Source organism: Bombina bombina, chromosome 1 (assembly GCF_027579735.1).
Source record: "Bombina bombina isolate aBomBom1 chromosome 1, aBomBom1.pri, whole genome shotgun sequence".
Classification (NCBI taxonomy): Eukaryota; Metazoa; Chordata; class Amphibia; order Anura; family Bombinatoridae; genus Bombina; species Bombina bombina.
The window spans coordinates 1,442,741,235-1,442,813,323 of NC_069499.1; the positions used below are offsets into that span (position 1 = coordinate 1,442,741,235).

The 72,089-nt window shown below is 38.9% G+C and overlaps 1 protein-coding gene across 1 annotated transcript; it reads right to left on the minus strand.

The window, feature by feature from the left end:
* Positions 1–7,049: 7,049 nt before the first annotated feature.
* LOC128666049 (vomeronasal type-2 receptor 116-like) lies at positions 7,050–44,303 on the minus strand. Its single transcript, XM_053720423.1, has 4 exons — positions 43,989–44,303; positions 35,965–36,189; positions 21,447–21,570; positions 7,050–7,969 (listed from the first exon to the last, which is right to left on the minus strand). The coding sequence occupies exons 1-4, from the start codon at positions 44,301–44,303 to the stop codon at positions 7,050–7,052; spliced, it is 1,584 nt and encodes a 527-aa protein (XP_053576398.1).
* Positions 44,304–72,089: the final 27,786 nt, after the last annotated feature.

Sequence of the window (72,089 nt, forward strand, 5' to 3'; positions counted from 1 at the left end):
TCTAAATTAAAAAAGTTCAAAGCTCTTTTACCTTACCAGCCCTGAAAAGGGCCCTTTGCGGGGCTTGCCCCAAAGAATTCAGCTCTTTTGCCTGTAAAAAAAACACATACAATACCCCCCCAACATTACAACCCACCACCCACATACCCCTAATCTAACCCAAACCCCCCTTAAATAAACCTAACACTAAGCCCCTGAAGATCTTCCTACCTTATCTTCACCATACCAGGTTCACCGATCGGTATCAAGTTCAGAATCAAGTTCAATCAAGTTCAATCCGATCGGAACAGGCAATAGAATGCGAGCTCAATCTGATTGGCTGATTGGATCAGCCAATCGGATTGAACTTGATTCTGATTGGCTGATTCCATCAGCCAATCAGAATATTCCTACCTTAATTCCGATTGGCTGATAGAATCCTATCAGCCAATCGGAATTCGAGGGACTCCATCTTGGATGACATTTCATTTAAAGGATCCGTCATTCGGCGAGTAGGCGTCGGTTGAAGAGGATGTTCTGCGTCAGCTTGGAAGATGGCTCCGCTCCGCTCCAGAAGAAAGAAGATTGAAGATGCGGCTTGATAGAAGACTTCATCCCAATGATGGACTTCCGACTTCAGCCCGATGATGGATTTCTTCAGCCGCCGCTTGGATCCAGACTTCAGCCCGAGGATGGACGTCACTCTTCAGCCCCCCGCTTGGGCTTGGATCAACACTTCCGAGGACCAATCGGTGAACCTGGTATGGTGAAGATAAGGTAGGAAGATCTTCAGGGGCTTAGTGTTAGGTTTATTTAAGGGGGGTTTGGGTTAGATTAGGGGTATGTGGGTGGTGGGTTGTAATGTTGGGGGGGTATTGTATGTGTTTTTTTTTACAGGCAAAAGAGCTGAATTCTTTGGGGCATGCCCCGCAAAGGGCCCTGTTCAGGGCTGGTAAGGTAAAAGAGCTTTGAACTTTTTAAATTTAGAATAGGGTAGGGCATTTTTTATTTTGGGGGGCTTTGTTATTTTATTAGGGGGCTTAGAGTAGGTGTAATTAGTTTAAAATTGTTGTAATATTTTTCTAATGTTTGTAAATATTTTTTTATTTTTTGTAACCTAGTTCTTTTTTATTTTTTGTACTTTAGTTAGTTTATTTAATTGTCGTTATTTGTAGGTATTGTATTTAATTAATTGATAGTGTAGTGTTAGCTTTAATTGTAGATAATTGTAGATATTGTATTTAAATAATTTATTGATAGTGTAGTGTTAGGTTTAATTGTAGATAATTGTAGATATTGTATTTAATTAATTTATTGATAGTGTAGTGTTAGGTTTATTTGTAACTTAGGTTAGGATTTATTTTACAGGTAATTTTGTAATTATTTTAACTATTTTAGCTATTAAATAGTTCTTAACTATTTAATAGCTATTGTACCTGGTTAAAATAAATACAAAGTTGCCTGTAAAATAAATATTAATCCTAAAATAGCTATAATATAATTATAATTTATATTGTAGCTATATGAGGGTTTATTATACAGGTAAGTATTTAGCTTTAAATAGGAATAATTTATTTAATAAGAGTTATTTTATTTCGTTAGAATAAAATTATATTTAACTTAGGGGGGTGTTAGGGTTAGGGTTAATATTAGCTTTAGGGGTTAAAAAAATTATTAGAGTAGCGGTGAGCTTCGATCGGCAGATTAGGGGTTAATACTTGAAGTTAGGTGTTGGCGATGTTAGGGAGGGCAGATTAGGGGTTAATACTATTTATTATAGGGTTATTGAGGCGGGAGTGAGGCGGATTAGGGGTTAATAACTTTATTATAATAGCGGTGCGGTCCGCTCGGCAGATTAGGGGTTAATAAGTGTAGGCAGGTGGAGGCGACGTTGTGGGGGGCAGATTAGGGGTTAATAAATATAATATAGGGGTCGGCGGTGTTAGGGGCAGCAGATTAGCGGTACATAGCTATAATGTAGGTGGCGGCGCTTTGCGGTCGGCAGATTAGGGGTTAATTATTGTAGGTAGCTGGCGGCGACGTTGTGGGGGGCAGGTTAGGGGTTAATAAATATAGGGGTCGGCGGTGTTAGGGGCAGCAGATTTGGGGTACATAAGTATAACGTAGGTGGCGGTCGGCAGATTAGGGGTTAAAAAAATTAATAGAGTGGCGGCGATGTGGGGGGACCTCGGTTTAGGCGTGCATAGGTAGTTTATGGGTGTTAGTGTACTTTAGAGCACAGTAGTTAAGAGCTTTATAAACCGGCGTTAGCCCAGAAAGCTCTTAACTACTGACTTTTTTCTGCGGCTGGAGTTTTGTCGTTAGATTTCTAACGCTCACTTCAGCCACGACTCTAAATACCGGAGTTAGAAAGATCCCATTGAAAAGATAGGATACGCAATTGACGTAAGGGGATCTGCGGTATGGAAAAGTCGCGGCTGGAAAGTGAGCGTTAGACCCTTTAATGACTGACTCCAAATACCAGAGGGCGGAAAAAACCAGCGTTAGGAGCCTCTAACGCTGGTTTTGACGGCTACCGCCCAACTCTAAATCTAGGCCTATATTTTCGAAGACATTGTCGTCTTGTTCTTTTAATTTTTGAAATACAATGCATTCTTCTCAGCATCTTGTATATAATTTTGTCACGGCATTCCTGTCTCACTGCCCTTACACCACCAATACGTTTAGGAAAATATTTATCCATGGCATAAACTAATATCACTAATTCACAAGCACCAAAAGGTTCAGGACGCGACATGCTTGACGATGACATCATTATTCGTTCAGTCAATCATTAGCGCATTGATCTAGATATGTAACCAAAAAAAAATTAAAAAAATATAATGTATATCTAGATTAATGTATTTAGTGAATGTTAGTAAATTTATTCCATGTTTATAGTTATTAAAAATTATATTTTGTTTATAAACTATTTAAGTGTTACATATGTGTAGATATATATTTGAATTTATTTTGTTTTACAGTATTTATTAAAAATAGATAATATATAATGTTTAAAGATTGATTGTCAGTTTGTAATAAAAGAATTAAGTTTACATTATTTGTTTTATAAAAAATATAGACATTATGTTATTCCTACAAATGTAACATTGTATTAATGTTACATATATTTATATGTACAATTACAATGTGTAATCTATATGAGCCACAATAACTTTACAAAATCTTGAATGTAAAGAGATATTATTAAAGATAAGATAATAAGTGATAAGAGTAAGCCCTGAAGGTTTTTGAAACGTTTGGTTATATACACATTAAACAGATTATATATTCCTGCTGTGCCTGCTGTGTGAAGTTTTTGCTGGATACGGAACCACTTACTGTTGTTTGTTTATTTAGCAGTGCACCAGGTGGTTGCTGTTGTGAGGAGTGCCGTTTCCACTACACTTTTTGTATATATATATATATATATATATATATATATATATATATATATATATATATATATATATATATATGGATAGCTATTTATAAATACATAGAAATACATAGAACATATTCTCCTATGTGCAGAACATTGGGATGTGAACAATTTATAGTAAATAGGTAAAATCTTTATTACATATGAATATTATATAAATATGATGTTTCAGTTTTCATCTATTTAACTGCAAAGGCCTCCAATGCGCTTATACAGTATATATATATATATATATATATATATATATGTGTGTGTACATATGCATTTATGTGTTTATATGTGTGTATATGTCTGTAATACATAAATACACATATAAATACATATCTACACACACACACACATATATTTATATATATATTATATTATATATATATATTTGCAATAAGATCTGCACTCACCAGCAACCACTCCGTGCACGGCCACTATGAATCCAGAGAATAAGCATGTAGACCAGGATCCGGTGTAAATCCCACAGTATCCACAGCAGCAAAAACAGCCAGCACCAGAGATAATGAATATCACCTTTTATTGTAGGAAAAAACATAACGTTTCGGCCCCAACTAGGAGGCCTTGGTCACATGAAACAAGTCTCCCAGCACTCACTGGATTTATAAATTCACCAAACTTTACTTCCTGACGTTTTGAGGTTTTCACCCCTTCCTCAGACAAATAAATAGCGAACAGTGAAACAATATAAAGACATACACAAGCCCCTCCCCACAGTGCTCCACCAATTACATGATCAGCTATTTGCATATCAATCAGCTTACCAATCAAAACAATCATATGCTAACAGAGTGTGCCATAACAACAATAACACCATTATAAATATTTCAATAGAAAATAACATTGTCATATTTAAATGTGTACAATAGAAACAAAAGTATACATGTATGTAAGTATATATGTATATACCTACCCTAATCATGTGCATCAGGTCATATACATAGTGTGTACCAGTGCATGTAAATAATTGTTTGCCTGCAGTGTGTTAACATAGAATTATATTGGGCTTGTATTTGAAAGGCCAAAATCAAGGATAGTCTAAAAGACTTATTACGTTATACATATATTATTTGGGAAACAGTAAGTAATAGTGCACTTTTATATACTGAGGGGTTAGCCCATATGCAATTTATTTTACTAACCGTATACTATCTATGGTAAACCCAGGACACTATCCATATCCTACACTATCCATATCCTATCCCTGGTGTAGCTCACTAACCAATTTTGAGGGGCTTAAGGGGGTGGGACGTCACCAACTCAGAGAACCAACTAAACAGAGCTGTACAGACACCTGTGCCCTGCTGAACAAATGGCAACTCTCCAAACCAGATCAAGGTAGGCAAATAGAGGTGTAACAGCCTATTTAGGTTAGCTATATAAAACACCAGGAGTGTCAGTATCTACAAAGAGCCACTTAGCTCCTATAGGAGGTGCTATAACTAATAAAAAAGTGTATAAATATATGAATATATATAAAAAATATTTGGGTGTATCGGGAGAGGAAGGATCTCATTGGTTGATTTATGTAAAGGAAGGGTTCATCTGAATATTTGGTTACTGAGCCCTATTTAAAGGGCATTCATGTGTATACAGACTATACAAGCCTGAGGAAATGGGAATTCCCCCGAGAAATGTGTCACTGTTATTCTCTGTATTTATGAGGAGTTTTTATTTACACACCCAGCTATAAATTTAGTTTTATCTTTGGTATTTTTATTCCTGGTAATAAAAAACTGATTTTAACTTTTATATTAGTCTGGTGGTTAGTGTAATAGACTCCCTATCAGTAACCTAAGGGCACATCAGCCCTCCTTCTCATATTTATCCCCCAATTCAAGTTACAGTTAGCTGGTGCCATTGGGATCGATGTTCCAGTGATTCAGCGCAATTGGACTCCAGTGCTATTGGGAAGTGGTGAGGACTTCACAGTACCAGCCAGCTGGTTTTCTGCAGAATACCAGCCTGCCTCTACCGGCACAACAGAGTGCCATCTCTTTTGTGAGTACCCTGTGTTTGTCCATATCCGGATTTTGGGGTTCTTATTGATCTACACATGTGGCGCCTTTGTTTTTGTCTGTTTAGGTTAGCGCCTTTTTGGAACTTTCTTTTATATAAAATCTCGTATTATAATATAAAGTAACTGGACATTTAATTGGATTTTTTTTAGAAATAAGTCAGCAAGAGTCTATTAAGACTATAAAAGTTCATAAAACCATTTGGACGCTTATTTGTGTACCATATCTCTAACAAGGAGAATCAGTGTTCCTACTTATCAGGGACTTTTGAATGACACCAAAAAGGCAAACAAGTCTGCTTTCATCTGTATATAGTAATTTGCATTTAACACAAAATATTGCCAACAAAGCGCTATAAAATTGCTATAATTGTGATATATAAGGTGGCAACCCACATCTATATCAATTTTAACATATAAGGTGGTTACTAGTTAAATATCAGTATGCATGTATGCCTATTTTAGATGACTGGTCATATGTAAGAATATATTTTCATTTATGTTTTATCTCATTTGTGTATTATCACAAACAATTTTATTAGTTTTTAAGTATTCAACATAGCAATAAATATTTACATATTTTGTAATATATATTCCTTGTTTTTGATTGCTTCAATATAAATGCTCTAACCAGTGAACGGTTTAAAACAAGCTGATTGTAGATACCTACTATTTTAACAAGACAATCAACATACCCCTTAGTTGTTTTAGCGCACATATACACCTTATATTTTTTGTATTTTTTGCACTCTGATTGTTAGCCATCCTCTTCCTGATGTCGTCATCAGTCTTACCCACATAGTATTTGCCACACACACAGCTTAATAGATAAATCACAAATTTAGTTGAGCATGTCATATAGTGCCGAATCTTATACTGTTTGTACTTATAAGGGTGCCTAACTATATATATATATATATATATATATATATATATATATATATGTATCTCAATGTTAAAGCCCTTTGCCTGCCTTTTTTCTAACACCTGAGACCTCATATCTTTGAGTCCTTATAATTTTTGTGTGCAATTTTTTTTTATATAATTTTTATTAGGTAGTGTTATTATGAGTGTAACTATACTTTGTAATGTGTGTTTGATGTGTTTTGAGAAACACATAACCAGAGCTCTGAAGTTGTGGCAATCATTCTAGCGTAACTCGCGATTGTGCTCTTGAGATCACGTTTACTTTTAACTCGTAATTCGAGCAATAATCTTGACAACTGCAAATGCCAACTAAACATCTGTGCTCCACTCATAATCTGGCCCTAAATACATTTCATACACTTTCCTTTAATTAGGGGTTCTTCCATTTTGAAACCTAGGTATCACTGCAGGTATCTGAAGGAGAGTTGTTGCACATGTGTGCAATGTTTGTTTGTATGTGTTTGTAATTAAAACAGTTAAGTAGACTTTTGTGAAATGCTTTGTTTCAGTTGCCCGGTTCCATAGTTATTTTTCCACTTGTAGATCATTAATGATGAGATCTTGTAGCATTTTAATGCTATATCAAAAAATGGGTTGACATAATATTAAATGAAATTACTGTTGCTTTTTTGCTTTGGATTTATGTGCTTATGCATGGGTGATCTAAGTGTAATTACCTCATGTTGTTCTTACATTTTTGTCTAAGCTCTTTGTTATAAAAGCCTTAGTGTTCTGTTCAGGTTTTAAAAGTAGAACATAACACTTGGGTATAAAAATACAGACCAGAAGTCCAGAACTTGAAGCAAGAATAGCAAAAATTTCCACTACCACACACTGCTTCCCATTAGTACTTTGATATGCTGGTATAAAGGAGATCCACACACTGCAGAACACCAGCATGCTGAATGTTATATGTCTGGCTTCATTGAAAAAGTCAGGTAAGTTCTTTGCTAAGAAAGCAATAACAAAACTGATAAATGCCAGAAATCCCAGGTATCCAAGCACAGAATAAAATCCAATTAGTGATCCTTCGTGGCATTCTTCCAATATTTTGCCAGTCATATATTTCATATTATGGTGTGGAAATGGGGGTGCAGTTCCTAACCAAATAGCACATATTATTATTTGAATAAGACAGCAAATTATGATTATAAACTTAGACACTTTGGGTCCAATCCAATGGCTTAACCTGCTTTCAGGCCTGGTGGCATTAAATGCAATGATTACTGTCAATGTCTTGGCCAGAATGGAAGAAACAGATATGGTGAAGGCAATTCCAAATACTGCTTGTCTAAGAATACATGTCACTTGCTTGGGATGCCCAATGAATATCAGGGTACAGAGGAAGCAAATCTTGAGAGAGAATAAAAGTATATAGCTGAGATGTTTGTTATTTGCTTTTACAATTGGTGTGTTTTGGTATTTAGTGAAAATCATAGTAACTAAACAGGTAACAATTAAAAATGCAAGTGATATTGACACCAAAGATTTGCCCAGAGGCTCTGTATATGATAGGTAAATAATGACTTTATAGATGCATTTGGTCTTCTTGGTGTTAGGCCATTGGTTTTCTGGACACTTCAAGCAAAATTCCATATCTAAAACAATACAAATAGGTACATATTATATATTTTCTCTAATAATATGATAAAAACTGACTATATTACATACCATATTGAGAATACTTGTAAAAAATTAATGAGATGTCCACAATTTTAGCTATAGATTTAAATTATGAAGACAAAAGAGCACTATTTAACTATTTAAAAAAATATTATAGTTCTAATGTTCTAATTAGTTAGAGCATAGAATTTTTACACTATACCCTCTGAAATACTATCTATTTAACCCTTTCAAAGTGGTTAAACACTTTATTTAAGTAAGCTTTGGGAACCACAGAGACTGACCCAAAAAGCAGCAACAGCCGCACAGTTTATTTAACAATCTACCCATGTAAGGAGTTATCCATTAATTTACCACCATTTATAACATATCTAGCCAAAAATGTTATATCAGAAATAAAAAATAGTTGCTCAAACAAATTTATATGCCAGTCAGTATCTATCAGAAAATCCCCAATCTCATTATGTCAGAGAAAATACCTGGAACCCCACTGACCTATCTGAAATTAAAAAGTTGTGAGCACTGACATTTTTAATTGACATTGTTAAAAAAAACAGCTTTCCTTTCTACTGGAACCAGAACCACATCCTAGCTACCCCTCTTTTCCCAGGGATTATGATGAGGAATAGATATGAACAGCTGCTTCATTTTAATGACAATTATTATTATTATACTTTATTTATGAAGCGCCATCATATTCCGCAGCACTGTCTATGGATACAGTTTATTTAAAAAAAATATATATAAAACTTGTAAGAGACAGGACAAAATTTACAAACACATACAGGAGGAATTGAGGGCCCTATTACTGTGGGAACTTACAATCTAGAAGGGTAGGAGGTTGAGAAACAGGAGGTGAGGACTGCAAGATTGAGAAAGATGTTAATGCAGAGTTAGATGAGGGAAATGTTCACCTAGATTACGAGTGTTGCATTAGGGTTAAAAAGCAGCTTTGAGAGGTCCCAACGCTGCTTTTTAATGCCCGCTGGTATTACGAGTCTTGCAGGTACAGGTGTACCGCTCACTTTTTTGGCCAGACTCGGAAATACCGCAAATCCACTTACGTCAATTGCTTATCCTATATTTTCAATGGGACTTGCATAGTGCCGGTATTATGAGTCTGCCGCATTTTAAAATCAGTAGTTAAGAGTTTTACACTACAACGCCGTAGCATAAAACTCTTAACTAAAGTGCTAAAAAGTACACTAACCCCCATAAACTACCTATTAACCCCTAAACCGAAACCCTCCCACATCGCAATCAGTAAAATAAAATTTTTAACCCCAATCTGCCGAACCGGACAGCGCCGCCACTATAATAAATATATTAACCCCTAAACCGCCGCACTCCCGCATCGCAAACACTAGTTAAAAATTATTAACCCCTAATCTGCCGCCCCCAACGTCGCGGCCACTATATTAAAGTTATTAACCCCTAAACCTAAGTCTAACCCTAACCCTAACACCCCCTAACTTAAATATAATTTAAATAAATATAAATAAAATTATTATCATTAATTAATTCCTATTTAAAACTAAATACTTACCTATAAAATAAACTCTAAAATAGCTACAATATAACTAATAGTTACATTGTAGCTAGCTTAGGGTTTATTTTTGTTTTATAGGCAAGTTTGTATTTATTTTAACTAGGTAAAATAGTTATTAACTATTTAATAACTACCTAGTTAAAATAAAGACAAATTTACCTGTAAAATAAAACCTAACCTAAGTTACAATTACACCTAACACTACACTACAATTAAATAAATTACCTACATTAAATACAATTAATTACAATTAAATAAAATTATCTAAACTACAAAAAAACAAAACACTAAATTACAGAAAATAATAAAGAAATTACAAGATTTTTAAACCAATTACACCTAATCCAATCCCCCTAACAAAATAAAAAAGCCCCCCCCCCCCCCCCAAAATAAAAAGCCCTACCCTACACTGAATTACAAATAGCCCTCAAAAGGGCTTTTTGTGGGGAATTGCCCCAAAGTAATCAGCTCTTTTACCTGAAAAAAAAATTACATTCCCCCCCAACTAAACCTAACACTAACCCCCTGAAGATCACCTTGCCGGGAGACGTCTTCACCCAACCGGGCCGAAGTCCTCAACGATGCCGGGAGAAGTCTTCATCCAAGCCGGGCGAAGTGGTCCTCCAGACGGGCAGAAGTCTTCATCCAGACGGCATCTTCTATCTTCATCCATCCGGCGCGGAGCAGGTCTATATTCAAGACATCCGACGCGGAGCATCCTCTTCTTCCGATGACTAAACACAGAATGAAGGTTCTTTTAAATTATGTCATCCAAGATGGCGTCCCTTCAATTCCGATTGGCTGATAGAATTCTATCAGCCAATCGGAATTAAGTTAGAAAAAATCCTATTGGCTGATGCAATCAGCCAATAGGATTGAAGTTCAATTCTATTGGCTGATCCAATCAGCCAATAGAATGCCAGTTCAATCCTATTGGCTGATTGCATCAGCCAATAGGATTTTTTCTACCTTAATACCGATTGGCTGATAGAATTCTATCAGCCAATCAGAATTGAAGGGACGCCATCATGGATGACGTCATTTAAAGGAGCCTTCATTCTGTGTTTAGCCGTCGGAAGAAGAGGATGCTCCGTGTCGGATGTCTTCAAGATGGACCTGCTCTGCGCCGGATGGATGAAAATAGAAGATGCCGTCTGGATGAAGACTTTTGCCTGTCTGGAGGACCACTTCGCCCGGCTTGGATGAAGACTTCTCCCGGCTTCGTTGAAGACTTCGGCCCGGTTGGGTTAAGACATCTCCCAGTAAGGTGATCTTCAGGGGGTTAGTGTTAGGTTTTTTTAAGGGGGGATTGGGTGGGTTTTAGAGTAGGGTTGGTTGTGTGGGTTTTATTGTTGGGGGGGCATTGTAAATTTTTTTCAGGTAAAAGAGCTAATTACTTTGGGGCAATGCCCCACAAAAGGCCCTTTTAAGGGCTATTTGTAATTCAGTGTAAGGTAGGGCTTTCTTTATTTTGGGGGGGGGGGGCTTTTTTTATTTTGTTAGGGGGATTAGATTAGGTGTAATTAGTTTAAAAATTTGTAATTTCTTTATTATTTTCTGTAATTTAGTATTTTTTTTTGTAGTTTAGATAATTTTATTTAATTGTAATTAATTGTATTTAATTTAGGTAATTTATTTAATTGTAGTGTAGTGTTAGGTGTAATTGTAACTTAGGTTAGGTTTTATTTTACAGGTAAATTGTTCTTTATTTTAACTAGGTAGTTATTAAATAGTTAATAACTATTGAATAACTATTGTACCTAGTTAAAATAAATACAAAGTTGCCTGTAAAATAAAAATAAACCCTAAGCTAGCTACAATGTAACTATTAGTTATATTGTAGCTAGCTTAGGGTTTATTTTATAGGTATTTAGTTTTAAATAGGAATAATTTAGTTAATTGTAGTAATTTTACTTAGATTTATTTTAATTATATTTAAGTTAGGGGGTGTTAGGGTTAGACTTAGGTTTAGGGGTAAATAACTTTAATATAGTGGCGGCTACATTGGGGGCGGTAGATTAGGGGTTAATAAGTGTAGGTAGTTGGCGGCGACATTGGGGGTGGCAAATTAGGGGTTAATAATATAATGTAGGTGTCAGTGATGTCGGGGGCGGCAGATTAGGGGTTAATAAGTGTAAGATTAGGGGTGTTTAGACTCGGGGTTCATGTTAGGGTGTTAGATGTAGACATAATTTTTATTTCCCCATAGGAATCAATGGGGCTGCGTTACAAGCTGAACGCTGCTTTTTTGCAGGTGTTAGGTTTTTTTTCAGCCGGCTCTCCCTCATTGATTCCTATGGGGAAATCGTGCATGAGCATGTTTAGCCAGCTCACAGCTAATGTAAGCAGCACTGGTATTAGAGTGAGATGTGGAGCTAAATTTTGCTCTTTGCTCACTTTTTTGCGGTTAACACCGGGTTTGTAAAAACCTGTAATACCAGCGCTGTCTGTTAGTGAGCGGTGAGCATAAACTGCTCGTTAGCACGGCATAGCCTCTAATGCAAAACTTGTAATCAAGGCGGTTTTTAGGTAAGATAAATATTATTGAGTTGGGTGGTAGGCTTCTCTGAACAGAAAAGTCTTCAGAGAGCATTTAAAGGAAGAAAGATTAGGGCAAAGCCTGACAGCACGAGGGAGAGTGTTCCAAAGGGCAGGTGCTGCACGACAGAAGTCCTGCAGTCTAGCATGAGAAGAGTTGATAGTCGCAGATGCAAGGAGCAGGTCATTGTTGGATCTTAGTGGGCGGGCTGCAGTATACTTGTTGATTAGAGAAGATAGGTAGAGGGGAGCTGTCTTGGTGAGCACTTTGTATGCAAGGGTGAGAATTTTGAATGTAATTCTGCTGTGAATGAGGAGCCAATGAAGGGACTTGCAGAGAGGTGCAGCAGATACAGAGTGACGGGAAAGGTGGATCAGCCTGGCAGAGGCATTTTAGATGGATTAAAGGGGGTAGATGCGGGAAAGAGGAAGACCAGTAAGTAGGTTATTGCAGTAGTCAAGTTGGGAAATAACAAGGGAGTGGATTATTTGCTTTGTGGTGTTAGGGCACAGAAAAGGTTGAATCTTGGAAATATTGCGTAGATTGTTGCAGCAGGATGTAGAAAGCGATTTGATATGGGGGATGAAGGATAGATCTGAGTCAAGAGTAACTCCAAGGCAGCAGACTTGGGGCAATGGGAAATGGTGATTCCGTCAACAGGGATAAAGAAGTCACAAGTCGGCTTAGAGCTTGAGGGGGGATAAGAAGGAGCTCAGTCTTGGACATGTTAAGGGGGGATAAGAAGGAGCTCAGACTTGGACAATAATGTCCAGTTCCCCCCTAAAAATGACCCATTGCATAACAGGCTATATAAAAGACGGCCCCTGAAAAAACGCCTGTCTGAAAATTTTTCAGAAAATTACATCTGTGGTCAAAATAAATGTGTAGGTGAATCCCTCATGACATTTAATTGAAGATTGCTTTTCAAGCAATATATTCCATTCAAGTGGTCACACTGTGGAATAAAATCTTATAAATTGTGCAGTACAGGTTATACCATGGCATTTCAAATTTTTTTGCTGAAAAGATAGCTACCTTGACCTACCTGGCTGCTAAATTCAAATGGCACAAACAGCATAATGTGTGGGATCTCCTCCTACCCTTGCTGAACAAAGGGTACCGTCTTTGGCTGGACTGCCACTATACCAGCATAGAGTTGTTACAAAATGTATTTTATTTTGAAACCCTGGCCTGTGGCACAATGCAAACAAATCATAGAGGTTTCCCGCAGAAGCTGACATATGGCAAACAATGGGGCACTAGACATACCCTTTTTGGAATAACCCTAGTTGTCTACTTTTGCAAATGGTATGCTATGATTGGGGTAATTTTTATTCCTTTGCAGCCATAATGTCTCAAATGCAACATAGGCCCAGAAAATAAATGTACCAAATATCCATGTAAATGGGCAGGCCCCATATTTAGCCCTGTAACTTTCCAAAGCTCCATAAAACCTGCACATGAGGGGTATTGTTATACTCCTATGACATTGCTGGGTATAAATATGGGTGTTTAGTAGCAGTAACACATGTAAAGATAATATAAACACTCATAGGGAAGTGTTAGTGTGATAAACTTAAAAAAAAATATGACCACTAAATTTAATCAGGTTTTGTAACTACGTGGCTACAAAAAAAGACTGGACATACCCTTTTGGAATACCCTGGGTTGTCTTCTTTTGCAAACGGTAAGCTATGTTGGGGGTAATTTTCATTCCTTGGCTACCAGAGTAGACAAAGAAAATCAATGTATCAAATTTCCATGTAAATGGCCGGACCCAATATTTTACACTGTAACTTCCCGAAACCTCATAAAACCTGTACATGAGGGGTAACATCATACTCATAGGACATTGCTGAATACAAATATGGGTGTTTTATAGAAGTGAAAAATATTAGGATGATGATAAAAAAAGCCAAAGGTCCGTGTTTGTGTGAAAAATGCAACTGGAAATAGCCCTTTTGGAACACGCTGGGCTGTCTACTTTTGCAAATGGTATGTCATGATGGGGTAATTTTAATAATTGGGCTTCCATACGGCTAGATTTAGAGTTTTGTCGGTAACAACAAGCGTAGCTAACGCTGGCTTTTTTCTGGCCGCACCTTTAAAATAACTCTGGTATTGAGAGTCCACAGAAAGGCTGCGTTAGGCTCCAAAAAAGGAGCGTAGAGCATATTTAACGCAACTTCAACTCTCGATACCAGAGTTGTTTACGGACGCGGCCAGCCTCAAAAACGTGCTCGTGCACGATTCCCCCATAGGAAACAATGGGGCTGTTTGAGCTGAAAAAACACCTAACACCTGCAAAAAAGCCGCGTTCAGCTCCTAACGCAGCCCCATTGTTTGCTATGGGGAAACACTTCCTACGTCTGCACCTAACACTCTAACATGTACCCCGAGTCTAAACACCCCTAACCTTACACTTATTAACCCCTAATCTGCCGCCCCCGCTATCGCTGACCCCTGCATATTATTATTAACCCCTAATCTGCCGCTCCGTAAACCGCCGCTACTTACATTATCCCTATGTACCCCTAATCTGCTGCCCCTAACACCGCCGACCCCTATATTATATTTATTAACCCCTAATCTGCCCCCCACAACGTCGCCTCCACCTGCCTACACTTATTAACCCCTAATCTGCCGAGCGGACCTGAGCGCTACTATAATAAAGTTATTAACCCCTAATCCGCCTCACTAACCCTATAATAAATAGTATTAACCCCTAATCTGCCCTCCCTAACATCGCCGACACCTAACTTCAATTATTAACCCCTAATCTGCCGACTGGAGCTCACCGCTATTCTAATAAATATATTAACCCCTAAAGCTAAGTCTAACCCTAACACTAACACCCCCCTAAATTAAATATAATTTTAATCTAACGAAATTAATTAACTCTTCTTAAATAAATTATTCCTATTTCAAGCTAAATACTTACCTGTAAAATAAATCCTAATATAGCTACAATATAAATTATAATGATATTATAGCTATTTTAAGATTTATATTTATTTTACAGGTAACTTTGTATTTATTTTAACCAGGTACAATAGCTATTAAATAGTTAAGAACTATTTAATAGCTAAAATAGTTAAAATAATTACAAATTTACCTGTAAAAGAAATCCTAACCTAAGTTACAATTAAACCTAACACTACACTATCAATAAATAAATTAAATAAAATACCTATAATTATCTACAATTAAACCTAACACTACACTATCAATAAATTAATTAAATACAATTCCTACAAATAAATACAATGAAATAAACTAACTAAAGTACAACAAATAAAAAAGAACCAAGTTACAAAAAATAAAAAAATATTTACAAACATTAGAAATATATTACAACAATTTTAAACTAATTACACCTACTCTAAGCCCCCTAATAAAATAACAAAGCCCCCCAAAATAAAAAAATGCCCTACCCTATTCTAAATTACTAAAGTTCAAAGCTCTTTTACCTTACCAGCCCTGAACAGGGCCCTTTGCGGGGCATGCCCCAAGAAGTTCAGCTCTTTTGCCTGTAAAAAAAAACATACAATACCCCCCCAACATTACAACCCACATACCCCTAATCTAACCCAAACCCCCCTTAAATAAACCTAACACTAAGCCCCTGAAGATCTCCCTACCTTGAGTCGTCTTCACCCAGCCGAGCCAAATTCTTCATCCAAGCGGAGCAATAAGAGGTCCTCCACCTGGTAGAAGTCTTCATCCAAGCGGGGCAGAAGAGGTCTTCTATCCGATTGAAGTCTTCATCCAAGCAGAATCTTCTATCGTCATCCATCCGGAGCGGAGCGGCAGCATCCTGAAGACCTCCAACGCGGAACATCCATCCTGGCCGACGACTGAACGACGAATGACGGTTCCTTTAAATGACGTCATCCAAGATGGGTTCCCTCGAATTCCGATTGGCTGATAGGATTCTATCAGCCAATCGGAATTAAGGTAGGAATATTCTGATTGGCTGATGGAATCAGCCAATCAGAATCAAGTTCAATCCGATTGGCTGTTCCGATCAGCCAATAGAATGCAAGCTCAATCTGATTGGCTGATTGGATCAGCCAATCGGATTGAACTTGATTCTGATTGGCTAACTCCATCAGCCAATCAGAATATTCCTACCTTAATTCCAATTGGCTGATAGAATCCTATCAGCCAATCGGAATTCGAGGGAACCCATCTTGGATGACGTCATTTAAAGGAACCGTCATTCGTCGTTCAGTTGTCGGCCAGGATGGATGTTCCGCGTCGGAGGTCTTCAGGATGCTGCCGCTCCGCTCCGGATGGATGACGATAGAAGATTCCGCTTGGATGAAGACTTCAATCGGATGGAAGACCTCTTCTGCCCCGCTTGGATGAAGACTTCTACCGGATGGAGGACCTCTTCTTGCTCAGCTTGAATGAAGAATTTGGCTCGGCTGGGTGAAGACAACTCAAGGTAGGGAGATCTTCAGGGGCTTAGTGTTAGGTTTATTTAAGGGGGGTTTGGGTTAGATTAGGGGTATGTGGGTGGTGGGTTGTAATGTTGGGGGGGGGGTATTGTATGTTTTTTTTTACAGGCAAAAGAGCTGAACTTCTTGGGGCATGCCCCGCAAAGGGCCCTGTTCAGGGCTGGTAAGGTAAAAGAGCTTTGAACTTTAGTAATTTAGAATAGGGTAGGGCATTTTTTTATTTTGGGGGGCTTTGTTATTTTATTAGGGGGCTTAGAGTAGGTGTAATTAGTTTAAAATTATTGTAATATATTTCTAATGTTTGTAAATATTTTTTTATTTTTTTTGTAGCTTAGTTCTTTTTTATTTTTTTGTACTTTAGTTAGTTTATTTCATTGTATTTATTTGTAGGAATTGTATTTAATTAATTTATTGATAGTGTAGTGTTAGGTTTAATTGTAGATAATTATAGGTATTTTATTTAATTTATTTATTGATAGTGTAGTGTTAGGTTTAATTGTAACTTAGGTTAGGATTTATTTTACAGGTAAATTTGTAATTATTTTAACTATTTTAGCTATTAAATAGTTCTTAACTATTTAATAGCTATTGTACCTGGTTAAAATAAATACAAAGTTACCTGTAAAATAAATATTAATCCTAAAATAGCTATAATATCATTATAATTTATATTGTAGCTATATTAGGATTTATTTTACAGGTAAGTATTTAGCTTTAAATAGGAATAATTTATTTAATAAGAGTTAATTAATTTCGTTAGATTAAAATTATATTTAATTTAGGGGGGTGTTAGTGTTAGGGTTAGACTTAGCTTTAGGGGTTAATACATTTATTAGAATAGCGGTGAGCTCCAGTTGGCAGATTAGGGGTTAATGTTTGAAGTTAGGTGTCGGCGATGTTAGGGAGGGCAGATTAGGGGTTAATACTATTTATTATAGGGTTAGTGAGGCGGATTAGGGGTTAATAACTTTATAATAATAGCGGTGCGGTCCGGTCGGCAGATTAGGGGTTAATAAGTGTAGGCAGGTGGAGGCGACGTTGTGGGGGGCAGATTAGGGGTTAATAAATATAATATAGGGGTCGGCGGTGTTAGGGGCAGCAGATTAGGGGTACATAGGGATAATGGAGGTGGCGGCTCTTTGCGGTCGGCAGATTAGGGGTTAATTATTGTAGGTAGCTGGCTGCGACGTTGTGGGGGGCAGGTTAGGGGTTAATAAATATAATATAGGGGTCGGCGGTGTTAGGGGCAGCAGATTCGGGGTACATAAGTATAACGTAGGTGGCGGTCGGCAGATTAGGGGTTAAAAAAATTTAATCGAGTGGCGGTGATGTGGGGGGGGCCTCGGTTTAGGGGTACATAGGTAGTTTATTGGTGTTAGTGTACTTTAGAGTACAGTAGTTAAGAGCTTTATGAACCGGCGTTATCCCAGAAAGCTCTTAACTACTGACTTTTTCTTTGGCTGGAGTTTTGTCGTTAGAATTCTAACGCTCACTTCAGACAGGACTCTAAATACCGGAGTTAGAAAGATCCCATTGAAAAGATAGGATACGCAATTGACGTAAGGGGATCTGCGGCATGGAAAAGTCGCAGCTGAAAAGTGAGCGTTAGACCCTTTTTTGAATGACTCCAAATACCGGCGGTAGACTAAAACCAGCGTTAGGAGCCTCTAACGCTGGTTTTCACGGCTACCGCCAAACTCCAAATCTAGGCCATAATGTCTCAAATACAGCATAGGCCCAGAAAATGAATGTGCCAAATTTCCATCTATGAAAACTGATATAGGGAGGCCCCATATATGGCCCTGAAAAAAATAAATAAAAGTATGATAGTAGAAACAGCCAGAATGCAGAGTTTGTGCAAAAGATAAAAATATGAACACTAAATTTAACCAGGTGTTGTGACTAAGTGGCTACAAAAACAAGATTATAAATAGCCCTTTTGGAATATCCTTGGTTTTCTACTTTTGCAAATTGTATGCCATGATGGGGTCATTTTCATTATTGTGCTGCCATAATGTCTCAAATGCAACATAGACCCAGAAAACCAAGGCACCAAATATGCATGTATGAAGAACAATATAGGCAGGCCCCATATTTGGCCCTGTAAGTACTGTTGTACTCATAGAACATAGCTCAATAGAAATATTGGTGTTTCATACTAGTAGAACATATAAGAATGATGATAGAAATAGCCAAAGTGCAGTGTTTGTGTGAAAAATGCACACACTAAAAATATGCCTACTAATATTGGCTAGGTGTTGTGGCTTAGTGGCTACAGAAAAAAGACTAGAAATAGACCTTTTGGAATACCCTGGGTTGTCTTATTTGCAAATGGTATGCTATGATGGGGTAATTTTCATTATGGTGCTAATAGGATGTGTCAGCCAATAGGAATGAAGAGGAGCTCCGTGTCGATGCTCTGAGGAGGAGGACCGATGTCACAGATGACATTGCCGGAGAACTTTGCCGTCGCCACCGGGAAGAAGATAGAAGATGGACCGCCGGATGGATGAAAATTGTAGAAGATATTCTGCCTATGGATGAAGATATTTCGTTGCCGGTATGAGGATTGAGCTTCGTCCTTCATCATTGGTGAGTACCAATTTGGGGATTAGTGTTATTTTTTTTTGGGGGGGGTTTAAAGGTTAGAGATTTTTTTTGGGGGGGGGCTGAAAAAGAGCTGAATGCCCTTTTAAGGGCAATGCCCTTTTCGGGACAATGGTTAGATTAGGTTTATTTTTATTTATTTATTTTTATATTGGGGGGTGGGGGTTGTAATTTTAGGGAGTAATTGGTGTTTTTGTTTAAGGTAAAAGAGCTGTTAGCTTTGGGGCAATGCCATGCAAAAGGCCCTTTTAAAGGCTATTGGTAGTTAAATTTTTGTTTAGGGGTTTTTTTTGTGGGGTATTAGAATAGTAATATTTTTTATTATTTTGGATAATTTTGTTTGTTATTTTTTGTAATGGTAGCTTTTTTTATTTATTGTAATTTTAGTGTTTATTTTTTTGTAATGGTTGTTTTTATAATTTTTTTGGTAATGTTAGGTTTTATTATTTTTAGTAATGTTAGGATTTTTTTTTTGCAATGTAGCTTTTTTATTATTTATTTTTGCAAAACAAGTAATGTTAAAGTAGGGGGTGTTAGGTTTAGGGTTTAATAATTAAATTGAGATATTTTTGTTGTGGGGATGGTGGTTTAGGGGTTAACAGCTTTATTTAGTGTTGGCGATGTGGGGGGATGGTGGTTTAGGGGTTATTAGATGTGTTGGCATTGTGGGGGATGGTGGTTTATGGGTTAATAGTTTAATTTAGGTAGTTGTGACATGGGGGGATGGAGGTTTACTGTTTAGGGTTTATTAGCTTTTTTTAGTGTTGGCGTTGTGTGGGGGATGGCGGTTTAGGGGTTAATAGTTTAATTTAGGTAGTTGTGATGAAGGGGGGTGGCGGTTTAGTGGTTAATATTGTAGTTTATGGATGTTAGTGTACTTTGCAATATATTTGTGATGTGTTTCGTGAAACATTTTTGTTTCACAAAACACATAACTACAGTTATTTGAATACGGAATGGATCGTGACTTGTAATATCAAGTAGGTGACCATTGCTCACGCAAAGACCATTTTGTGCGTGGTAAAGCATCATTTAATCTAGGCCAGACTCTTTATTCGACAATACTTTCTCCTAATTTATACTTTTTAACATTTTCCTTAAATCAATTGCTTTTGCTTTTTGAAAATTAAAAGTCTTGGTTGAATCCAAAGTTATTTCAAACATGACTAAGGTATGATCTTTGTTTCCTAAACGTTCTTTGACTTATATGTTTAATTTTAATTTTGTATTATTTAATAGCACTAAATCCTGTATATATGTATTTCTAGATTGCTCTATTAATTGTGGCATGATTCTATCTTTCAGCTTATTTGAAATATCTATCTCTCTTAGCTGTATTGCTACTTTTATTGACCCAACACTGATATTGAGCTAGATTACGAGTCAAGCACTATTTATTGCTCTCTCTTACACGCAAATTCCGCTAGAGCTTTTTGCATGTATTGGGTAGGACGCATATTAGAGCCCTTTAGAAAATGTGATCAAGTTTGCTCGCTAGTATAGTGTTCCACTTTTCTAGCTCCATTGAAGTCTATTGGGGAGTACGTTAATGAGGTCTCAATATTCTAACTTCTGCCTTTTTCGCGTGTTGGGTGCAGTAATCAAATGAATAATGCAAAATAAATATGTGTCTAGTATTTAAATAGTCCCACACATTAACAGAATTAACTATGGTAGAATAAGTGCATTTGATTGATTTGTGAGCCAGGAATCCATAATAATTTATAATTTCAGTATTATTATTTTTTTTTGGGTAGTGAGTCTTAGGCAAGATATTCTGAGGTTAGGAAGTGGTGCAGTGGTGGGTTCTGGCAGTTAGGGAGTTAATTTCAAAGGGGGTCTGGTGGTTAGGGGGTTAGGTGTCTTGGGGGTTAAGTGATGTGGGATCAGGAGGTTAGGGGGTTAGTTGTGGTGGTTAATTAATGTTTTTTTTATTATTTAAGAAACACATTAACAAAAGTATTATAGAATTTTGTTTATGCATTTATTTGTTATTCTTTCAATTTGTGTAATTGGCAGTTTGTTGTTTCTTTTCATCTGACTTCACAATAACTAAAAATATGTTCATTTTTGCATTCACATGCAACTGAATGCACATTTTGGTGAGTTATAAACCATTTTGTCTCCTTAAAGAGCATGGGAGAAGCAAATAATTTATTCAAAAATTGCTGCATCTATAAAATGCGGCTTCCCTAGGTACAAACCTTGCTGGCCCAGTCCAAAATGTGCCACTACTGCCAATATTAGAATCTGAAAATAACATATATTCCTCAAACTTGCAAGACCTTTCTCACCTGTTTGATTTGAAATTTCTCCCTCTGGACACAAAATACAATCATAACAGCAAGATGGTTCCCCTTCTCTTTGTGACTTTCTGTATCCAGGCTTGCAGATTATGCTACAATTGGAACTTGGTACCTGTTTATAGAGAAATCGCATATTAACAAAAAAACTTTTGTACATGGAAATGCACATTGCTCATTTAAGCAAGTTAATCCTTCACTGACCTAATGACCTAATGACCTTACACAACTTTGTATCATCTGCAAAAATAGAGATGTTGATATTTAATCCTTGCTCCAAGTCATTAATAAAAATATTAAACAGAACAGGGCCCAGTACTGATTCCTGGGGAATCTGAGTATTATCCGGTTACTACTACTCTTGCTCCCTTTCTTTTATCTAGTTATTTATCAATGAGCTTACATTTTCAGATATTCCTAGTCCCTTAAAATTGTAAATTAATCTCTAATGTGGCACTGTATCAAACACCTTTGCAAAATCCAAGTACCGTATATCATATCAACTGATTCCCCTTTATCTATATTTTTACTTACTTCCTCGTAGGATCAAAATAGATTAGTTTGACATATCTATTTTGTTATAAAGCCAAGCTGATTTGAACTCATAGGGGCCAATTTATTAAAGTGCGGATGGACATGATACGATGTAGCGTATCGTGTCCACCGCACATCAATAAATGCCGACAGCATACACTGTCAGAATTTATCATTGCACAAGCACTTGTGCAATGCCGCTAGCAGGGGGAGTCAATCAGCCTGATCGTATAGAATCGGGCAGATTGAAGACCGCAGCCAAAGAGGCAGCGGACAAGTTATGGAGCAGTGGTCTTTAGACTGCTGCTTCATTACTACTGTTTCTGGCAAGCCTGAAGGCTTGTGCGGAAACAGGGGCAACAAGCTCCATTCGGATATTGATCATTTGGCCCCTATATCTTGTTTACATCAATATACTTAACAATATAATCCCTAACAATACTTTCAAATATCTTTCTAACTATTTATGTCAAACTAACTGGTTTACAGCTTCCCGGATCAGTCCTATTTCCCTTTCTCCAACATAGGTGTGTCCGGTCCACGGCGTCATCCTTACTTGTGGGATATTCTCTTCCCCAACAGGAAATGGCAAAGAGCCCAGCAAAGCTGGTCACATGATCCCTCCTAGGCTCCGCCTTCCTCAGTCATTCTCTTTGCCGTTGTACAGGCAACATCTCCACGGAGATGGCTTAGAGTTTTTTGGTGTTTAAATGTAGTTTTTATTCTTCAATCAAGAGTTTGTTATTTTAAAATAGTGCTGGTATGTACTATTTACTCTGAAACAGGAAAGAGATGAAGATTTCTGTTTGTAAGAGGAAAATGATTTTAGCAACCGTTACTAAAATCGATGGCTGTTTCCACACAGGACTGTTGAGAGGAATTAACTTCAGTTGGGGGAAACAGTGAGCAGACTTTTGCTGCTTGAGGTATGACACATTTCTAACAAGACTCGGTAATGCTGGAAGCTGTCATTTTCCCTATGGGAACCGGTAAGCCATTTTCTTAGTTTAAGTAAAAGAATAAAGGGCTTCATTAGGGCTTAAAAAACTGGTAGACATTTTTCTGGGCTAAAACGATTACTTTACTAAGTATATTTGGCAGATTATTACTTTTAATAGTTGTTAAATCTTGGGGATTGTTTTAATAAAAACGGCAGGCACTGTATTGGACACCTTTTTCACTGGGGGCCTTTTCTAGTCATAGACAGAGCCTCATTTTTGCGCCTCTAATGCGCAGTTGTTTTTGGAAAGCATGGCATGCAGATGCATGTGTGAGGAGCTAAGAACCACTGAAAAAGCTTATAGAAGGCATCATTTGGTATCGTATTCCCCTCTGGGCTTGGTTGGGTCTCAGCAAAGCAGATACATGGGACTGTATAGGGGTTAAATGTAAAAACGGCTCCGGTTCTGTTATTTTAAGGGTTAAAGCTTTCAAATTTGGTGTGCAATACTTTTAAGGCTTTAAGTTACTGTGGTGAAATTTTGGTGAAATTTGAACAATTCCTTCATACTTTTTCACATATTCAGTAATAAAGTGTGTTCAGTTTGAAATTTAAAGGGACAGTAACGGTTTTATTGTAAAACGTTTTTTGGGCTTTGTTCACAAGTTTAAGCCTGTTTAACATGTCTGAACCATCAGATAACGATGTTCTATATGTATGAATGCCAATGTGTCTCCCCATTTAAATATATGTGATATATTTGTGTCATAATGTCCAAACAAAGTAGGGATAATAATGCCATAGATATGATATTGCCCAAGATGAATGAGGGGAGTAAGCATGGTACTGCATCATCCCCTTCTGTGTCTACACCAGTTTTGCCCACACAAGAGGCCCCTAGTACATCTAGTGCGCCAATACTTATTACCATACAACAATTAATGGCTGTAATGGATAATTCTATTGCATGCATTTTTTCCAAAATGCCTACTTATCAGAGAAAGCGTGATTGCTCTGTTTTAAACACTGAAGAGCAAGAGGACGCTGATGATATCTGTTCTGACATACCCTCACACCTATCTGAAGGGGCCAGGAGGGAGGTTTTGTCTGAGGGAGAAATTTCAGATTCAGGGAAAATTTCTCAACAAGCAGAACCTGATATTGTAACTTTTAAATTTAAATTTCAACATATCCACGCACTACTTAAGGAGGTATTATCTACTCTGGATGATTGTGACAATTTGGTCATTCCAGAGAAATTAGGTAAGATGGACAAGTTCCTAGAGGTTCCGGTGCCCCCCGATGTTTTTCCTATACCCAAGCGGGTGGCGGACATAGTAAATAAGGAGTGGGAAAGGCCCGGCATACCTTTTGTCCTCCCCCTATATTTAAGAAATTAGTTCCTATAGTCGACCCCAGAAAGGACTTATAGCATACAGTCCCCAAGGTTGAGGGGGCGGTTTCTACTCTAAACAAACGCACTTCTATTCCTATAGAAGATAGTTGTGCTTTCAAGATCCTATGGATTAAAGGTTAGAGGGTTTGCTTAAAAAGATGTTTGTTCAGCAAGGTTACCTTCTACAACCAATTTCATGCATTGTTCCTGTCACTACAGCTGCGTGTTTCTGGTTCAAATGAACTAGAAAAGTCGCTCAATAAAGAATCTTCGTACGAGGAGGTTTTGGACAGAGTTCAAGCTCTTAAATTGGCTAACTCTTTTTTATTTTAGATGCCGCTTTGCAATTAGCTAGATTAGCGGCGAATAATTCAGGGTTTGCTATTGTGGCGCGCAGAGCGCTTTTGCTTAACATCCCTTTCAAGGGTAAAACACTGTTTGGCCCTGACTTGAAAGAGATTATTTCAGACATCACTGGGGGAAAGGGCCACGCCCTTCCTCTGGATAGGTCTTTTAAGGCTAAAAAGAAGCCAAATTTTCGTCCCTTTCGCAGAAACGGACCAGCCTCAAATTCTACACCCTCTAAGCAAGAGGGTAATACTTCTCAAACCAAGCCAGCCTGGAGGCCGATGCAAGGCTGGAACAAGGGTAAGCAGGCCAAGTCACCTGCCACTGCTACCAAAACAGCAGGAAGTGTTGGCCCCCGATCTGGGAAGGATCTGGTGGGGGGCAGACTTTCTCTCTTTGCTCAGGCTGGGGCAAGAGATGTTCAGGATCCTTGGGCGCTAGAAATAGTTTCTCAAGGTTATCTCCTGGAATTCAGGGAACTACCCCCAAGGAGAAGGTTCCACAGGTCTCAATTATCTTCGAACAGGCATTCTTACACTGTGTAGAAGACCTGTTAAGCATTGGAGTGATTCATCCTGTTCCATTAGGAGAACAAGGGATGGGTTTTTACTCCAACCTGTTCATAATTCCCAAAAAAGAGGGAACATTCAGACCTATTTTAGATCTCAAGATTCTAAACAAGTTTCTAAGGGTTTCATCATTCAAAATGGAAACCATTCGAACGATCCTTCCTACCATCCAGGAAGGTCAATTCATGACCACGGTGGACTTAAAGGATGCGTACCTACGTATTCCTATCCACAAGGAACATTTTCGGTTCCTAAGGTTCGCCTTTCTGGACAAGCATTACCTGTGGCACTTCCATTCGGATTAGCCACTGCTCCAAGGATTTTCACAAGGGTACTAGGGTCCCTTCTAGCGGTGCTAAGACCAAGGGGCATTGCAGTAGTACCTTACTTGGACGACATCCTGATTCAAGTGTCGTCTCTGTCAAAAGCAAGGGCTCATACGGACATTGTCCTAGCCTTTCTCAGATCTCACAGGTGGAAAGTGAACATAGAAAAAAGTTCTCTGTCCCCGTCAACAAGAGTTCCCTTCTTGGGAACAATAATAGTTTCCTTAGAAATGAAGGTTTTTCTGACAGAGGCCAGAAAATCAAAACTTCTAAGCTCTTGTCAGGTACTTCATTCTGTTCTTCTTCCTTCCATAGCGCAGTCCATGGAAGTAATAGGTTTGATGGTTGCGGCAATGGACATAGTTCCTTTTGCACGAATTCATCTAAGACCATTGCACCTGTGCATGCTCAGACAGTGGAATGGGGATTATACAGACTTGTCTCCGACGATACAAGTAGATCAAATAACCAGTGATTCACTCCGTTGGTGGCTGACCCTGGACAACCTGTCACAGGGAATGAGCTTCCGCAGACCAGAATAGGTCATTGTCACGACCGACGCCAGTCTGGTGGGCTGGGGCGCGGTCTGGGAACCCCTGAAAACTCAGGGTCTATGGTTTCGGGAAGACTCTCTTCTCCCGATAAACATAATGGAACTGAGAGCGATATTCAATGCTCTCAAGGCTTGGCCTCGACTAGCAAAGGCCAAATTCATAAGGGAGTGGGAACTCCATCTGGAAATCTTTGCCCAAATAACTCAATTATGGGGCATTCCAGACATGGTTCTGATGGCCTCTCGTCAGAACTTCATGGTCCCTTGTTACGGGTCCAAATCCAGGGATCCCAAGGCGACTCTATTGGATACAATAGTAGCACCTTGGATCTTCAACCTAGCTTATGTATTCCCACCGTTTCCTCTCATTCCCAGGCTGGTAGCCAGGATCAATCTGGAGAGGGCTTCGGTGACCTTGATAGTTCCTGTGTGGCCACGCAGGACTTGGTATGCAGACCTGGTGAATGTGTCATCGGCTCCACCATGGAAGCTACCTTTGAGACAGGACCTTCTTATTCAGGGTCCATTCGAACATCCGAATCTGTTTTTCCTCCAACTGACTGCTTGGAGTTTGCACGCTTGATTTTATCAAAGCGTGGGTTTTCAGATTCTGTAATAGATACTCTTATTCAGGCTAGAAAGCCTGTAACTAGAAAAATGTACCATAATATATGGAAAAAATATATCTGTTGGTGTGAATCTAAAGGATTCCCATGGAACAAGATAAAAATTCCTAAGATTCTTTCCTTTCTACAAGAAGGTTTGTAGAAAGGATTTTCTGCGAGTTCTCTGAAGGGACAGATCTCTGCTTTATCTGTTTTACTTCACAAAAGGCTGGCAGCTGTGCCAGACGTTTAAGCGTTTGTTCAGGCTCTGGTTAGAATCAAGCCTGTTTGCAGACCTTTGACTCTTCCCTGGAGTCTTAATCTAGTTCTTTCAGTTCTTCAAGGGGTTCCGTTTGAACCCTTACATTCCGTAGATATTAAGTTATTATCTTGGAAAGTTTTGTTTTAGGTTGCAATTTCTTCCGCTAGAAGAATTTCTGAGTTATCTGCTCTGCAGTGTTCTCCGCCCTATCTGGTCCATGCAGATAAGGTGGTTTTACGTACTGAGCCTGGTTTTATTCCGAAGGTTGTTTCCAACAAAAATATTAACCAGGAGATAGTTGTACCTTCTTTGTGTCTGAATCCAGTTTCATAGAAGGAGCGTTTGTTACACAATTTGGACGTTGTCCGTGCTCTAAAATTCTATTTAGATGCTACAAAGGATTTCAGACAAACATCTTCCTTGTTTGTTGTTTATTCTGGTAAAAGGAGAGGTCAAAAAGCAACTTCTACCTCTCTATCTTTTTGGTTTAAAAGCATCATCAGATTGGCTTATGAGACTGCCGGACGGCAGCCTCCTGAAAGAATCACAGCTCATTCCACTAGGGCCGTGGCTTCCACATGGGCCTTTAAGAACGAGGCTTCTGTTGATCAGATATGTAAGGCAGCGACTTGGTCTTCACTGCACACTTTTACCAAATTTTACAAATTTGATACTTTTGCTTCTTCTGAGGCTATTTTTGGGAGAAAGGTTTTGCAAACCGTGGTGCCTTCCATCTAGGTGACCTGATTTGCTCCCTCCCATCATCCGTGTCCTAAAGCTTTGGTATTGGTTCCCACAAGTAAGGATGACGCCGTGGACCGGACACACCTATGTTGGAGAAAACAGAATTTATGTTTACCTGATAAATTACTTTCTCCAACGGTGTGTCCGGTCCACGGCCCGCCCTGGTTTTTTAATCAGGTCTGATGATTTATTTTCTTTAACTACAGTCACCACGGTATCATATGATTTCTCCTATGCAAATATTCCTCCTTTACGTTGGTCGAATGACTGGGGAAGGCGGAGCCTAGGAGGGATCATGTGACCAGCTTTGCTGGGCTCTTTGCCATTTCCTGTTGGGGAAGAGAATATCCCACAAGTAAGGATGACGCCGTGGACCGGACACACCGTTGGAGAAAGTAATTTATCAGGTAAACATAAATTCTGTTTTTTAAAAAGTGGCACCACATCTCCTTTACACCAGTCCTGGGGTACTGTAGCTAAGGATAATGAGTCTTGAAAAAAAGAAAAAAGACAACGGAAGTTCTCCTTAAATTGCACAAAAGTTCATCCTAATTTATTCCATTACAGGATTAAGAAAAAAAACACAACGTTTTGGGGGCCAATGCCCCTTAATCATGTGATAAAGTAACACTCACAACACACCTGGTTAAATAGGCCTTCATCTGGGAGTTTAACCCTTACATTCTAAATAACACCTTAATATGTATGTATAGCGCCCTCTTAAAACAGCTATGAAGCCGCATAGGAAAAACATGTCAAAAGATACAAAGTTGTTCTTATTCCACAACTAACATGAGTATACAATATATCCAGCAAGAGTATAATAGTTACAAAAAAATACATGATTACGAGCAAAATACGATTACAAAAAAATTGCAAAAACATTTGAAATTACATGAAATTGCAATTAAAACAATTCAATGGACATTTACATAGACATAATACTTAGCACCAAGAAGACTTCAAGATTAAATTATTTATGTATCAGACCAATAAGGACACAAATGGATTTCAATGTGGCAATGGGGTACTTAAATATGAAGAAACAAAATAAAAGAAGAAATTCATAATCATACATTATGTTCAAATATACGGTGTCACTGAAGTCAAACCACAAATTTAGAACAACAAATTTACAGAGAAAGTGACAGAGTAAAAAAAAATAGCTATCAGGGATATCAATAAAGATATGACAATATATCAATAAAAAGATGACCAATTGATCTCCCTGTTCATCCCTTTTGGCTCCAAAGTATCCAACTTAAAAATCAAAAATGTTTCACATTGTTTAAGTAATAGATCCCTATTATCGCCCCTCCGGGGGGGTCTTAATTTGTTCAATAATTTGGAACTGAAAATGACTAATCTGATGACTTGCAGATAAAAAGTGAATGGAAACCGGGGCTGTAATCAATCTACACCTAATATTGCTCTTATGTTCAGTGATTCGATCACTAATACGCCTAGTGGATTCCCCCACCTAGGCCCGCCCACATGGGCATTTGATAAGGTAGACCACATATTTGGTATTACATGTAAAGTGATCCCTGTATTTGCATTTGTAACCAGTATGAGGATGAAGAAAATATGGACTTTTAATTATAGAGCTACAGTGCAACCAAAACAGGGAAAACAACCCACGCTCTTTTTAGTTATATAACTCTGTTGATTAATCTTGTCCACCTTAATTAGCTAATCTCTTAAGTTTTTACTGGGTTTATAGGCAGGCATGGTAAACTAGCAAAATTCCTCTATATCTGGATTGCACTTCTGAAGGATTCCCCAATGACGATTAATCATTTTTTATATGGTGTTACTCTGTCTAGAAAACTCAGAAATAAATGTAATCCTTTAATTGCTACATTACAAAGGTTTAGGTCTTAACAATGAATCTCTCTGAGTAGGTAATACCTCATTAATGGTTTTAGAAATAAGTTCACTTGGATAACCTCTCTGCAGTAATTTACTGTGTGATTTAGCTTCATCATCTACAATACATTTTACTCTAAGCATCTTACTGCGGGGGAGCGATTTAATAAAAGATGGATGGTGGGCACAAGTGGAGCGATATATATCGCTTTCATGAAAGCGATATTAGAGCTCCACTTTGTAGTACCAATACTTAATAATGTGCGCTAGTATTACAAGTTACTTGCAATGCAAACATGAGCATGCGTTTGCATTGCTAGGAAGCATTGCACTCACAAGAGTGCGCTTTCATTGGTTCTTATGGAAGCCTCATTCTGATACCGTCACAGCCTCTTTGGGGGGAGAAACCTCATAACCAATCACACCAGTCCCATTCCTGGTGATTTATAGCACCAGGACAACGTGACCGGAGCTGTAACACTGCACAGTACTCGGAGGAAGAGGCGGAGCCATCACTGTATTATCATAGGGTCCATTGGAGCTGCAGTTCCCCAGGGCCAGGCCCATGCTCTTGAATGGGATTCATGACAGAAACAGTTTTTTCTATTGAGAGATATACACCATTTTAGTTTTGGAGCCCATAGTTTAATTTTGAGGGTGCGCACAGTGTGGCAGGCATCAGCATTATAGTTGTATTTTTTTGTGTAATGCATGCTATGGATCTTTACCACGCTGGGCTATTGAAGAGCAGGTGGGCACTGGCAAGACAGGGAGGCACATTGCTGATGGTAAGCATTAGCAGCTATGATAAGTGGCCAGCTTCAGAACAAACATTTTTTTGGCTTGCACATTTGCTCCTGACTGCACGTGTAGTCAGTGACAGGCAGTGAGTCTGCAACTTGGTAGTAGCAAGGCTAAAGGTGCCTAGGGCTGAAGCACAATGGTGAGTCAATATTACTGATGGATTGGCTTTCATTAACCCTTTTTTTTTAGACCTCTCAAACTAGCATTTGCAGATAAAGTACATTCCTGTATTTTGAAATTAATAGATATGCAAGGGCAACAAGCTTGTAAACATATTAAAGAAGCTGTAAATACAGATCAGCATTGGCACATTAAAAAGTTCAAACTTTTAGTTATTTTAATTGCATTTCTTATCCTGTAGCGCCACCTTCTGGATATTGTATTATTTTTAAATTGAAAAATATTTTTTAACTCTATGGGGCATATCTATCAAGCTCCATACGGAGCTTGAAGCCCTGTGTTTCTAAAGACCGCTGCTCCATAGCCTGTCCGCCTGCTCTGAGGAGGCGGACAGACATTGCCGCAAATTAACCCAATTGAATACGATTGGGTTATTTGACACCCCCTGCTAGTGGGGCGGCGTTGCACCAGCAGTTCACAAGAACTGCTGGTGCAATGCTGAATGCGGAGAGCGTATTGCTCTCCGCATTCAGCGAGGACTGTCGGACATGATCCGCAATGTTGGATCATGTCCGACAGGCCTTTCATAAATAGCCCCCTATGTCAATATTATCTGTATAATCTATTTAAAAAATGAGTGTATGGTTCTGGATTAAATTCATGGGAATGATATTATGTAGAATAAAATTAAATTTAATATAAATGGTTAACAGGAGAGTAAAATAATCTGAAAAGGTTGCTGGGTTTTATTGGAGCTGGATGCCCCTTTCAACTGTTAATGAATAATATGTATTTTTTGTTTTGAGCTTGGTCATGGTTTAATAGCGCAATATAATTAGTCTGGGAGCTAACTGCGTGCTTTATTTTCATTGATAACATCTCTATATATGTACTGAACCCCCCAAACCCTCCAAGTAATTGTGACTGATTTATTGATACATAAGTGGAGATCTGGTGGGATGTGCAGTAATGTAATGCAAAACTAAATGAGGAATAAGAAGATGGTGACACTTTTTTCTTGGGTAGGTAAGTGCTGATTACCTGAGAACAAGCTGCTTCCTGCATTTACTTGCTCTCCAGCTGTGATCACACAGACATGAAGTCAGTGTGTGCAGGTGAAGCCCCTCACAAGATCCTGTGTGACAAAGACAGTGCCTGTCATATGCCAGCTACTGTGTATACAGCACAAACCTGCAGATTGTCACTAGCCCTATCCTCACTCACCATAAGCATCTCTCTCCCTATGTTACACTTCAGTTCTACACATTAGGTGGTTTTTAACCAATAATAATGACAAGGAGATATGAGCTACATTATTACATTTATCTTTCTAATTTATTTGTGTATGTGATATACTTAAGTATTTTGTGTGTGTGTGTGTGTATTTTAGTATGAGAGAATGTGTGTTTGTGTGAGTGACAAAGCATGTGTTTGTGTGTGTGAGTGACAAATCATGTGTGTGAGTGCCAAAGCATGTGTGTGTGTGTGTGTGTGTGAGAGTGACAAAGCATATTTGTGTGTGAGTGACAAAGCATATGTGGGTGTGTGTGAGAGAGCGATCATCTGTATGTGTAAGTATGAGAGAGCATCTGTGTGTTGTGTGATTGACAAAGCATATGTGTGTGTGTGAGAGAGAGCAATCATTTGCATGTGTAAGTATGCGAGAGCACCTGTGTGTTGTGTGAGTGACAAAGCATGTGTGTGAGAGTGGCAAAGCATTTGTGCGTGTGTGTGACAAAGCGTGTGTGTGTGTGTGAGAGTGAGAGAGAGAGCAATCATTTGTATGTATAAGTATAAGAGAGCACTTGTTTGTTGTTTGAATGACAAAGCATGTGTGTGAGTGGCAAAGCATGTGTGTGTGTGTGAGGGGCAAAGCATGTGTGTGTGTGTGTGAGGGGCAAAGCGTGTGTGTGTGTGAGTGACAAAGCATGTGTGTGAAATCATCTGTATTTGTAAGTATGAGATAAAGTGTATTTGTGTGAGTGACAAAGCATGTGTGTGAGTGACAGAGCATGTGTGTGTGTGTGACAAAGCATGTGTGTGTATGCATGTATGTGTTTCTCGGGCGTATCACCAGTGCCTCGCCAGCCTCTGACCTCACTGCACGTCACTGATGTACACACATCTATACATACTGTATATACAGGGCTTGAAATTACCAGTGGTCCACTCGTCCCGGATGACTTAGAAATTGATGACTTAGAGTAGAGTGGAGTCCATGAGTCCTTACTTTTGGGAATTACATCACCTTGTCAAACGGAGGAGGCATAGACACCCTACACCAGAGCTTTAAGTATCCCTCCTACTTGTCTTGCTGTGGCGGGAAAAGAGTTAATCTTTCTTCCCACCACAGGAGTGGGGTTGTGCATGCTCCCCATCCCTTCCTCTCACTCTGCTCTGCTGGAGTAAGAAGCGGATGTTCCATCTCAATCACTAATTAGCGATTATGTCTCGGAGCATCAGGAGGTGGTAAGGCCCTTTACCAGAGCACTAGGGAGGTTGGGGATTCTAGGATTATTTAACCTGAATAATGTTTAGATCAGAGGTATAGTGCTACAGCCTTACTACCTGCTTAACTCACAGTTAGATTGTGAGTTTTATTATTATAGACAAGTTGTCAGGTGAGTAGCAGTAGTGTATTACCTCACTGCTGATACACACACATAATTTTGTTACCAATTTTGAGTTACAAATATAGTTTTATGGTGGCAGCTTCAGATACCATACCATTTGTATGGTTTCATTTGTGACCTTTTAAACTATGCATGCTAAGACTGTGGAATGGGGACCATTTCAATCTGTCTCAGTTGATTCACTTAGACCCATCCACAAGAGAAATCTCTCTCATGGTGGACATCTCCAGGTCCAGTTTCTCAAAGTATGAGCTTCCTTTGCCCTAGGTGGGAGATAATTACAATGGACGCCAGTGTGGTGCAGAGTGCAGTGTGAGGTTATCAGAGGGCTCAGAGCCTCTGGTCAATTCAGGAGGCATTCTTACCAATCAATGTATTAGAGTTCCGAACAATCTCTAATGCTTTACAAGTATTGCTTCAGCTTCGTGCAGTTCCATTTTTTTAAAAATTAGACAATATAACAACGGTAGCATACATAAATCATCAGGGGGATATGCCCAGTCCTCTAGCAATGGAGGAAGTGTCTCACATCCTGAACTGGGTGGAGAGAAACCAGTGTTTAAAAACAAATTGTTCTGGTAAAATTTGTATGGGGGATATTTGTTAATTTTTATTTTGAGTAAGGTAAATTTATAGAAATATTTCATCCATTCATGGGATAATAGACAATATCTACTGAATAGTAATTTAATCGAAATATCTCTATAGCCTGCTTTATGTTCTAATATTGTATTGATCAGTTGATAGATATAACTTGTTATAAGCGATATTTATTTTACTACATAAATATAATCATTGTGTTTATAGAGATTAACTGATTAGAACTTTGGAAATATTTTTACATAAATATATAATATGTTGGAGGTTACCGCTGAATTAGAGTATAATTAATATTGTAACCTAAGATATATAACATATAGTGTAACTTTAATTTAAAGTTAGGGGGATGTTAGGTTTAGGAGTTAATAGTTTAATTTAGGTAGTCGTGATGTGGGTGTTTGGTGGTTTAGGGGTTAAAAGGTTTAGTTTAGTATTTGAGATGTGGGTGTTTGGCGGTTTTTGGGTTAATAGGTTTAGGTTAGTATTTGCAATGCAGGCAGACAGCGGATTAGGGGTTTATAGTTTTATTTAGGTGTTAACGATGTGGGGGGTCGGCGCTTTAGGGGTTAATAGTTTTTTTTAGTGTTGACAATGTAGGGGTTGGCGGTTTAGGAGTTAATAGGTTTATTTAGTGTTGGCGGTGTGGGGGGGCAGATTAGGGGTTAATATTTTTTAATTTTAGTGTTGTATGTGGGCGGGTGGTGGATTAGGGGTTAATAGGTTTATTATAATATGTGTGATGTGGGGGGGGGGACCCCCTAGGTTAATAGGTAGTTTATGGGTGTTATTGTATTTTGTAACATTTTTGTTATGAGTTTTGTGAAACATTTTTGTTTCACAAAATCCATAACTACTGGTTTTTGATAGCTGAATGGATTGTGGTGGTGTAAGCTATAATGCTAGCGTAATAGCCAGACCGCACAAACTGTAATATGGGTGAGCCATATTTTAAGAGCGGAATGGAGAGTCACGGTATAGGCTAAAATGCTAGTGGTATAGCCGTACAGCCGCGACTTGTAATATGGGTGAGCTGAATATTCCGCTTGCAAAGGACAATTTTTCAGCGGTATAGCCGTCTGCACAACTTGTATTCTAGGTCATAGTCAGGTGCATGATTAAACAATTCTACCAAACAAGTGCTAATGATCGTTGATCTAATATGTAGGTGGAAACACAATAATGAACTGAACAGAAACAGTTGGAAAAATAGTACTGGGTAAGGAACATCCAAATTTGCTTACAATGTGAGGTTGCTGAAGACAGTTTATTGTCAAAAGTCATACACCAGGGCAAGACTGAGCACAGAAGCAAGAAACAGGTTATTTTTTTCTGCATAAGCAAGGCCTTGCCCAAGCTAAAATTTCACAGTAGACAAGGTAGCCAAAAAGCCATACCTGCAATGTGGAAAAAAAGGCCAAGTAACCCAACTATGCATGAAAACACAGGAACTGGGGTGCAGGAAAATGGTTAAACATGTTCTGGACTGATGAGTAAAAAATTGAACTTTTTGACTGTAGCAGGAGGCAGTTTGTTTGCCGAACGGCTAAAGATTGGTACAAGAATGAGTGTCTGCAGGCAACAGTGAAGCATATTGGAGGTTCCTTGCAAGTTTGGAGATGTATTTCTGAAAATATAGTTGGGGATTTGGTCAAAATGACTGGCCTCCTAAATGCTGAGAAGTGCAGGCAGATACTTATCCATCATGCAATTACCATCAGGGAGGAATCTGATTGGCCACAACTGTATTTTTCAGCATGACGACCTCAAACATAGAGCCAAATTCAGCCAAAAGTCATTAAGAACTATCTTCAGCATAAATAAAAACAATGAGTCCTGGAAGTGAAGGTATGCCCCCCAAAGAGCCCAGAGCTTAACATCATCAAGTCTGTCTGGGATTAAATGAAGAGCTGAGGCTGCATAAATCTACAGTAGAACTGTGGTTAGTTGTCCAAGATGTTTAGAACAACCTACCTGCCAAGTTCCTTAAAATCTGTGTGGTCACACTAAATATTATTTTGATTTAGATTTTTCTTCTGTTTACTCAATTTGAATTTTGTTTATGGATAAAAATAAACTACTGCCTATTAACTATTGCATTTCTATATTTTAAATACAGCAGGGTATGGTTGTCATTTCAGTGTTATGAAGAAGTAAAAACTCATGCTGCAAAAAAGCAAATTACTATTATTATGTTTTATTTACTCACCTTTTCATTATCAGTGTTCCACCTTATTAAACTTTCATTAATTACTAATTCTGGGAACAAGTCATGGTTTTTAAATATCCCCACTTGGATGTCATGAAGAGTCTGATTTTTGTAGACAATCCGGTTTAAAATAGTGAACTCTGAATGCATATCCCCATTTCTATCAAATGACACTTCTTCATTTGTTGGACTAATAAAATGCACATTCTTCAAATACCTATGAAGCTGAAGGAATAGTGGTGATGTAAATTAATACAATTTTAACATATAATAACTGAATACATCTCAATTCTGAACGTAAAAATGCAGAAATTATGTTGACTAATGGGTAGATAATAGATTGTCTTTCTTTACTGCAAATTTTATTTGTCAAAATAATTTTTAATGAGAGATGTTTAGGTGAGCTTAAAAGAAGAAATAAACTTCAGTCAGATTTGAGATGTGCAGATCACTAACTTGTGTATAACCATGACAAGAAGTCTCTCGATTTTATGATCAAGTAAACAAAACAAACACATCTGCAGATTGAAACATTCAAGATATCAAACAATAACTAATAATAGATTTTTTCTCTTCCCATTGATTATAAGTGAAAGTAAACAACAGCGAATATTAGTTTCCATAATATTAGAAGTTTGACATAAGATATATTGGGCATTCCAGTCTGTAAAATATATGATATATCGTGGAAATTCACATAAACATAAGAAAATTTAGGTGCAGAAACTCTTTGGCATCAGATCAGTCTAGTGCAGAGATTTTCAAAATTTAATACAGTGAATACAATCAGTGCAACAAGACAAGGCTCTTACACACACACACACACACAATTATACTAGCACCTATAGGCAGCCACATGCACACGCAAAAGCCCCATAGGCAGTCACATGCATAGACAAATATTTTTTTTTAATTAACACTTTGTTCAGCTGGTCCACAAAGACCAGATTGGGTTTGTAAAGGGGAGATCCTCAACAGCAAATATAAGGAAATTACAGTTTATCTTAACTAACTATTGGAATCTCTCTAAACCAACCGAACCTACCCCAACCGAAAAAGCATGCCTTTTACTGGTAGATGCCAAAAAGGCAAAATTCTTTGGGACCACCTATTCATAACCCTTAACAAATTTGGTATACAAGGTCCATTCCTGCATGCCATCAAGAGTATCTACTCTAACCAACAAGTGGCCATAGCAATTAATGGAACCCCATTGACCCCATTGACACTCCAGAGAGGTACCAAACAGGGGTGCCCCCTGTCTCCATTTCTCTTTGACCTGGCTGTTGAGACCCTGGAACATAGAGTCTGGTGTGAAACAGAGGGCCTTAAAATTGGGAGGCAAACAGTCCACCTTTCCCTCTTCATGGACAATATGATCTTGTATATGCAACGTCCAAGAACAAATCTCCCCACATTGATGCAGATCATTACCATATTTAGTCTAGTCGCGGGATACCAAATCAATAAAGAGAAATCGGCACTATTGTGGCTCAATAAGCTTAATCCTTCCTGACCATTACAGTTTAACTTCAACTGATAACATCCACCTTTTAGGAATCACATTATCTAGAGATCCCACCCAGTAGTCATAATTTTCGTGGGTTACTAGCATAATGGTCTGGAACAATCTTCTACTCTCCTTGTCAGGCAGGGTGGGCCTAATCAAAATGATACTATTTCCTAAATTGCTATACACCTTCCAAATGCTCCCCGAGATACTACGCAAGAAAGACCCCACAGCCTTAAATAGTCTGATATTAAAATGTATTTGGAACAAGAAAAAGCATAGACTTAGCTTCTCTAAAATGACATGCCAAACAGCAAAAGAATGCTTTAGCCTCCCTAATTTGGAGAACTATAATTGGGCAGCTTTAACCAAATATGTGATAGATTGGCACCTGAAAAAAAATCAGTTTACAAACCAGAACTTAGAGGAAGCAGCAGTTAAGCCTTGGTCTCTTGCCATGCTTCCACATATGACACCACTACAGGCCAACATGATTGTAAAGGACTTTCCCTCTTGTATACCCCACACAAAGCCTGGTGGAAATATGTAAGAGATTAAATATTTCACACAAACACACAATTTACCACCCCTTACAGGGGAATCCAGACTTTCAGGCAGGATATACAACTAAACCAATCCAGCAGGGGAGAGAGACAGGGGCGATGACAGTTTCAAAATTCCTATTACCAGATGGCAAAACAAAAAAATTGCCCCAGTGACTTTACCCTACTAGAAGGTTAGTGGTTATATCCATTATAGAGGTCATATAGTTCCAGATCATTGGTTTCAAAATAATTGATTTTAAAGATTCTAATAAAGATGGCATGCTATAATTTTGTTTGTGAATAAAGTTGCACCAAACACTTCTCACACACATTTATCTGTTTTCTTCAGGAATAAGTGCTACAAGTGTATTCTTTTTGCAATCTGTGGTTCTTTCCAACTATTGTTGTTGTACATATTCATACATGCATACACACACACACACACACACATATATATATATATATATATATATACATAAATACATACATACATACACACACATATTAATACATGCATGCACACACATACATATATACACACGCATATTCATACATGGACATATACATGTAAACATTCCATACACATATATACATACACACAATCACATATTTATACATGCACACATATATACATACACAAACATATAAATATACATATATACACACACATATTTATACATGCACACATACATATAAATATACACAAACATATACATATATACATACATACATACACAGATATATTTATACATGCAAACACACATATACAAGTACACTCCCTATAACAGTATCACATGTGTAGATAATTGAGGGGACCCACATACAAATAAACCCAGTTAGTTTAAACAAATCTATTGTTCATTTGGAGCAGATAATATTCTATAGCAGGCTAAGTCCTGGGTAAATGCCAACCTGTCTCATTATATCTGCATAGCTGGTACCTGGCACAAACATCAGTACAGTTCCCAACTTCCATGCATTTTCTGTAATAATAACAGATTGGGAGCTTTCCCCTGCTTTTCTTTCCCTATATATGTGCCAGTTCCACAAAATCAAAGCAGGGACCTAAATCCCACACAGAAATGTTCAGCCACCACCCCCCCCCCATTGGCCTTTCTATACTCCTGATAGAGGTCTGGCCAGGCTTCATCACTGATCATTGAGAACCCCCCAGAGATGCCAGATATTGCCCCAAAAATGTAAGGTATACTAGAGCTGTTATGTTCACACCTCACACCATAATAGGTTAATAGGTAGTTTATGGGTGTTAGTGTACTTTTTAGCACTTTAGTTAAGAGTTTTATGCTACGGCGTTGTAGTGTAAAACTCTTAACTACTGACTTTAAAATGCGGTACCAGGCTTGACAGGAGAGGGTTTACCGTTCACTTTTTGTCAGACTCGTAATACCGGCGCTATGCAAGTCCCATTGAAAATATAGGATACGCAATTGTTGTAAATGGATTTGCGGTATTTCCGAGTCTGGCAAAAAATAGTGAGCAGTACACCTGTACCTGCAAGACTCGTAATACCAGCGGGCGTTAAAAAGCAGCGTTGGGACCGGCCAACGCTGCTTTTTAAGCCTAACGCAAGACTCGTAATCTAGCCGATTGTTTTTTATTTTTCGGAATTTAGTGTTTATTATTTTTTTGTAATTTTAGATTTTTTTTATTTTTTCGTAGTGTTCGGTTTTTTAAATTCATTATTTAGATATTTTAATTGGTAGTATTTTTTATTTTATTAGAATAGTAAGGTTAGGTTAATTTATAGTTTAATGTTAGCTTTATTTTTATTTCACAGGTAATTTTTGTATTTATTTAAATATATTTATATTGTAATTTTAATTTGAGGTTAGGGGGTGTTAGGTTTAGGGGTTAATAGGTTTATTTAGTGGCAGAGATGTGGGAAGCCAGAGGTTTAGGGGTTAATAACTTCATTATAGTGTTTGCAATGTCGGGGAGTGGATGGAATAGGGCTTAATAACTTTATTATAGTGGCGGTGGCAGATTAGGGGTGTTTAGACTTAGGGTTTATGTTAGGGTGTGAGGTTTGAACATAACTTTTTTTTCCCATTAGACATTGCATTACAGAGATTTTTCATTCCGCACGTCAGGTTTTTTTCTAACACTCTCTCCCCATTAATGTCTATGGGGGAAAGCGTGCATGAGCACGTCAAAGCAGCCCTAGGATTTTGTGCGGTATGGAAATATCGGCACCATATCGCATGCACAAGGAGGCTTTTCAGTAACTTGTAATGGAAGCGATATGGAGGGGGAAATAATGCAACTTTTAGGCATTAGTTTCGCACCCTGTTTAGCGTAAAAGCAGTAATCTAGGTGTATGTGAGTAATCCGGGACATACCTGGGGGAAGTAATACTATAACATAAGAGTTACATTTATCTACCCTACCACTTTTGATATAAAGGAAACAGAAAGACTACTCTACACCTAAGAGAACTGTGGTAGATCACTTCCACGAATCAACTATATCTGCACAAGCTTCTTCTTTGAGGAAAGCCATGACCATCTAGACTCACTAGATTCCCAAATGAATGCAGCATTAAAACACCACTCCTCAGCTATTTTACAAAATTAATCTATGTCTAATAATCTCGTGGACTTTATTAAATCACTACTGGCGTCACATCACAATTCTCTTTCAAAAAAGTTTGATAAGGTGCACGCAGATCTCAAGCAAGACATTTCTGCAAGAGTAGAATGAGCAGATACCCTTGTATCGGAAACAGGAAGATTTCATGATTGATCATTTCAAACTACTGAGCTATTCCAAGAATCTGCCAACACAAATCTCTGACCTTGAAAATAAATTGGAAGACCTGGAAGATAGGTTGCGCCAAAATAATATAAGGATCAAAGGATTCTAAGAGACTGTGTTACCCCAGGATCTAGGGGTCTTTATCCAAGAACTCTTCCAGTCAGTACTGGGAACTACCAATAAGACTGAGTCATTAATTGATAGAGCACACAGAGTACTATGTCCTAGTTTAGTAGAGGGAGATAAACCCAGAGATGTCATAGTGCACCTGCATTATTACACGTTCCGGGAGAAACAGCTGAGAGCTATTACAAAAGTAAATGTTCCTACAGATCTTTCCTAATCTATCACCACACACTCTTCAACTAAGAAGGAATTTCCAAGTCTGCACCAAGTCCTAAAAGATAATGGTATCAAGTACCGATGGGGTTTCCCAGTGAGATTCTTCATAACTGAAGATGGTCAGCATTTTGTACCCTCTAGTGTCCCACAAGCTAAAGAACTACTACAGAGATGGGACCTCTTAACCAAACCCACACCAGATCCTGAGGGCATGCCTAGACTCCAGCAACTATGTGTCAACCCAAGGGAATGGCAGCCGCTAGCCCAGAGACCCTTCCTCTACCCCCCTCCCCGATAATGAACCTGTACTATCTATATCCAAACAGGAACTGCTTACCAAATGATACATCCATATAAAGACTTCCTCATACAATATAGACTCCCTCACATATCCATTCATCTAAATTAACAACCCAAGTCCGACATGAGAGGAGTTACATATGTGAAGTTACGTGAGCCTAAGTTAAAGTTGTATAGCTGTCTTATTCATGTTTTTATGTGTTGAAGTTAGACAAATGTTTTCTAAGTATTTTAGCACACAATTGCTACACCTCTGTACTCCACCAGAGGTTATACAATTAGCAAATAAATACTCAGTAGACTACACACCCCACGCATAAGCATAGCAATGTTCCATCCCCAGACAAGAATAAACAGACACCATATATGTGACTAGTTGAACGTTGTCTACACCTCTACTGTACAAACCTGGAGTGTCTCATACAACTGAAGGTTAAGTTAAAATGATACTTAGAGGCTTGCTTCTTTATTTCAACCTCCCATATAACATATATACTCCCAGTGCCTCCCCGTGCAAGAACAGTAGCCCCCATAAATGAGATTAGCTGTAAGCTGGCTGCATCTTTATTACATGAAATGGGAGTGACCCACATATCTGAAGATAAACCTAAGAGGATGTCCAGGAGATTACCTTCATATCTATCCCCTACATAACACATAGGGGGGTAGTTATCAAGCCGTCTACTTTTCTGGCTTCGCCGGCCCAATACGCCCGCCTAAGCTCGCCTCACATCGCCGCCGCGGACCTGAAAAAGTACGCCTAAGTTATCAAATAAAGCTGTCAAAAAGCCGCGGGGCGATGAGCAGCGGACTGTGACAGTTATCACTCATCCGATCTTGCTGTCCTTCGGCTTTTTCCCAGCTTTATTGCTAGCCTGTCACTAAGCACTCACACTAAACTACACTGTTCTATCCCTATACCGGCGCCCCCGGAGCCCCCGCAACTAAATAAAGTTACAAACCCCTAAACCGCCGCTCCTAGACCCTGCCGCAACTCTTATAAATGTATTAACCCCTAAACCACCGCTCCCGGACACCGCTGCCACCTACAGTATACCTAGTAACCCCTATCCTGCCCCCCCTACACCGTCGCCCTCTATTATAAAATTATTAACCCCTATCCTGCTGATCCCGCATCTCTCCGCAACTAAATAAATAGTTTAACCCCTAAACCGCCGCTCCCTGAACCCGCCGCAACCTATATTAAACCTATTAACCCCTATCCTGCCCCCCCTACACCGTTGCCACCTATAATAAATTTAATAACCCCTAATCTGCCTCCCCTACACCGTCGCCACCTATAATAAATTTATTAACCCCTAATTTGCCCCCCACTACACCGCCGCCACTGTAATAACATTATTAACCCCTAAACCTAAGTCTAACCCTAACGCCCCCCTAACTTAAATATTAATTAAATAAATCTAAATAAATTAACTCTTATTAACTAAATGAAACCTATTTAAAACTAAATACTTACCTTTAAAATAAACCCTTATATAGCTACAATATAAATAATAATTATATTCTAGCTATCTTAGGATTTATTTGTATTTTACAGGCAACTTTCAATTTTTTTTTTTTTTTATATTTTTATTTTTATTGAATTTCAGAAAAGTACAAATTACAAATCTTTGTAATGCTATGCAGGTTACAGAGCTTCTTGTAAGTTACATTTAGTTATAGTATGGAGGGAACAACAGAAACAGGCAAACAAATAAATAACATTAAAGCTCCATATGAACATTGGACTTTTCTTACTAGTCGTTTTTTGTAATAAACTTTACACACATTACGGTAATGGCGGGTCATGGAGATCCATTCGATCATAAGAGTATGGAATGAGCTCAGTCATAGTCGGGCATGACTGATAAGAACAACCTTTAGGGTAATTAGAATAGTCAGAAAAAGAGGAGAAGAGGAAGGGAGAAGAAGAAAGAGAGAAAAAAAAAAAAAAATAGGGGGGGGGGGTCACAGGTGGGGGGAGGGGAGAAGGAGAGGGGGAATGCCTGGCACTTACAGCTAGTGTTCCTGTTTACTTCTCAGTGAGGGGGTTAGGTCATCTGCCTCCAAGTTTCCCAGATTTCTGAGTGTAGGAAGGTTTTATTATGTTGGGTGAAAATCGGGCCTTCCATTGTCTCTAGGTAGGTCATGGTTTTGACTACTTCCCCCCAGGTAGGCGGGGTTTGCTGCCTCCACAGTCTCGCAATAGCTAATTTAGCTGAGATAAGAATATAAACAAGAAGTAGGGATTTTGGGGGAGAGGTCGTGTCTATGTTTAGGTGCAGCAGGGCCGCTTGTGGAGAGACCCCTAATTGGGGGAGTAGATTACTGCAATTGTATGAGACAGTGCGCCAAAAGGAAGCTAATGCCGGGCATTCCCACCAGACGTGAGCCGGCGAACCCACCAATCAACATTGCCTCCAGCATAGCGGGGAGTTAATTTGAGAGATTTTGAACAGCCTAAGTGGTGTGAGATGCCATTGCGTACAAACTTTAAGGTATAGTTCAAGTAAGGTAATACAGTGGAGTGCTTGTTTGGTTAGAGTTACTGCCCTGGCCCAGTCATCTTGCTCTGCTCGAAATTGAAAAGCATCTTCCCAGGCTAAGGCGTAAGCCGACCTATGGAAGATGGGGGAGTTCATCAGGTCTCTGTAGGAAACCGACAGAGCCCTGGGTATCTTCATATTGGTGGTCCACCTTTTTTCCCACATAGTGGGGTCTCGGGGGTGTTGGTTCAAGAATCCCCAAGATTTCAGAAGACTCCTGAGCCTCCAGAACTCGAATAGAAGAAGCTGATTTGGGTTGTAGATATTGGTGAACTGCTCAGTGGTGAGGAATTGGTTGTTGAGGTACAGATCCGCCATATGGTGTATCCCAGACTCCTGCCATAGACAAGGATGAGAATCCCTGAGGGCCGCTAGCAGGCCTGCCAGGGAATGGATGGGGGAAGGGTGAGGAGCTATCTGGGGGAGTGAGCGCAGTCTATCCCACAGGCGAAGGGCATGGGTGATAACTATATTCTGTATTCCGTAGTATGACCTAATATGTTTGGGCAACCATATAAGGTCCCGTAGAGTGAGAGGACTGGGGAGCACTGCTTGTTCTAGGATTTGCCATTTATTTTTATTGTCAACATTATTCCATGCCAAAATTTGAGAGAGTCTCGAGGCCTCGTGGTAATAGGTTAAGTTGGGGGCGCCCGCGCCGCCACTTAAGAGTGGTTGTTGTAGTATTCTGGTAGCAACCCTAGGGTGCTTGTTTTTCCATATGTATTTGTTGCAGATTTGCTGGAACTTGCCAATTAGAGACTTAGGAACAGGGATAGGAAGCGAGCGGAATAAATACGTGAGTTTGGGGAGTAAGAGCATTTTAAATGCTGCTATGCGTCCAAGCCAAGAAATGCATGGGACACTCCATCTATCGACACTAGACTGAAAATGCTGGAGGAGGGGGTAGAAGTTAGAATCGATTATAGTGGGAATGCTCCAAGAGAGGTAGACCCCTAGATGCTTAATCCGGTGTTGGGACCAGTTGAATGCATAGTTTTGTTGGAGTTCTGCGAGCGACGGGCCTGATAGGTTAATAACATAGGCCTCTGTCTTACTGACATTGAGTTTGTAATAACTAATGTGCCCAAACCAATCTAATAATTTAAAAAGATTGGGGAGAGAGTGAAGAGGATCGCTCAAGAATACAGTTAAATCATCCGCGAATAATGCAGTTTTTTGTAGAGTGCCCTCAATCTCTACACCACGAATGTCAGGATTGATTCTTATCGCCTCGGCCAGCGGTTCCATAACTAAGGCGAATAGTAACGGGGAGAGGGGACAGCCCTGACGGGTCCCATATGTTATGGGAAAGGCCGGGGAGCGAAACCCCAGGCCCCTAACCGAGGCCGAGGGGGCCGCGTATAAGGCCTTGACACAAGAGCAAAAATCAGGAGGAAATCCAAACTTATTTAATACTTCAAATAGATATGTCCAATTGACCCTATCAAAAGCCTTTTCGGCATCTAAGGCTAAGGTCGTGCAGGGGAGATTGCGCCTCTTGGCTTCAAAATATATATTGAGAATCCGACGGGTGTTATCCGGGCCCTCTCTGCCGGGAGTGAAGCCCACCTGATCGCCATCCAGCAACGTCGATAATACTAGGTTCAATCTAGAAGCCAGGAGCTTCGCCAGCAGCTTCACGTCTGCATTGATCAGTGAAATGGGGCGAAAGTGTTCGCACACATTAGGGGTTTTACCCGGTTTCGGGATGGTTACAATGATCGCCTCCAATAGTTCAGACGGTAGGGTACCTGACTCTCTAGCTAGGGAGCAAACTCTAGTTAAGAGCGGGGCGAGTTGTAGGCAAAACGTTTTATAAAACAGAGCGCCATAACCGTCTGGTCCCGGAGCTTTGCGTGGCTTCAGAGACTTGATGATAGAAAGGACTTCTTTGGAGCTGAATGGGGCTTCGAGTTATTCTATCTGGTCTGCCGTAAGAGTCGGTAAAGAAAGGTTGTCCAGGAAGTTCTGAATGTGCTGAGTGGGGGGAACCTGATGGGCAGGAGAGTCTGCTAAATTATAAAGTGAAGAATAGTAAGAGGCGAAAGCCTTCCCAATGTCTGCTGGTAATCGGACAGTACCCTGGGGTGTTTTAATATATGGGATACGTGCTTCCGCGGTTCTTTGCCTGAGCTGATTGGCCAATAGCCTATCGGCTTTGTTTCCTTTGGCATAGAAAGTCTGTTTAAACTGACGAACCTGGGCCTGGTGTCTTTTTGCCTCTAGGGCCGAGATTTGTGCTTTGATGGTTTCAATTTGAATGAGAACCTGGGGGTCTAAGGACTCCTTATGTAAGGGATCCAGTCTCCTCAGGGTGGTATGAAGTTGGGCAAGTGAACTACCTATGCGTTTCCTATGCTCTGTTGTCAGTTTGATGAACACTCCTCTGAGGTATGCCTTGAGGGAACTCCACAGGCAGAAATCATCAACTGCGCCGTTATCATTTATACTCAAGTATTCGGATATCTCCTTCCGGATGAGTACAACCTGTTCTGGACTCGAGAGTAGATATTCTGGGAGTCTCCAAGAAGGCCTAAATGGGGCACTATTAGGGTGATTCAAGGAAAGCTAAACCGAGGAATGGTCAGACCATGTACAACCGGGCATGCGTATTGACTGGACCAGGTCTAGTAATCTAGGCTCACAGAAGAAATAGTCAATCCTTGTATAGGAATTATGCACTCTAGAGTAGTATGAGTAGTCTCTGGAGGTAGGGTGGTGAGAACGCCAGATGTCAAATAAGTTGTATTGGGCTAGAAGGTTGCTAAATTGTTTTGCAGTCCTAGCAGTTTGTGTATCGCAGGGCTTAAGCTTGGGGGAGCGCCTATCAAGCGCTGGGTCAAGTAGCATGTTGAAGTCCCCTGCTAGGAGTAAATTCTGCGTTTTGTGGGATGACAACTGTCTCAAAAACTTTCTAAAGGCTCGCGTCTGACAGGAATTTGGGCCGTAGTAGTTAGCTAGAGTATATGGGATATTGTCTAGTCTACAGTTCAGTATCAAGAATCTCCCTTTTACGTCTTTAAAGGTTTCTATCTTTTCGAAGAGTATGGACTTATGTATCAAAATTGCAACCCCCCTAGATTTTCCTGCAAAGGAGGCTGCCTCCACTATTGGATACTGTCTACAATGTAGGGAAACAGAGGAGCCCTCCACCCAATGGGTCTCTTGTAGGAAAGCTATTTTAGTTTTGGAATGAGTTAGGTAGCTGATTAGCCTACTCCTCTTGTCCGGAGTGTTAAGTCCTCTGGTGTTAAGGGAGGAGCAGATTAGAGACATTTTTGACTAGGGCTAAGGGGGGGAGAGGTGGGGGGAGGAAATGGGGGAGGAGGGGGAGCAGCAGAGAAGACTAGAGTGTGATATCCCTTTAAGACTTTCTGACTATCAGCACTTCCTCCTATTTAAGGAAGTGCTTCTCCATTACTCAGTGCCTGAAAATTAAAGTGGATTCTCTCATCCTGTGCTACTGCTCATTTCAAGCAGTTTATTTTTCCCTTTCAGGTCTAAAGTATTTTATATTTTTTGAAGGCTGATTGTAACTCAAAGTTTGCTGCACTTCTTTCCTGATTCCTTTTGGACCGTTACTTCTAATCATATTCCTACGCTTCCGGAACTCAATCACTCACAGCTGAAGCCGCACTCACACATGCTGCTACCGGACGCCGCTCTCTAATATTCTCCGGTTTAGTATTTACTCTGCTGCTAATACCGCTCTCCACGCTTCACCATCGTTTCTGGGGAAATCTGGTCTTATCACCACGCTGGTATTGGTATCGTATTGTATACAAAGTTTAAGGTTAACAAATATAACGCTAAGTGTCATTACTTACCTGAGCTGTATTTCACTGAATTAACCTCCTCCTTGCTGCTCAATATTGCGTGTGTGTTGGAACATTGTATATATATTTTAGAGTGTTTGTGTGAGTGCGTGAAACTAAAGGAAAGTTACTTGAACATTACTTTACTAAGATTTGAACTTTATCAACTCATTTCATATCCTAAATATAAAGGAATTTTTCTCATTTTTTCTTTGATCATAAACGAATCATTGTTTATATATTAGAAGCTTAATAAGCTTCTCACATAAGAATTACTATTATCATTCATAGAGGTATAATCCATACTTTTCATTTCAATTACTAAAAGTAAATGCTCACCTTGTGCATGCGAGTATATTAAGTTATATATACTTGCTGTTTACAAGAATAGAGCTACATTTCCTTTATTTTATTTTTCTCTAAAGTTTGGTGAGACAAATTTATCACACATATCACAGAATTTTCAGGCCATAAAAAGAAAGTTTTTTTTTTTTATTTTGGAATATGGATCCTAATGAAATTAAAAATGAATTTTCTAATATTCATCAGAAATTAGAATATCTTGCTAGAGCATTAACAGAGGTACAAACTGAAAATAAAGCTCTCAAAACCATAATAAAAGATTGTATGTCAGGGAAAGAAGCAGGAATTGCTGAACCTCACATACAATACCCACAACCATTTTCTGGCAAACGCAGTGAATTCAGGGATTTTAAAAGAGCATGTAAACTTCTTTTCTCACTTAGACCTAAAACATATCATAGTGAAAGGATAAAGGTCTGTACCACTATTTCCTTCCTACAGGGGGAGCCACGTTCCTGGGCCAATAGATTCTTTGAAAGTGAACATTCAATATTGGATTCGCTTGAAGAATTTTTTTTAGCTATGACTGCCTTGTATGAGGATTCCCACACTCAAATAACAGCTGAAAATAAATTAAGATCTATGAAACAAGGGAAAAGAAACATTGAAGAATATATTACTGAATTTCAAATGTGGATAGATGACTCTCAATGGAACGAGATCAGTTTAAAGAATCAATTCAGATTGGGTCTCTCTGAATCCCTTAAAGATGAATTGTCACGATTAGAGATGCCTGACACACTGAATGGGTTGATGAAATTAAGCACCACTTTGGACCGAAGGTTACGTGAAAGAAAGGCTGAAAAAGCTTCCTATGAAGTTGTGCCCAGACGTTCATATCCCTGTTTTACAACCATGGAAAAAGCTGTTTCAAACCAGGTTCCTATGGAAATTGGAACTATAAGGGGTCCTCTAACCCCAGAGGAAAAAATTATACGTAGATTAGAAAATCTCTGTCTTTATTGTGGACAAAAAGACCACTCCGTCACAAATTGTCCATCTCTATTGAGACAGAAAAAGGGTAAGGGTAGTTTCAAAAACAATATTTTTCACATTTCTCAAAACCCCCATCTCACTCTCACTTTTTCTTTACAGTGGGATCAGAAAAACGTGCGCTCTAACGCTTTGATTGATTCTGGGGCGTCAGGAAACTATATAGACATAGCATATGTTAAGCTCAATAAAATTCCAACTGTTGTCAAGACACATCCTGTTTCAGTTAAACTTATTGATGGTTCTATTATACAACAGGGCCCCATTACTCATCAGACAATCCCTTTACTCATAACAACTGACCAAGGACATTCTGAATATATTACTTTTGACCTCATACCTATTTACATGCATATTATTATTTTAGGTTTTAACTGGTTACAAATACATAATCCTCATATTGACTGGTCATCACAACAAGTAAAATTTGACTCTGATTATTGTACAAAGACTTGTTTTCCCTATCAGGTAATCTCTACTATAGAACATGAGCTACCACAAATTTATCAGGACCTGGCAGAGGTATTTGACCTCAAGGAGGCAGAAAACCTCCCACCACATAGGGAATTTGACTGTCCCATTGATTTAATACCGGGATCTCAGATACCACATGGTAAGATTTACCCTCTTTCGCAAGAAGAATTGGTATATCTAAGATCATATTTAGATGAAAACTTGCGAAAAGGGTTCATCTCACACTCAACATCCCCTGCTGCTGCAGGATTGTTTTTAGTATGCAACAAAGATGGGACAATAAGACCTATTATAGACTACAGGGCATTGAATGAAATAAAAATTAAAAATAGGTATCCTTTACCTCTCATACCAGAGTTACTCGAAAGATTAAATGAGGCCACGATCTACTCGAAATTAGATCTAAAGGGCGCTTATAATCTTATTCGCATAAAGGAAGGGCACGAATGGAAAACCGCGTTCAGAACCCGCTATGGTCTTTTCCAGTATAACGTAATGCCCTTTGGTTTGAGCAATGCTCCCGCAACCTTCCAACATTTTATCAACGAGATTTTTCATGATCTAATGGATATCTGTGTCATCATATATCTAGATGATATTCTGATTTATTCGAAATCTCCCATAGAGCATGAAAAACATGTTAGGTGGGTTCTTACTCGACTCAAGGAGCATAAGTTATATGCAAAGCTAGAAAAATGTGTTTTTCATGTCTCAAAAATAAAATTTTTGGGTTATATAATTACCCCAAACAAAATAGAAATGGATCCTGAAAAAGTATCCGCAATTAAAGACTGGCCTAAACCCACTACAGTAAAAGCATTACAGCGATTTATTGGTTTCGCAAATTATTACCGTAAATTTATAAAAAACTTCTCCTCAGTGATAAAACCATTAACACAATTAACTAGCATAAAACAGCGCTTTAAGTGGTCTGAACAAGCCCAGAAGACTTTTGATAGTCTTAAGGAAATGTTCACAACAGCTCCAATACTAACACTGCCTAAATTTGATCAACAGTTCCTGTTGGAAGTTGATGCATCTAATACAGGCATAGGGGCTGTTCTTTCCCAACAAAATAAGGAGACAGGTGAAGTTCATCCCATTGCGTTCTATTCAAGAACGTTGACTTGTGCTGAAGCTAACTATAGTGTTGGAGACAAAGAACTCCTTGCTATTAAGTGTTCTCTAGAACAATGGAGACACCTACTAGAAGGATCAGTAATTCCATTCCTTATTTATACTGATCATAAAAATTTAGAATACTTAAAAAAGAATAAGACTTTAACAGCAAGGCAAGCAAGGTGGTCACTCTTTCTAGATCGCTTTAACTTTCTAATAACTTATAAACCTGGGAGTCAAAACACAAAGGCAGATGCACTTTCACGTATTTATGAGTTACTTCCACATGAACAACCTAACTTCACTATTCCTCCAGAAAAGATAATAGGTACTTTAACACCCTTAGAAGAAGAGATTTACAGCGCTCTAAAACATGATTCAATACCATTACAAAATTGTTCCAAAGATCCTACTACAGGTCTTTTTTATCATGAAGAAAAGTTATACATACCTGAGAAAATAAGATCTTCCATTCTCACACATACCCATGATGACACCATATCTGGTCACCCAGGGATACAGAAAACCATTGAACTTACCCGTCGTAAGTTTTGGTGGCCAGGGATGAATAAATACATTTATGATTATGTCTCTAGGTGTGAGAACTGTGCTAGAAATAAAATTGAACATAAAAAACCCATAGGGTTACTTAGACCTCTGCCCATTCCAGATAAACCATGGAGTACTATTGCCATGGATTTTATAGTGGAGTTACCTGCATCACAACAATATAACACTATCATGGTAGTAGTCGACCATTTAACAAGACTGGCTCATTTTATTCCACTTAAGGGATTACCAACTGCCATGACTACAGCTAAAGTATTTCTTGATCAGGTTGTAAGACTACATGGTTTACCCTCTAATATTATTACTGACAGGGGTACCCAATTCACCTCTTCGTTCTGGAGATCTTTGTGTAAATTACTGAAAATTGATCATCGCTACACTACTGCTTTTCATCCTCAGACAAATGGGTTGACAGAAAGACTCAACCAGACTATTGAACACTTTTTACGTTATTATATTTCACATTTACAAGATGACTGGCTAATTTACCTTCCTATGGCTGAATTTACTCATAATAATTCATTCTGTTCCTCAACCAAAACATCCCCCTTCTTCGCAACTTATGGGTACCATCCTAATACTATAACCTTGTCCCACAAAACAGTGAATTCCCCTTCAGCTTTAGATTTTTCTTCCAAGCTTCAAGATCGATTAAGAGTATTGAAAAAACATCTAGCCGAAGCTAAGGAATACCAAAAGAAATACTATGATCGGAAACATTCAATTGGACCTGAATATAAAATAGGTGACCTAGTATTACTCTCTACTAAAAACCTCAAACTTCAGGTCCCTAGCAAGAAATTGGCTAACCAATTTCTGGGACCTTACCCTGTGGAGCAGGTAATAAATCCCAATGTGGTCAAGCTCACGTTACCCAAGGACTACAAGTTTCATCCCACCTTCCATATTTCATTACTAAAACCTTTTGATTCAATGACACGTACGACAGTTGATCTTCCACCTCCTATCTCAGTGGATCTTCCAGAGGAATTTGAAGTTGAATCTATATTGGATTCTAGGATTCGACGACAAAGATTGGAATATCTCATCAGATGGAAGGGTTATGGTCCAGAGGATGATTCCTGGCATCTTCATTCGGAAGTTCATGCCCCTCGTCTGGTGAAGTCATTCCATCATCGTTACCCCCTTAAACCTGGTCTGGAATCCCCGGGGGTGATTCCCTGAGAAGGGGGGGATGTGATATCCCTTTAAGACTTTCTGACTATCAGCACTTCCTCCTATTTAAGGAAGTGCTTCTCCATTACTCAGTGCCTGAAAATTAAAGTGGATTCTCTCATCCTGTGCTACTGCTCATTTCAAGCAGTTTATTTTTCCCTTTCAGGTTTAAAGTATTTTATATTTTTTGAAGGCTGATTGTAACTCAAAGTTTGCTGCACTTCTTTCCTGATTCCTTTTGGACCGTTACTTCTAATCATATTCCTACGCTTCCGGAACTCAATCACTCACAGCTGAAGCCGCACTCACACATGCTGCTACCGGACGCCGCTCTCTAATATTCTCCGGTTTAGTATTTACTCTGCTGCTAATACCGCTCTCCACGCTTCACCATCGTTTCTGGGGAAATCTGGTCTTATCACCACGCTGGTATTGGTATCGTATTGTATACAAAGTTTAAGGTTAACAAATATAACGCTAAGTGTCATTACTTACCTGAGCTGTATTTCACTGAATTAAACTCCTCCTTGCTGCTCAATATTGCGTGTGTGTTGGAACATTGTATATATATTTTAGAGTGTTTGTGTGAGTGCGTGAAACTAAAGGAAAGTTACTTGAACATTACTTTACTAAGATTTGAACTTTATCAACTCATTTCATATCCTGAATATAAAGGAATTTTTCTCATTTTTTCTTTGATCATAAACTAATCATTGTTTATATATTAGAAGCTTAATAAGCTTCTCACATAAGAATTACTATTATCATTCATAGAGGTATAATCCATACTTTTCATTTCAATTACTAAAAGTAAATGCTCACCTTGTGCATGCGAGTATATTAAGTTATATATACTTGCTGTTTACAAGAATAGAGCTACATTTCCTTTATTTTATTTTTCTCTAAAGTTTGGTGAGACAAATTTATCACACATATCACATAGAGAGAGAGAGAGGGGGAAGGAGAGGAGAAGAAAGGAAAAAAAAAAAATTTTACAGGAAGACCAAGGGGCCCATTTATCAAAGGGCTTGCGGACCTGATCCGACACTGCGGATCAGGTCCGCAAGACCTCGCTAAATGCGGAGAGCAATACGCTCTCCACATTTAACATTGCACCAGCAGCTCACAAGAGCTGCTGGTGCAACGCCGCCCCCTGCTGACTCGCGGCCAATCGGCCGCCAGCAGGGAGCTGTCAATCAACCCGATCGTATTCGATCGGGTTGATTTCCGGCGGTTCCTGTCCGCCTGCTCAGAGCAGGCGGACAGGGTTATGAAGCAGCGGTCTTTAGACCGCTGCTTCATAACTTGTGTTTCTGGCGAGTCTGAAGACTCGCCAGAAACACGGCCCTTCAAGCTCCATACGGAGCTTGATAAATGGGCCTGCAAGAGTAGAGAGAGATAAGTTGTTCTTATAATTTGGTGCTATTCCAAAGCGTTGTAGTTCTAATCAGAATTTGTTATTGTATAGGTGTAATATGAAATAAGAGTCGCGGTATGACCGAGAGAAACCGCATAAATCGTCTTCCCTAGAAAGGGAGGCACATTTGAAAAAGGGGGAGTGGGGGTCTATTGCTGGGGGGAGGAGGTGGTGGGAATTGTTAGTGGGAGTTACTGTTCTTATTATTGCTATTATTGGCGGGCCTTATAAGAGGGGGGGAGGCCGGCCGCACTAGAACAGAGAAGTTGAAACTTAGGGGGATGGGGGTCGATTTGTAGATTGTCGGCCTCGTGGCCTGTCACATGTAAGGGTTGTAGAATAGCAGAGATTATGTAACAGTGATAATATATAGCAAACAAGAAATGTAAAAAAAAAAAAAAAAAAAAAAACAATAATTACACATTTGGAACTTTTTTAACATTGTGAACAGTTATAACATCACAAAGTGAAAACTAGGAGTCAATTGTACATTGCATTGCGGAGACATGAAATCAGTTCTGGGAATTGTAGTTGTGGAACTAAAGGAGTCCTTTATAATTAACCCAGTTGCACTGATTAAACAGGTATTAATGGGACGTATATGCTCTGGATGTGTGTCAGGCCCCCATATCGCTGCGTTTTAAAAGCCTTGTGTTTTGTAATGTGATAGTTGTGTTGACAGCTAATGATGTGGGAGCATATAAGAATTATGGTTTGCTGTATTGCGCCTAGTATTTCTAGCTATGTTGTAATAAGTCTCCTATTAAGCTGTTTAGACTGAGGTGCTAATGTTAGAGTTACCTACTGCGCATGCAAGCTAACTATTCCTCCTGCCAATCTTCACATATCACTAGGGGGTATCGTGTATGGATTTAGTGAGCGAAACTGGTAACTAACATTAAGGCTTATCATGTCAAGCTGCACTGCTCTGCATGCAAAGTGAGGTGCTGAGCGGATATTATCAGCTATGGTTATGGATGTTAAGTGCGCAGGAAATGAGCTCCGGTTGGGCCCACACCGAGCACTCAGGACCTGCGGAACAGTGTGACCCTGGCTAACAGGATACATTTCAATCTATAGACCAATGGAGACAAGGCTAGAGATAACTGCAAAGTTAAGACAATATTGCACTCTATACACGGTAATGATAGCTGATAAGCATGCAGGTCCCTGTATATTTACATAAGCAGTGGTAAGAACAACCTGAGTAAACAATTAAAGAAGGATATAGTCTAAAAGATATACTTATCGTCCAGAGACCACCGGAATCAGCACACAAGACCTAAGAGTTCTTAGGGTGTTGGGACACAATCCTTCAGCAAACACACAAACAGTGTCCTGCAAAAACTGTTCATGTTAGTCAGACTCCAGGATGCAGTCACAAAGGTAAGTTCTAGGGATTAGGTGATCCAGGTCTGTGTCTTTGAGGAAGAGTGGACCATGCCTGATCTTCATGTCGCTTCTGCGATCCGAGGCCTCGGACAGAAGGAGTTGACCAGTCCTTTAGCCGGGCGGCCCCTGAGGCGCCCTGTCGGTCTGCAGGACTGTTGGAAGCTGTCCACTCTGCTGCTGAGGCACTTAGCTGGATTTGCCTGGCTTGTGGTTTTTCTTTTTCTTTTTGGGGGGGATACAGGTTCCACACTTTTAGGAGTTCGTATCCTCTGGTTGGAGTTTGTACCGTGAACATCTGATTGTTTCGGAAAATTAACAGCTTTATGGGGTAGCCCCATCTATACCTGATGTCATTTTTCCGTAGGATAGAAGTTATTTCAGCGTAGGTCTTTCTTTTTTGTAGGGTTCTCACAGAAAGGTCGGGGAAAATTTGCAAATTCTTGAATTTGTCTTGGAGGGATGGTTTCTGGAAGTGCGCTCTCTGGATTCTCTCTTTATAAGTGAAATAATGAAGTCGCACTATTGTATCTCTGGGCTGGTCATCTGGGAGACCTCTGGGCTTAAGTGCGTGATGCGCACGATCCATTAAGTCTTCTATTTCTGTGGCAGGGGGAGCAAGCACATGAAACAGTTCTTTTAGGTATGGTTGTAGGTCAGCTGCGGAGACAGTCTCGGGGATACCTCGAATCCTCAGGTTATTCCGCCGAGATCTATCTTCCAGATCGGCTATTTTGTCATCTATTACTTCAAGATAATCTGCTAAGCGCTGCGTGTAGGATTGCAAGTTAGAGTGTTCAACAGCAGCATCCTCCTGCCTTCTCTCTAGATTATCTATTCTTTCATTAGTAGATGATATCTCCTTTTTAAGTTCGGCCGTGGAGGCAGCCATTTGGGCTGTGAATGAAGCATGGTGCTTGTCCAGCAGGGATTTTAGGGAGTCCATAATAAAAGAGGGAATAGCTACCTCAGTGGGGGCTTGTTGTATATTTTGCAAAGCCGCTAATGCGAAATCTGAGGAATCAGACCTGGGGGAGTCTGGGGGCTCCATGTCACACTGTGGTAGTCCTCCTGAGGGTCCAAAGTGATCAATTACAGTTTTTTTTGGCAGAAAAGGCTGCTTGTTCTTTTTCCCCCTCGCTGACTGCGACATACTGGATGAGAGATGAGTTAAGTTCTCTGTAGCGGGGGTTCTTGGTGGGAACGTATCCTGTAGTGTCAGGGTAGTCCCCCCTGAGTGGCAATAAAAATCACTGTGTGGTAGACAGGCCTGGGTGGCCTAAGGGGAATTATTCCATGTTAGCCGGATTTACTTCTTATGAAATCTGGAAATGCTGCTAGTGCTTGGGGCATCTAACTAATGGCTTAAGATTCAGCAGTGTCAGTCCTTTGTGGATTAATAAGTCACTCTGCACTAAGACCAGGCAAGAGGCACTCCCCCCGGGGAGATTGCCACCTCTGGGCCAGTCCGGAAAAAGGGAGATGGGATATGACCTGCTGCAATGTATACAGCAGGAAAGGGAGTGGGAGAGTGCCCACCTGCTGTGCTATCCAAAATTGCTTAGGAGGTATTTGTAGCTGCTCCTATGAGAAAAATTTTTGATAAAAACTATGGCAGGGTGAACAGCCTAAAGCAGTCTCTAATACTGTGCTGTTTGCTTGAAGAAGGGCTTGCAGTGTGAAGTTGGGAAAACCAAGGGGGTACTCAGACAGCCAGAAGTCAGTTATTAATTCCCCCTTTCAATTATGGTATCCTCAGATGTTAAGTTGGGATACAGGTGAGTGGGGGAGATTTGCTGTGTGATGTTAATGACAGGCCTCAGTATTAGAAGTAAACTCCACGTGTGCAGTCGGAGGATTGATGCTTACAGCTGCAGGCCTTTCACTGATCCTCCTTTATTTCTTTTATTTTTATTTTTTTGTTAGGGGTGTCAAACTGAACTTTTAATAGGGCCTTTGGGAGAGCTTGATATGGGCAGAGTTCAGGGGCAATCAGTAATTGCGTGTGTAAAGGGCCAGGATGTCTGCCTGGTGTGCTATGGCGCAAAATAAACAAAGATGGCGTTTTCGCGCCACTATGTGGGGAGACCTGTCACTTTAATGGGGCCCCAATTACCAGTCTGGTGTCTTGGGAGAGTGAACTTGTGACTTAGATGTTGCCCCTAGAGCAGGTATGCGTGTGCGGGAGCGGAGCGGTAAGGATACTGCATGTAAATTGAGCAGCAGGTACTCACTCAGGTAATCTGGCAACGGGGTGCCTGTCAAAAGTCACTGAGGCGATGTTGAGATGCAGGCTCCGGAGCGGATCCCCGACCCTCCGGAGCTATCGCCAGTGGTGAGATCTGCTGCTGTGTGCTGCTGACTCCGCAGTCCGGTCGGCTCACTAGTAAAAAGTTGCGGGTTAGCTCCCGTCTCCGCTCCTGCAGTTGTATGCTGTGTTCCGGCTGCCGGGGTGAGTGATTAAGCTCTGCTGCTTCACTAAGGGGTAGGGAAGGCAGAGAACTAGAGCCGGAGGTCTGATAGGGATGAGACCTCTGCTTCCTGCAGCCCCTCTGTTTCAGCTGTTGTACTCCGGTGCTGTGGGAGACTGTCTCACTAGTATGCTGATCCCCAGGGTAGACCTGCGTAGTAGTAGCAAAAGAATATATGTTTTTTAGAGCTTAATTGCTAGCTATAACTGTGCCCCTTATCTAAATTAAGTAGAGAGCTTCGTTAAAGTGCGTCCAGCCATGAAGGAAGTTGGCTCCGCCCCCTTTCAATTTATTTTAACCAGGTACAATAGCTATTAAATAGTTATTAACTATTTAATAGCTTACCTAGCTAAAATAAAGAGAAATGTACCTGTTAAATAAATCCTAACCTAAGTTACAATTACACCTAACACTACACTATACTTTAATAAATTATTCCTATTTAAAAATAAATACTTACCTGTAAAATAAACCCTAAGATAGCTACAATATAATTAATAATTATATTATAGCTATCTTAGGATTTATATTTATTTTACAGGTAACTTTGTATTTACTTTAGCTAGTTAGAATAGTTATTAAATAGTTATTAACTATTTAATAACTACCTAGCTAAAAGAAATACAAAATTACCTGTAAAATAAATCCTAACTTAAGTTACAATTAAACCTAATACTACACTATCATTAAATTAATTAAATAAACTACCTACAAATAACTACAATTAAATACAATTACATAAACTAACTAAAGTACAAAAAATAAAAAAAAGCTAAGTTACAAAAAATAAGTTACAAACATGTTAAAAATATTACAACAATTTTAAGCTACTTACACCTAATCTAAGCCCCCTAATAAAATAACAAATCCCCCCAAAATAAAAAAATGCCCTACCCTATTCTAAATTAAATAAATTTCAAAGCTCTTTTACCTTACCAGCCCTTAAAAGGGCCATTTGTGGGGGCATGCCCCAAAGAAAACAGCTCTTTTGCCTGTAAAAGAAAAATACAATCCCCCCCCAACATTAAAACCCACCACCCACATACCCCTAATCTAACCCAAACCCCCCTTACAAAAACCTAACACTAATCCCCTGAAGATCATCCTACCTTTAGTTGTCTTCACTCAGCCGAGCCACCGATGGAACTGAAGAGGACATCCGGAGCGGAAGAAGTTAATCCTCCAAGCGGTGCTGAAGAAATCTTCGATCCGGCCGATGTCATCTTCAAAGAGGCGCTGAAGAGGTCTTCTATCCGGGCGAAGTCATCTTCCAAGCCGGGTCTTGAATCTTCCTTCCGCCGACGCGGAACCACCTTCTTCACCGACGGACTACGAAGAATGACGGCTCCTTTAAGGGACGTCATCCAAGATGGCGTCCCCTCAATTCCGATTGGCTGATAGGATTCTATCAGCCAATCGGAATTAAGGTAGGAAAAATCTGATTGGCTGATGGAATCAGCCAATCAGATTCAAGTTCAATCCGATTGGCTGATCCAATCAGCCAATCAGATTGAGCTCGCATTCTATTGGCTGATCGGAAAAGCCAATAGAATGCGAGCTCAATCTGATTGGCTGATTCCATCAGCCAATCAGAATTTTCCTACCTTAATTCCGATTGGCTGATAGAATCCTATCAGCCAATCGGAATTGAGGGGACGCCATCTTGGATGACGTCCCTTAAAGGAGCCGTCATTCGTCGTAGTCCGTCGGTGAAGAAGGTGGTTCCGCGTCGGCGGAAGGAAGATTCAAGACCCGGCTTGGAAGATGACTTCGCCCGGATAGAAGACCTCTTCAGCGCCTCTTTGAAGATGACATCGGCCGGATCGAAGACTTTTCTTCAGCGCCGCCTGGATGATGACTTCATCGGATGGAAGATTTCTTCAGCGCCGCTTGGAGGATTAACTTCTTCCGCTCCGGATGTCCTCTTCAGTTCCATCGGTGGCTCGGCTGAGTGAAGACAACTAAAGGTAGGATGATCTTCAGGGGATTAGTGTTAGGTTTTTGTAAGGGGGGTTTGGGTTAGATTAGGGGTATGTGGGTGGTGGGTTTTAATGTTGGGGGGGGGGTTGTATTTTTCTTTTACAGGCAAAAGAGCTGTTTTCTTTGGGGCATGCCCCCACAAATGGCCCTTTTAAGGGCTGGTAAGGTAAAAGAGCTTTGAAATTTATTTAATTTAGAATAGGGTAGGGCATTTTTTTATTTTGGGGGGGTTTGTTATTTTATTAGGGGGCTTAGATTAGGTGTAAGTAGCTTAAAATTGTTGTAATATTTTTAACATGTTTGTAACTTATTTTTTATTTTTTGTAACTTAGCTTTTTTTATTTTTTGTACTTTAGTTAGTTTATGTAATTCTATTTAATTGTAGTTATTTGTAGGTAGTTTATTTAATTAATTTAATGATAGTGTAGTATTAGGTTTAATTGTAACTTAAGTTAGGATTTATTTTACAGGTAATTTTGTATTTCTTTTAGCTAGGTAGTTATTAAATAGTTAATAACTATTTAATAACTATTCTAACTAGCTAAAATAAATACAAAGTTACCTGTAAAATAAATATAAATCCTAAGATAGCTATAATATAATTATTAATTATATTGTAGCTATCTTAGGGTTTATTTTACAGGTATTTATTTTTAAATAGGAATAATTTATTAAAGTATAGTGTAGTGTTAGGTGTAATTGTAACTTAGGTTAGGATTTATTTAACAGGTACATTTCTCTTTATTTTAGCTAGGTAAGCTATTAAATAGTTAATAACTATTTAATAGCTATTGTACCTGGTTAAAATAAATTGAAAGTTGCCTGTAAAATACAAATAAATCCTAAGATAGCTAGAATATAATTATTATTTATATTGTAGCTATATTAGGGTTTATTTTAAAGGTAAGTATTTAGTTTTAAATAGGATTCATTTAGTTAATAAGAGTTAATTTATTTAGATTTATTTAATTAATATTTAAGTTAGGGGGGCGTTAGGGTTAGGGTTAGACTTAGGTTTAGGGGTTAATAATTTTATTACAGTGGCGGCGGCGTAGTGGGGGGCAGGATAGGGGTTAATAAATTTATTATAGGTGGCGACGGTGTAGGGGGGGCAGATTATGGGTTAATAAATTTATTATAGGTGGCGACGGTGTAGGGGGGGCAGGATAGGGGTTAATACATTTAATATAGGTTGCTGCGGGTTCAAGGAGCGGCGGTTTAGGGGTTAATACATTTATTATAGTTGCGGTGGGCTCCGGGAGCGGTGGTTTAGGGGTTAATATGTATAGAGTAGCTTGCGGTGGGCTCCGGGAGCGGCAGTTTAGGGGGTAATAACTTTATTTAGTTGCAGCGGTGTAGGGGGGACAGATTAGTGGTGTTTAGACTCGGGGTACATGTTAGGGTGTTAGGTGTAGACAGCTCCCATAGAAATCAATGGGATGTCTGTCAGCAGCAAACTTGTACTTTCGCTATGGTCAGACTCCCATTGATTCCTATGGGATCCGCCACCTCCAGGGGTGGCGGATTGAAAACCAGGTACGCTGGGCCGTAAAAGTGCCGAGCGTACCTGCTAGTTTTTTGATAACTAGCAAAAGTAGTGAGAATGTGCCGCACTTGTGTGCGGAACATCTGGAGTGACGTAAGAATCGGTCTGTGTCGGACTGAGTCCGGCGGATCGATGCTTACGTCACAAAATTCTACTTTTGCCGGTCTCGAGCCTTTGATAACTAAGGCGTATCAGCCTCGCCACAAATACGCTGCGGAATTCCAGCGTATTTGAGGTTGACGGCTTGATAACTAGGCCCCATATGTTCTATGAACAAGATTCTAGGGAAAACATTGTGTCTAGTTTAATGTACTTTAATTATTCATGTTTATCTTCACTGTTTACTGTTGATGTTGTTTAAATTAAACTTTTCATGTTTAGGAAACTATTGTTTGTTAGTTTTTCTCATGACTTTGGACTCACTAACATTGCATATAAAGGCATATAGTTGTCCTGTTCATGTTTTTATATGCTGCAGGTAAAAAAATGTTTTCTATATATTTTAGCACATGATGGCTACACCCTCATTCCTTACCAGAGTTTATACAAACTGGAGATATATATTCAGTAGATTACACACCCCAGGTACATTTATAGCAATGTTACTTCCCCAGACAAGAATTAACAGAGAACATAGATGTGACTAGCTGTTAGTGGGCTCTACAGTTACTGTCCAAACCTGGAGTGCCTCATAAAACTAAGGGTTAGCGTAAAAGAAGGCTTAGAGGCTTGCTTCTCTATTTCAACCCCCAAATAGCATATACACTTCATAAATAAGACTCTGAGGAAAAAACATTGAGACTTATGGAGAGATCTCTGGTGTCCCCAATGTACAAGGTTGATGTTGGTTAAGTGAAAGCTCAACACTGACATGTCATTAAAACATACCACAAATATATCCTCCCTATGAGGCTATAGCACATAACTATTACACATCTACCATTCCCCAGTGGTTATACAATTTAGGGAGAAGCACCCAGTGATTTGCACAGCCAACATATGCACATTGGCATGGTACCACCCCGTGCAAGATTAGTAGCCCCCATCAGTTGTAATCTGGCTACATTTATATTATATGAACTTGGAGCAACCCACATATCAAAAGATCAACCCAAGAAGATACCCAGGAGATTAACCTTTTATATATCCCCTACATTACACATATTGATAAGATTTTGGGAAAACCATTGTAAAAGGTTGAATGTAATTTATTTATTCATTCATATTTATTTATTCATATTTATGAATTTATCCCCACTGTTTAAGGTTGATGTTGTTTAAATGTAAAGTATTTATGTTCAGGAAACAATTGTTTGTTAATTTTGCTCTTGACTTGGGACTTACTAACTTTGCATACAACTTTACGATGAGATGTAGGACATAATACCAACCCTTAAGTAGCATCATGATATGTAAACTCAATGACAACCTGTGTACTCTCATCTCTACCTACACACCTAACACCAAACAGATCATATTTCTTAGATCCTTATTAGGGAGAATAGACAAAATTAAAAGGAGACATCTAGTAATAGGAGGAGATCTCAACATAGTATGTGACCCATATCTAGATAAAAAGACCCCGGAAGGCCGCCCTTGCAATCGCAGTGTGACCTCTCTGTCCAATGCCTTTCATAAGTTAATTTATCAATATAATCTATACAACATATGGAGAGGTCTCTCCCCGAATGAAAGACACTACACCTGTTTCTCTAAGACCCACAACTCATACTCACGTATTGACTTCCTGTTTTGTGATTCATGGTCTCTTGACTCCTTCCAACTCCCACATATACATACTTTCCCATGATCAAATCATGACTCGGTCTGTGTGGAATTCTCTCTACTCCATCTCCCTAACAGCCGTTCAACCTGGAGGCTGCATGAGCATTGACTTACAGAGGTGGAAACCCCTAAAAATTCTAAAACAATCCTGGAAATCTTCCAATTAAATCACACAGTAGACACCACCCTAAGCATGGTTTAGGCCAATTTCAAAGCCTTTATGAGGGGATACTTTATTTCCAAAAGTGCCCGTGTAAGAAAATCACTGATATATCCCTTGGTCAAATTATGCTCCGACCTTAGACTACTTGAAATATCCAATAAAAATAATCCAATTTATCAGACTGCCAAACAAGTAGGTATCATCAGGGAGGAGATAAATAAGAGAAAGGGAAAGCGAGTACAAGCTAACTTACATAAGCTCAAGCAAGCATTCTATCATAAAGGAAGCAGGAAAGACAGATTATTAGCAGCTAAACTAAGATATAGGACCCAGTAAAGATGGATCCCAGCTATTAACACAGGATCAAGGATGGTTTACTGTCCCTAGAGCGATAGGAGAAGCATTTGCAACTTACTATAAAACTCTCTATAACTTATGCGACTCTAACGAGACACCCCTTGCTGATCTCACTACAATACAAAGATTTCTGGAAGATTTGGATTTACCAAAACTCCCTGAAAACTCAGTAGCTGACCTAGAACATCCCTTCACAGCTGAAGAACTTAAACTAGTGGTGGAATCCCTTAAGAGTCATAAGGCTCCGTGCGCAGATGGCTTTCCGCCTATATTCTACAAGACCTTTGTTTTCAAGCTCTTTCCAATCTTGTTAGGACTCTTTGGCGAGACCGCTGAGAAAGGTACACTAATGAGAGAATTTCATCTTACTGAAAAACTTCTCGCAACACTTAGCTGCGACAACTACTGACTGCACAGGCTTCTATGCAGCAATAAGGTGTCCTGGAGAGAACGTGCTGGCTGGGTGACAGTGAAGTGCTGCACCTCCCCCTGGTGCATGATGCTGAATCAGTTGAGCACTGCACTCCTGCTCTGCTGCCTGCTTGAAGCTTAGGAGAGATTGGACAGGAGCGGCCTGGTGAGTTATAACAGTGACAGACTCACTCAAGTGCCGCCCCCTGTAAAGTGCACCAAAAAAATTAAAACAAAACACAACTTTTTCAAGTGCTCCTGGGCATCACCGGTAGTTCCGCCCCTGTCTGACAATTTTTTGGTAAAATATACAACCATACACACGAACACACGCACACACACACACACACATATATATATATATATATATATATATATATATATATATATATATGATTATATATAGGTATTGATATATAGTAATATGATATATCTATTTAAAAATAGTTAGAACATATTAACCCATGTGAAGAACATTAGAATATGAAATACATAGTTAAACACTTTATTAAATATGAATATTGCATAAATATGATTTTTAAGTTTTCAGCTACTTGACGGCAAAGGGCTACAATGCACATATATATAAGGTATATATATATATATATATATATATATATATATATATATATATATATATATGTGTGTGTGTATGGACATGTATTTCTACGTTAATATTTCATATATGTCTTTAAATACATATATGCACGTGTAGATACATAAATACACACACACATATATATATATATATATATATATATATATATATATATATATATATAAATATATATATATATATATATATATATATCTATATATATATATAAATAAATAAATATAAACAGCAGGCAGGCCAGCACTCATGGCTAACATTTCATCCACCCAGGGTGCTTCCAAAGTATTTATAGTAGTGAAGAAAAGGGATGCACTCGCTAGGATTTTCAGAGTTACCATTTAATGTAATATTAAATGGTAAATTTGAAAATCCGGGTGAGTGCATCCCTTTTCTTCACTACTATATATATATATATATATATATATATATATATACACAGTTACAAGATAACCGATATTCGCTCGCCTGTGAATCCGGAGCAGGGGCGGAGATACGGCACAGTGGAGAGTGGGCGGGGACACACCCCCTTGTTGCAAAGAGTGGATAGGCTGCTACTCCGGGCGGACCTGCTGAATACGCCCCAAACTGCAAAAGCATGGAAATATATACACAAAGGAGTAGCGCTCGAACCACAAAAGTCCCAGATTGAGGTAAGGGATATTGATGCAAACAGAAGTGATACTCCAGGAAGATCTGTAAATGAGAAACAGTCACTTTATTCGTTAAAAAAGGACAACCATCAAAGTGTTATCCATAAAAATAGAGAGCCAGTGTAACATTATACCCCTTTAAGGGGCGGTTTCCTCAGGCGCATATAAATCACACTGGATACATCATACCAATGCTTGGTATTGATGTATCCAGCCTGGATTAACTTCCTGTGAGCTAATCCCTTTTGCACCTGTGAAGCTAGTTTCTCTCCTGTGGATTCTGGGAAATTTGCCTGCTTCTCTCTCTCTCCCTGGATCCGGAGCCTGCTACTCTCTCCTGCTCTGTAGTGGACTTTCAGTTCTAGCTGACTACCGGGTGACGTCACTCCCACGAGCCACATCCACTGTGTCTCTCACACGCTGCTCTCAACCTCTGCTGCAGCGTCTCTGCCTTGTGCTCTCTCTCCCACAAGCCTCATCAGCTGTGTCTCACACACCCTGCTTCCAGCAGCTGCTGCAGCGTCTCTGCTTAGTGCTCTCTCTCCCAAGCAAAGGATTGTGCCTCTCTGACTGTGAGCTTTTTCTTCAATATTCCCCTGCTTATTACTTAAATCTCGGTAAGCTGAGTATTTATTTTTTCCAGTTCATATTTTCTAAGCTTTAGCTGCTTATTTTGTTTATTCATTGCAATGAAGGTATTTGTTATTTTTAAAGTCATGTCTGACTAAATTTGAACTACCATATGTTGCCAGGGGTAAATAGTTCTACATATTTTCATGACAACTGACTAGTATATTAAAATCATAATAAAATATATGTAAAACCCTAAGCCATGAGTTATTACATATATTTAAAAATGAAACACTCACTCAAGTTTTTATTTGGTAACCATACTTTTAATATATTGGAAAATCTATTCATGAATTATGCTCACAATAGACTTGTTGAAAGCAGTGTTACTAATGAACTTTCACACACCTGTTACAGCCAGCAAGAGATATGTCAATCAGGTAGTTGAGCTGATCCCCATGCAGACGCGTTTCGTGCGGATGCGCACTTGTTCACTGCTTACCTGGGGATCAGCCCAAACACCTCATAAAGGCTGACATCTTTCATGATTGGTTCGTTTACAATACCTGATTGAAAGCAGACAAGAGGGAACACCCCCTTATTTACATCATAGAGGATATATGGGAATATTAAGTAAGAATACAAAACACTAACAAGGTATACATTGATATGATATGCTCCAATATAGCAACTGTTTTCAAGTAACCATATGAAAAATAATTTATACCAATACCGAGCAATAAAAAATTATACAGTCACGTCATGTATAGAGGGAAAGAAGGGAGATATAGCACATATACTTCCTTAATACACAGTGCTTGTAAATAACTGTCACCATAGAAACCTTAAACTGTCTATTACACCACATTCTTCATATAACGCTCTAACATGAGCTAAATGAGTGTCATTATGGTACAGCAATGTCAGCCATAGAGGAAGTTAAAAAGTGCAAAATATATAGTTATATAGGGATGATGAATAATTTATCCTGATTTATAATAATATCCCTAATCCTTACTAACCAAGACGTGACATATGAATATTTACATCAAATGAATGTAATACTTGAAAATGGACATTTTAGAAGATATGTAAGAAGAAGAAAAAGTGTGAACATAATGTCACACCTATTAAAATATCAAGGTCCAAGAAGAATATATGTTAGCAGAAATAAGTAGAAATGGTCGTATCAAATAGAAGGATGTTATTGACCTATGTAAAAGTGTTTAAGTCTCGTCTAACGTTTAGACCATCAGGTTCACTGGTCTGTAATGTAAACATCCAAAAGATTTCTCTTTTATTGAGTAACATTTTTCTGTTACCCCCTCTCTTCCATATTGGTATATGGTCAATGCCTTGTATTTTTAAAGTATTTACCTCAGAGTTATGTTGTAATTTAAAGTGTCTAGATACTGGGGTATCACTGTCTTCATCCTCAATAGATCTTAGGTGTTGTAAAAATCTGTCCTTTAGTGACCTCTTAGTTTTTCCCTTGTACTGTGTTTTACACATTTCACATGTTAAAAGATAATCAACATGTGTGGTGGCACAATGGGTTGGTGGGAGGTGTCCCGCATCTTTGGAGATAGTAATCCTTTCAAAAACATCATTCTGAAATATTACCGCTACATTGATGACCTGTTCTTCATCCTGGACTGTGATGAAAAGATAGCAGACAATTTCTGCAGGTATATCAATGATAACCAATATGGAATTGAGTTTACAGGGACAAATAGTAATCAAAGTGTAAATTTCCTGGATCTCACAGTCCAGGTGGGAGACAATGGGTCCACAGTGCAAACGAGTCTGTACAGAAAGGATACGGCAGGAAACACGCTGCTCAAATATGAGTCATGTCACCCTAGACATGTTCTCAAGGGCATTCCCAAGGGGGAATACATTCGTATCAAAAGAAATTGCTCTGAGTAGACAGAATATCAGGAACAGGCTAGGATAGCCACAGAAAGGTTTATACAACGAGGGTACAGAAAAGATCTTCTAAAAAAAAGCAAAAGACAATGTAGATCAGATCCCACAAGAACAATTACTTAAGTATAAATCAAAGAGAGTGGAGAACAAACAGACAAAAATTAAATTTATCACTACTTATAGTGTCGAGTATAATAAGATATGTGCTATAGTCAGGGAAGCTTTACCTATCTTATACTCTAATCCAGTCATAAAAGAAATCCTGTCTTCAGGATGTGACTTTATTCCAAAAAGATCAAAGACACTGGCTAACTTTCTGTCTCCCTCAGACATAAAGCCCCCCAAAAATACATGTTGGCTAAAGAGAAAACAAGGTTTTTCTAGATGCAGACGTCCAATTTGTAAAACCTGCAATTTTGTCTTTGAGGCCAGTACATTTCTTTCGTGCACTACTAACAAAGAATATGATATTAAATATTCTATAAATTGTGCCACCACACATGTTGTTTATCTTTTAACATGTGAAATGTGTAAAAAACAGTACACAGGGAAAACTAAGAGGTCACTAAAGGACAGATTTTTACAACACCTACCTAAGATCTATTGAGGATGAAGACAGTGATACCCCGGTGTCTAGACACTTTAAATTACAATATAACTCTGAGGTAAATACTTTAAAAATACAAGGCATTGACCATATACCAATATGGAAGAGAGGGGGTAACAGAGAAATGTTACTCAATAAAGGAGAAATATTTTGGATGTTTACATTACAGACCAGTGAACCTCATGGTCTAAACGTTAGATGAGACTTAGACACTTTTACATAGGTCAATGACATCCTTCTATTTGATACGACCATTTCTACTTATTTCTGCTAACATATATTCTTCTTGGCCCTTGATATTTTAATAGGTGTGACATTATGTTCACACTTTTTCTTCTTCTTACATATCTTCTAATATGTCCATTTTCAAGTATTACATTCATTTGATGTAAATATTCATATGTCACGTCTTGGTTAGTAAGGATTAGGGATATTATTATAAATCAGGATAAATTATTCATCATCCCTATATAGCTATATATTTTGCACTTTTTAACTTCCTCTATGGCTGTCATTGCTGTACCATAATGACACTCATTTAGCTCATGTTAGAGCGTTATATGAAGAATATGGTGTAATAGACAGTTTAAGGTTTCTATGGTGACAGTTATTTACAAGCACTGTGTATTAAGGAAGTTATAGGAAGCTATATCTCCCTTCTTTCCCTCTATACATGACGTGACTGTATGATTTTTTATTGCTCAGTATTGGTGTAAATTTGTTTCAGGTAATATGGTTACTTGAAAACAGTTGCTATATTGGAGCACATCATATCAATGTATACCTTTTTAGTGTTTTGTTTTCTTACTTAATATTCCTGTATATCCTCTATGATGTAAATAAGGGGGTGTTCCCTCTGGTCTGCTTTCAATCAGGTATTGTAAATGACCAATCATGAAAGATGTCAGCCTTTATGAGGTGTTTGGGCTGATCCCCAGGTAAGCAGTGAACAAGTGCGCATGCGCACGAAACGCGTCTGCATGAGGATCAGCTCAACTACCTGATTGACGTATCTCTTGCTGGCTCTCTCTTTTTATGGATAACACTTTGATGTTTGTCCTTTTTTAACAAATAAAGTGACTGTTTCTCATTTACAGATCTGCCTGGAGTATCACTTTTGTTTGCATAAATATCTCTTACCTCAATCTGGGACTTTTGTGGTTCGAGCGCTACTCCTTTGTGTATATATATATATATATATATATATATATATATATATATATACATGCATAGACATATTTAGATGTGTATTTATTTTTCTCTATGATAAAGTCCTTTCATCTTTTTCTTTCTAATACCTGAAATCTCATATCTTTAAGCCCTTATACATTTTTTATGCATTTTAACTGTACTGTTAAATGTATTTTTTTTATTATTATTATTATTATTAAGGTTTGAGTTCAGGCATACAAAGAATATACAATCAGCAAACAGAAAGAATAAAATAAATTATTTCAATACATTTCAAAGGCTTTGGGGCCTATTTAACAAAGTTCTGTTGGACCTGATCCGACAGTGCTGCAATACGCTCTCCGTATTCAGCATTGCACCAGAAGCTCTTGTGAGTATGATAATGTTTAATGCATAAACATAACAAAGTAGATATTTGTAAACAATAAAAGATTCATAAAGAGTCCAAGGCACCTTTAAATATAAGACTGATAAAGTGTCATAAAAAATTATGCACTAGAAGGATCCTAACGTGTTCATGTATGAATTGCAAATAAACACGTTGCTTAACTAAGACAACAGTAGTGACATTCTCAAAATGCATAGCATAATAATTATAGGGTTTAATACCTGTATGGTATTACTATGATATTTGGTTTAAAAACCTTATAAGAATAATAAGAACTTTTGTAATACAGCAGAGCAACCCATGTAATTACAGTTTCTTGTCCTGTTCACAGAGAACAGCCTGAAGCAGACCTCCAGGGTCCCATTTCAAATGCTGCGAGACTGTGTAGGAAAGGATGGTAAGTAGCAAAGGTACTCGAAAGAAGTGCGTTACTTGTGGCTGCGTGTCTATATTGATCTGGGACAAATCCCCTGCTGGAGACCCCATGACTTTCTGCTGCAGCACAAAAGTTAGTCGGCTCACAAGAATAATACCTTCAAAACCCCTCATATCACTTTCTAGCTGTTCAGCCCTGTCATCCCAAACGTCAAACTCTGCAAAGGCAGACTCTGAATCTGTCTGAGATATATTAGGGTGGATAGCTAGCGCCAGAGATCCAAGGCACCACTAGTTCCATAAACTTCACTAGCCCTCAGCCGGATGGTACCACTCTCCATGTCGCCATCCAAGTGTTTAGCCCCATCATCCCGAACTGTAAACTCCACAAGAACAGACTCTAAACCCCTCTGAGATTCATTAGTGGTGGGTAGCAAGCGCTGGAACCCCAAAGCACCACTATTTCTATGCCTCATTGAGAACAGCTCAGACTGAATAGGTTGTTGAGAAGCATAATCTTCTCTAATGTTAAGTGCTATTCACAGCATTTCTTCAAGGCAGCGCTGTGAGCTTCAAGTAGACAGCACAGATACTCCAAAATATGCATAGCAGTCTCCATGTTGCAGCAAGTGTAAGGCAGGCTAGCGAAATGAAAATCTTTATAATAATATGAGAATAGTACTTGCAGTGTCTTGCGGGATATCCCTGCACTGTAACAACAGAGACACACAGGTGCCTTGCAAGGGGGTTAGGCAGTAGGCTCCAACCCTTAAAATGTTTTGTAAGTCTGAATCTGACATCACACTTAAAGGTAATGATATCATTATTATTATATATTTTGCTTTAAAATACTTAGCAAAAAGTAATATTCAATAGAGATTACAGAGGAGGTCTTGTGCAGATTTGTGCTAAGGCCTGAAACAGTAGAGAGTCTTGCGACCTATCATGGACGTCGCCCCGAAGTCCCCCCCCCCCCCTGTTAAATGTATCTTTGATGTATTTGTGCAAATTTTTTTGTTTTGCACAACAGTTAACCAAAACTCTGAAGTCACGCTAATCTGACGCATGTTAAATTTGATTGTGCTCAAGCGAACCCATTTAATTTAAACTTTCACCCACTATTTTCATCTTGGTCAAAAAGCCGAGAAATACCCCATCGCGCTAGCATGCTGGAGTTATCCCAACAATCTTAATCTAGCAATTAACTGGGGACCTGACCAATTAAAGAGGGGGTTGGTTGACTCAAGGTATATAGCTCTATGTACTGACTGGTAGAGAAAATGGAAATGTTGAGATTCAAATCAACATACATCTGCACAGCTTTCCTGGGCACAGAAAGTTAAAGTGGAAACAATCCAGGAATGAGAACAGCACTTGTTTAACAGACTTGCCAAGTCTCAAATCATATGTAACGCAGCAAGTCCTCCAGCACATCCAATAATAAAAGACCTTTATTAATATTACAACATGGGTCAACAAATATCTGCAACGTTTCGGGCCTTGCTCAGCCCTTCCTCATGCATACCAGATCTTAACATTACCTGCCATTAAATAAGATTATGCACACCTGTGTCACACAGAAATGCTATGCTTTAGCTCCACTAGTGGTTACTTATATTACTACATTATAAATGCACTTTTTATTTTTTACACATTTCCTATTTACATACATCATGGTATTTGCAAAGTATCAGAATCAATCTCCATCCCTCCAAATTCACGTTTTAACCCCTTAGTGTACATTGT

Bases quoted from the DNA above. Each gene is read 5' to 3' on its own strand.
- LOC128666049 (XM_053720423.1), bottom strand. From the start codon at position 44,303: ATGGCGGATCTGTACCTCAACAACCAATTCCTCACCACTGAGCAGTTC. The intron at 36,190-43,988 runs GTAACTCTAACC...CTATTCCTTCAG, and splicing joins AAGATGACTGGGCCAGGGCA to CTTCATAGGTATTTGAAGAA. The intron at 7,970-21,446 runs GTGAGAAAGGTC...GTATTGTTTTAG, and splicing joins AGAAATTTCAAATCAAACAG to ATATGGAATTTTGCTTGAAG.